General features: G+C 49.1%; 1 protein-coding gene across 1 annotated transcript; it reads right to left on the bottom strand.

The window, feature by feature from the left end:
• Positions 1-24,321: 24,321 nt before the first annotated feature.
• On the bottom strand, positions 24,322-44,397 carry LOC138283057 (lymphocyte antigen 6E-like). Its single transcript, XM_069221198.1, has 4 exons — positions 44,178-44,397; positions 35,127-35,243; positions 32,083-32,274; positions 24,322-24,610 (listed from the first exon to the last, which is right to left on the bottom strand). Exons 1-3 carry the CDS (start codon positions 44,227-44,229, stop codon positions 32,084-32,086), a joined length of 360 nt encoding a protein of 119 aa, XP_069077299.1. The 5' UTR covers positions 44,230-44,397; the 3' UTR covers positions 24,322-24,610; position 32,083.
• Between the last annotated feature and the right edge of the window lie 27,692 nt (positions 44,398-72,089).

Raw genomic sequence — 72,089 nt, 5'->3', positions numbered from 1 at the left:
GAACTATCTTGTGCAGATTCCTGGAATCATGCTCTTTTGCAGGATGACTATGGGGAATACTGCTGCTGCCACCATGGGTATCTAAACCCAACTTCTGTCTTTCCTTCTCTAATTCTAAAGACTGTCTATCCAAATCCAGCTGTTGCTTCTTGAGCTTCAGTCTGGTTTGTTCCACTCTCAATCTATTGAGCTCCCTTTCTAACAATCTGTCATCAGGGTGGGTGGGAGGGACATTTCTAGATACAGAGGTATGATGGGAATGAACAGAAGGAGACCTGTCCCTTACAGAGGGCACCCTAACAGCTTGGCTACCAGCATAATGTGAGAGCACACCATCAGTATGGTGTGATTCAACCTCTGTACCAACTATGCTAGACTGTCTAGTAATGGGCAGGCTGAGAAGTTTCTTTCCTGAACCTTTTCCTGGGGGAGTCCCTGGATCAGATTGAGAACCATTAGCTACTTTTTCTACAGATTGGGCACTTATGGCCTTATCCTGTACTCTAAGCATATTAATTAACAGTTCTAAAGAAGGATTCTTCCCTACACTCAAACCTCTCTCTATGCAGAGACTCCTTGCTCCTTTCCAGCTAAGGTGATCATATGCAAGTTTGGACAGTTCAACTTTTTGGCCTGTGCCAGACATTTTTTTTGAGAGAGTTAAAGTGATAGATAAAGAGAAAAAAGTTTTCAGAACTTTTTGGAAAGACAGAAAAAAACTTTTTAAACTTTTAAGAACTTTTTGAAAGTTTAGAAGTACTTTTCAGCACTTAGAAAAGAGTGAAAAGAGGAAATGCAAAACTTTTTGGCTATGTGTATATACACTGACCTTGTTTTGTATATTTTTCTCTTATGAAAAGTACAATGACAAGAGTGGTAAGTAGTCTCAAAGCACTTATCCCACCGCTGCACAACCAATGTAGGAGGCTGGACTGGCTTGTAGTGAGTACCAAGGGGTACTTGCACCTTGCACCAGGCCCAGTTATCCCTTATTAGTGTATAGGGTGTCTAGCAGCTTAGGCTGATAGATAATGGTAGCTTAGCAGAGCAGCTTAGGCTGAACTAGGAGACGTGTGAAGCTACTACAGTACCACTTAGTGTCATATGCACAATATCATAAGAAAACACAATACACAGTTATACTAAAAATAAAGGTACTTTATTTTTATGACAATATGCCAAAGTATCTTAGAGTGTACCCTCAGTGAGAGGATAGGAAATATACACAAGATATATATACACAATAGCAAAAATATGCAGTATAGTCTTAGAAAACAGTGCAAACAATGTATAGTTACAATAGGATGCAAAGGGGAAACATAGGGATAGGGGCAACAAAAACCATATACTCCAAAAGTGGAATGCGAACCACGAATGGACCCCAAACCTATGTGACCTTGTAGAGGGTCCCTGGGACTATTAGACAATAGTGAGAGTTAGCAAAATAACCCTCCCCAAGACCCTGAAAAGTGAGTGCAAAGTGCACTAAAGTTCCACTAAGGACAAAATAGTCGTGTTAGAGGGAAAATGCAAGGAAAACACAAATCAGCAATGCAACAACGATGGATTCCTGACTGAGGGTACCTGTGGAACAAGGGGACCAAGTCCAAAAGTCACAAGCAGCTCGGAGATGGGCAGATGCCCAAGAAATGCCAGCGGTTGGTGCAAAGAAGCTCTTACTAGGCTGAAGAACTGTGAATACTACAGGAACGACACGGGCTAGAGACTTCCCCTTTGGAGGATGGATCCCCCACGCCTTGGAGAGTCGTGCAGAAGTGTTTTCCCGCCGGATGGACGCCAACAAGCCTTGCTACATGCAAATCGTGCGTTTGGCGTTTTTGGACGCTGCTGGGGCTCAGGAGGGACCAGAAGGTCGCAAATTGGACCTGCAGAGAGAGGGGACGTCGAGCAAGACAAAGAGCCCTCACTGAAGCAGGTAGCACCCGGAGAAGTGCCAGAAACAGGCACTACGAGGATGCGTGAAACGGTGCTCGCCGAAGTTGCACAAAGGAGTCCCACGTCGCCGGAGACCAACTTAGAAAGTCGTGCAATGCAGGTTAGAGTGCCGTGGACCCAGGCTTGGCTGTGCATGAAGGATTTCCGCCGGAAGTGCACAGGGGCCGGAGTAGCTTGCAAAGTCGCGGTTCCCAGCAATGCAGCCCAGCGAGGTGAGGAAAGGACTTACCTCCACCAAACTTGGGCTGAAGAGTCACTGGACTGTGGGGGTCACTTGGACGGTGTCGCTGGATTCGAGGGACCTCGCTCGTCGTGCTGAGAGGAGACCCAAGGGACCGGTAATGCAGCTTTTTGGTGCCTGCGGTTGCAGGGGGAAGATTCCGTCGACCCACGGGAGATTTCTTCGGAGCTTCTGGTGCAGAGAGGAGGCAGACTACCCCCACAGCATGCACAAGCAGGAAAACAGTCGAGAAGGCGGCAGGATCAGCGTTACAGAGTTGCAGTAGTCGTCTTTGCTACTATGTTGCAGGTTTGCAGGCTTCCAGCGCGGTCAGCGGTCGATTCCTTATCAGAAGGTGAAGAGGGAGATGCAGAGGAACTCGGCTGAGCTCATGCATTCGTTATCTAAAGTTTCCCCAGAGACAGAGACCCTAAATAGCCAGAAAAGAGGGTTTGGCTACCTAGGAGAGAGGAAAGGCTACTAACACCTGAAGGAGCCTATCAGCAGGAGTCTCTGACGTCACCTGGTGGCACTGGCCATTCAGAGCAGTCCAGTGTGCCAGCAGCACCTCTGTTTCCAAGATGGCAGAGGTCTGGAGCACACTGGAGGAGCTCTGGACACCTCCCAGGGGAGGTGCAGGTCAGGGGAGTGGTCACTCCCCTTTCCTTTGTCCAGTTTCGCGCCAGAGCAGGGGCTAAGGGGTCCCTGAACCGGTGTAGACTGGCTTATGCAGAATTGGGCACATCTGTGCCCAACAAAGCATTTCCAGAGGCTGGGGGAGGCTACTCCTCCCCTGCCTGCACACCATTTTCCAAAGGGAGAGGGTGTCACACCCTCTCTCAGAGGAAGTTCTTTGTTCTGCCATCCTGGGCCAGGCCTGGCTGGACCCCAGGAGGGCAGCTGCCTGTCTGAGGGGTTGGCAGCAGCAGCAGCTGCAGTGAAACCCCAGGAAGGGCAGTCTGGCAGTACCAGGGTCTGTGCTACAGACCACTGGGATCATGGAATTGTACCAACAATGCCAGGATGGCATAGAGGGGGCAATTCCATGATCATAGACATGTTACATGGCCATATTCGGAGTTACCATGGTGAAGCTACATATAGGTAGTGACCTATATGTAGTGCACGCGTGTAATGGTGTCCCCGCACTCACAAAGTTCAGTGAATTGGCTCTGAACAATGTGGGGGCACCTTGGCTAGTGCCAGGGTGCCCTCACACTAAGTAACTTTGCACCTAACCTTTACCAGGTAAAGGTTAGACATATAGGTGACTTATAAGTTACTTAAGTGCAGTGTAAAATGGCTGTGAAATAACGTGGACGTTATTTCACTCAGGCTGCAGTGGCAGGCCTGTGTAAGAATTGTCAGAGCTCCCTATGGGTGGCAAAAGAAATGCTGCAGCCCATAGGGATCTCCTGGAACCCCAATACCCTGGGTACCCCAGTACCATATACTAGGGAATTATAAGGGTGTTCCAGTAAGCCAATGTAAATTGGTAAAATTGGTCACTAGCCTGTTAGTGACAATTTGAAAGTAATGAGAGAGCATAACCACTGAGGTTCTGGTTAGCAGAGCCTCAGTGAGACAGTTAGGCACCACACAGGGAACATATACATGCACACCTATGAGCACTGGGGCCCTGTGTGACAGGGTCCCAGTGACACATACATATAGGCCACAAACCTATGAGCACTGGGGTCCTGACCAGCAGGATCCCAGTGACACATAACAAACATACTGAAAACATAGTGTTTTCACTATGAGCACTGAGGCCTGGCTATCAGGATCCCAGTGAGACAGTGAAAACAGTGACAAACACCCTGACATACACTCACAAACAGGCCAAAAGTGGGGGTAACAAGGCTAGAAAGAGGCTACCTTCTCACAAGGTGTGACTCACTCGCCCTCATTCTAAAGGCGTTTCCATCTCATATTCCGGGACAGTGATGACTCACTCGCCCTCATTCTAAAGGTATGACTCACTCACCCTCATTCTAAAGGCGTTTCCATCTCATATTCCGGGACAGTGATGACTCACTCGCCCTCATTCTAAAGGCGTTTCCATCTCATATTCCGGGACAGTGATGTGCGTTCTCAACAGCTCACTGACATTACTGCAAATAATCTCTGCGACCGTCCGCCCTCTCTCCTAGGTGAGGTCTTGGTTTGATCCACAAGGAGCCTTTGTATGGATGGTGCACGGTGCTGAAAAAGAAAGAACACGTCTCAGCAAAATGTCTGCAATAGTCTCCCACACATCACTTGTGTCAAAAATAAATGAAGGGACGAGGTATTTAAAACTATCTACGTTTAGGAATCATTCAAAGTCACGAGGGCGGAACTGTCTGCAGAGCTGGCTCCATCAGGGGCACCCTGAAAGGTGGGGCGCCCTGGGCCAGAGCCCACTTTGCCCAGGCCCTTGCGATATGAGCGGGGGGGGGGGCAGAAAGAGGGCCTACAGAACTGCCTTCCTAAGTTCTTTGGATTCATGTGGCTTCATGTGTTTTTGACGTGGGAATGGGAATATGTCAGGACCTTCCTTGGGGCCTTCCCGCTTACGGCAGGGCGGAAAACACAAGCCACCAATCTCCCTGACTTCTCGCCTCCTACTCACTGTTGTGTTGCAGCATGGACTAGTCTATTTAGGAGGGGGATCCTCCCCCTGCCTGCTGGAATAGAAGTGGTGTGTGCCCCTGATGTAAGGGGCGAGGACATAAAGGTGGGCTCCGGTTTTCGCGCCAGCATGTCTACACGCCTCGCAGAAGCCTTGTCGAGGCGATGTGCACTGCCCTGCTGGACGCTTCCTCCAGCGTGTCCTCGGCTGCTGTGTTTGTTGGCTGTGTTTGTTTGCCTGGGGGCCCTTCACGGGGCTGGGCACGCTCTGCTGAAGGAGTGGTCTGGAATTTAATGATTTTTGCCGGAGGTCGCCAGTCTGTCAGAGCTGCTCCTCCTCCACCAGGCACCAAGTGAGTGAAACATGTTAAAGGTCAATAGAACTGTCATCTGTTGAACTTAAGGACACACTTCCTCCAGTCAATCCCACCCACCATTTTCCCTGCTGCGGGCCTACAAGGAGGTACCTGCCCATCACTGGCAGCGCACAGGGACATCACTTCACAGGTGAGCAGAACGCTGGTTGCAGGACAGGTCACTAGGTGGAGCACTGTCATTGTCTGTGCTGCATAATGTCATCCATACCGACGCTGGAACCCTTCATAATTGATGGCTCACCATCAGCCCAAGCGGCTAAGTGGAAAGAATGGGTGGAGAGACTATAAACGTACTTTGCAGCTGTCGCCCTGGACAATGACCAACGTCACCCCATGCTCTTACATCTAGGAGGGGCAGCCATCCACAAGATCAGTAAGTCCATCACAGAAGAGGGGCCACCTTTCATGTTCCAATTGCTAAAGAGAGCCCTCACAGCCTATTTTGAGCCGATAGCCAATCCGGATTCTGAAAGGTTCCTCGTACCTCAGGCCCGACAACTTCCTCAGGAGTCGGTGGATATCTTCCACGTGAAACTTCCAGAATTGGCGAGCACCTGCACCCTGCCAGAGGCGGAGGACGAGATACTGGCTCAATTTATACAAGGCTGTCACTTGGTCAAGCTGAGGGAGACCATTTTGCAAGTCCCAGGAATGTCCATGGCTAATATGCCCACATTGGGGAGATCCAAGGAGTTATCAAAGGCACGCGCAGCTCAAATGGAGGCAGCCCTGGAAAAACCGGTAAGAACTGAACCAGTGAACGCGGTCACCATGGCCCTGGCGAATCGAAAGAAATCATGCATGAAGTCCAGTGCAGCGACATGAGCCTACTATATGTGCAGAGGGTCTTACCCTCATCAAGGACAGTGCCCTGCCATGGGGAAACAGTGTACAAATTGTAACAAACCAAACCACTTTGCCATGGTGTGCAGTTCCGCTTCCTCCAAGAAGTCAAACCAACCAAATACAGTGCAGGCTGCACAAATCCACATATCAGACGAAGGTGATGGAGATATGGATGACGATGAATCAGAAGGCACCATAAATGTAATACATGCTCTGCAACCGGAAACACATCCCTAAATGCAGCATATTGGTGGGAGGCAAGCCAGTGGTGGCACTAATAGACATGGGACCCTCTATCAACATCATGGCTCTCCAGGTGATTAAGAACCTTCAACTTAAACCAATACTTTGCATCACAACCACCAAAGTGTTTGAGTTTGGGTCATACATTCTGCTTCCTCTAGCAGGAGTGTTCAAAACTGACGTCACGCACGAGGCTCAAACGGTTGGCACCAACATCTACATCACCAAGACCGGGTCAGGCATGCTGGTGAGCTCCTGGACAGCAGAGCATCTGGGTCTGGTGTTGTTTGCATTCAGTGTGCATAAAGAAAACACTGAAGGGTTGATAGATGAATATTCCGAGCTGATCAATGGAACAGGCTAATAGATCTTCACATTGACAAATCCATATTGCCAGTGGCCTTGAAACATCGCAGGGTTGCTTTCCATCTACGCCCCAAAGTGGAGGAGGAGTTGCAAAAACTGGAAACAGCTGGCAATATAGAGAGAGTAGAGGGGCCCACCCCTTGGGTCTCACTGATTTTGGTCACCCGGAAGCCCAAACAGCCTGGGAGGTGAGGATTTGCGTACATATGAGGCTACCCAACGCGGCTATCTGTCATGAACGCCACCTAACACCAACTATTGATGATATTGTGGCTGAAGTGAGTGGATCGAGGTGGTTCTCAAAGATGGACCTGAGGGCAGGCTATCATCAACTCATGCTTGACCCTGAGTCCCACGCAATAACCACATTTTCAAACCACATGGGGCTCTGGAGGTACACCCACCTCAGTTTTGCAATCTCCAGTGCTGCAGAGGTTTTTAAGGACAATATCAGAGGGGTACTAGCAGGATTGGATGGTGTCATTAACGTAAGTGATGATGTACTGGTACACGCCCCTACCCTGGAAGGACATATTGACAGGCTGCGAGCCACGTTCAAGTGACACCAAGAGCATGGTCTCACTCTGCACAGAGAAAAATGCGAGTTTCTTCAGAATCACATGCTTTCTTTGGATACCATTTTTCTGATAAGGGGGTTTTGCAGGCGTCCTGGAGCAGTCAGCGGTCGATCTGTGGCAGAATTCGAAGAGAGAAGTGCATAGGAACTCTGTTGAGCTCTTGCATTCGTTATCTGACGAGAAACCCACAGGAGAGACCCTAAATAGCCCTCAGAGGAGGATTGGCTACAGAGAAAGGTAAGCACCTATCAGGGGGGATCTCTGATATCACCTGTTGGCTCTGGCCACGCAGAGGTGTCCATTGTGCCCGCACACCTCTGCATCCAAGATGGCAGATGTCTGGGACACACTGGAGGAGCTCTGGGCACCTCCCTTCCCAGTGGTCCAATTGTCTAAATTTGGAGGAGGAGGTAATTCCTTGCCTCCCCTCTCCAGACAGTAATCCTGTGCACTGTATGAACTGCAGCTACAAGGGCTTCTCTGCACTTTTCCATGAAATCCTTCATGCACAGCCAAGCCTATGTCCCCAGCACTCTGTCTGTGATGCTCAGCTTCCTGAGTTCATCTCCGGCTTCGTGGGACCCTCTTTTGCAGTGTTGAGATGACTGCTGTGTTCAGGACTTCTGCAGATGCTACCTTCTTTTGCATGGGCTCTCCACGTTGCTGAGGGCCCCCTCTATCTCCCAAGTGGCAACATCCTGGTCCTTCCTGGGACCGGGCAGCACCCTTTTTCTTTAACTGTGACTCTTGCAGCTAGCAAGGCTTGTTTGCGGTCTTTTGCCAAGAAAACAACTCTGCATCCTCCAGCACTCCGTGAGACATCGTCTGCATGAAGGAGAAGTTCCTAGCACCTTTTGTTGTTGCAGAATCTTCAGCTTCTTCCATCCGGAGGCAGCCATTTTGCACCTTCATCCGGGATTTAGTGGGTTCCTGCCCCCCTGGACACTTTCGCGACTCTTGGACTTGGTCCCTTTCCTTTGCAGGTCCTCAGGTCCAGGAATCCATCTTCAGTGCTTTGCAGTCTGTTGTGGTCTTTGCAAAATAATCTATCACGACTTTAGTGTGTTTCTGGGGAAATAGTCGTATTTTACTCCTACTTTCCAGGGTCTTGTGGTGGGGCATCTTGGACACCCTTAGTATTTTCTTATACTCCCAGCGTCTCTCTACACACTACACTAGCCTAGGGGTTCGTTCGTCGTTCGCATTCCACTTTCTTAGAATATGGTTTGTGTTGCCCCTAGGCCTATTGCATCCTACAGTGTTTGCACTACTTTCTGACTGTTTTACTTACCTGATTTTGGTTTGTGTGTATATTTTGTGTATTTTACTTACCTCCTAAGGGAGTATATCCTCTGAGATATTTTTGGCACATTGTCACTAAAAGAAAGAACCTTTATTTTTAGTAACTCTGAGTATTGTCTTTCTTATGATATAGTACCTATATGATATAAATGGTATAATAGGAGCTTTGCATGTCTCCTTTGCATGTCTCCTAGTTCAGCCTCAGCTTCTCTGTTATAGCTACCTCTATCAGCCTAAGCTGCTAGAACACTATTGATCTACTAATAAGGGATAACTGGACCTCGCACAAGGTGTAAGTACCCCGAGGTACCCACTATAAGCCAGGCCAGCCTCCTGCATACACCCCAAGCCCCTCAGGAATAATGCAAGGACAAAAGGAATTGATTAAAGTTAGTGTAGTAAGATAAAATACTGGAAATTTGTGTCAACACCAGGGCAGTGCGCGCTCTATTGGCGACTAGAATGCAAAAACCCAGCACTCTCAAAACAACGTAATTTATGCATTGTGCTGATATGTTGTTGTTTAACCTTTTGCATTGCAGAGTTCAATCCTGAAGACTTATTTTTAATGTGCTTACAAATGCTGTTCATTTGCAATGTATTGCTGCAGGCTTTCAGAGTGTCCAGGGCCTTCTAGAGACTTTCCCTGCAACATGCCTGGGTGTGGTTGTGGGCTGGGCCAAGACTCTATAAAAAGGAGCCAGCCCAGCTCCAGGTGCTCACTATTCTGAGGTCCCGGTGCAGAGCAGCAGCTACTTACTGAGCTCCTGTCCCGGTGGCCTATTTGATCTTCCAGACATCTGACTTTCATTCTTCATTTGGAGATCCTTGTTCTGGGCGTTAAGACGGCGGTTGGGCTGGCCTCCCGATGCCGTTATCAAGAACTCTCATGTTCTTGGGCCTAATTCTTTTATGATTTGACAGAGTACTCTGCGCGTGTGAAATATACGCGTGAGTGTTTGTGACATTTGCAGGGTGACTTGCGAAGACGCAAGACGCGCGATTCATTTCAAGATAATTTAATCTTGTTAATTACTGTGCGCTACTATTTCTTGACATTTACATGGTGGCTTAAGAATCGGCAAGACGCGTGATTCGTTTTATGGTGTTTTAACTTTGTTGTTCATTGCGCGCTACCATTTCTTGACATTTACATAGTGGCTTAATAATCGGCAAGACGCGCGATTCGCTTTATGGTGTTTTAACCTTGTTGTTCATTGCGCGCTACCATTTCTTGACATTTACATGGTGGCTTAAGAATCGGCAAAAGACGTGCGATTGGTTTCATTGTACTTTGATCTTTTTATTCATTGTGAGCTGTTATTTCTTGGCATTTACATCGTGGTTTACGAATCGGCAAGACGCACGATTCTCTCCTCAAGTTTAATTCATGTTTATTGTATGCCACTATTCTAAGATATTTATCATGTAATATTCGAGTTGACAAGTTATGTGATTTGCTTTTTCTGAATCCATATTGTGTTATTCATGGTGCACAATCCTTTTATGGTGTTTACTATATATATATATATAAATCTACAATATGCACAATTTGTGTTGAAACATTTTAAGAGTACACAGAAGATCAGAGTGTCTAGATGCAATATTGTACGGTCCTAGTATGCATTCTCAAAAAAGGATTTATATGACTGTTTTAAAATTTAGTCAGAACGTTTTTCTGATTCTCATGTAAAGGAAAGCACTTGAATAAGAAAGTTTTAATTTAATCCATCTTGATTCCCTTACAGGTATCCGGCCATCTTGAAACTTAGTCATTTTAAACTTAATTTTTAGATTGTTCATGTTTTCAGAATGACTATGCTTAGAATCATAGTCTAGTATTGATTTAAGGAGATATAATTTTCATATTGTGTTCTAAACTTTTTCTTACTACAGGTCTCCTTCCCAGCTGTTTCCCTTCCTAATCCCCTCTTCCCCTCTTGAACCCTCTTAGCCTCTGTGATTTATCTATCAGAGTCTTGGAGCTGTTCAGTGGTGGACGTGTTGGGAATGTGCGCAGACCCCGAGGATATGGTGACTCTGACAATTTGTGATTCAAAATCAAAACAGCATATACATATATACAAATGGCGGGACACTGCCCAGTCCTCAATGTCTGTGGGCCACAGGGCCACATCACAGAGGCCAAGACCCCACTTGACTCCTGTAACAACACGGAGAGAACACTGCAGGGGATCAGGTCCAAAATACACAGGCACCTCAGGGGGTTGCTCAATGGGCAGGCACCTCAGCCGGAAGATGGTACAACACCACTGGTTCTGAGGGGGCTACATGCCCTGTGCAATGTCCTGGGGAGTTCAAAGCCACAGTCTCTCTAGTGGGTAGTTTGCCCACTGCTTGGTCCTGGGGAGTGCGCAGCCACAGTCTCTCAAGTGGATGATTTGCCTACTGCTTGGTCCTGGGGAGTGCAAAGCCACAGTCTCTCTAGCGGGTAGTTTGCCCACTGCTTGTTCCTGTGAAGTGCAAAGCCACAATCTTTCCAGTGGGTGGTCTGCCCACTGCTTGGTCCCGGGGAGTGCAAAGCCACAGTCTCTCTAGGGGGTGGTTTGCCCACTGTTTGGTCCTGGGGACTGCAAAGCCACAGTCTCTCTAGTTAGTGGCTTCTCCACGGGTTCTGGAGTGGGCCTTGTGCCCTGTGTGCTTCATCCTGGCAAGAAGGGGGTGAGTGGATGGCTTCTTCCACTGGTTATGGAGGGGGCCTGGTGCCCAGTGTGCTTCATCCTGGCAAGGAGGGGCTGAGTGGATGGCTACTTCCACTGGTTCTGGAGGGGGCATGGTGCCCAGTGTGCTTCATCCTGGCAACGAAGGGCTGAGTGGATGCCTTCTTCCACTGGTTCTGGAGGGGGCATGGTGCCCAGTGTGCTTCATCCTGGCAAGGAGGGGCTGAGTGGATGGTTTCTTCCACTGGTTCTGGAGGGGGCATGATGCCCAGTGTGCTTCATCCTGGCAAGGAGGGGCTGAGTGAATGCCTTCTTCCACTGGTTCTGGAGGGTGCCTTGTGCCCAGTGTGCTTCATACTGCCAAGGATATTGATAGTGGATGCATTTCTCCACTGGTTCTGGAGGGGACCTTGTGCCCAGTCTGCTTCATCCTGCCAAGGATATTGATAGTGGATGCATTTCTCCACTGGTTTTGGAGGGGCCCTTATGCCCAGCGATGCTGCACTTGGGGTGTGGCAGTTCACATTCCCTCACCTGGGTGCCTGAGGCACAAGATTTGCAGGAAACAGGTAGCATGATACTCCATGGAGGCAGTGCCAAATCCCATTCTGCGGCCACTAATGCTGCAAACTGGTGGTAGTACCGGTGCTGGTGGGGGTGCTTCAAGTGGTGGTGGGAGGCTCCAGGCCGTCTCCTTCAGCCTTGGGCGGTTGCCCACTAGGGATGCTGCTGCTGACAGTTGTTGTGGCACTGGCTGGGCATGTGGCGGTGCAGATGGCGGTGCAGGTGGCGGTGCTTGCTGTGGTGCCCGCAGCGGGGATGCTGGCGTTGCTGGCCGTGGTGCAGGTGCTGGTAGTGGTGGAGGGAAACACTAGGCCGTCTCCTGCAGCCTCGGACGGCTACCCACTGGGGATGCTGCTGCTGAGAGTTGTTGTGGCAGCGGTGGTGCAGGTGGAGGTGCAGATGGCAGTGCAGGTGGCAGTGCCTGCGGCGGTCTTTGCCGCGGTACAGGTTGCGGGGCTGTCAGTACTGATGGTGGGCACCAGTCCCTCATCTTGAGCCTCCGAGGCCTGAAGTACCTTGCCTTGGGTTTTCTTCCCGTTCCCCACCCTGGCAGATGATGCTGGGACCTTGGCACTGGCAGCTTGAGTTTTGGAGGAGGCCTTGCTGGGTGGGTCGTGCTCCTTGGCCATGCTGCATGCTAGCCCCTTCTTCACCTTGGCAGGTGGTGGAATGGGTTGGTCCTTTGCAGGTGTCGGTTGCACACTGGCTGCCCTGACGGGTGCCCCCTTTGATCCTCTGGGACTTGCAGGTACCACAGTGTCTGCCGACCTGGTGCCTGAGGTGCTGGCCTGGGATCTGGACACCCTGGTCCAACGGGAAGGATGGGGGGGCAGGCGTAGGGAAGAGGTCAATCTTTGCCATGAAAAGTTTTTTAGAGATACTGGGACAGGAAGATGGAGAGGGTTTGGGAGTGGAGGAAGAGGGAGTGGTTGTAGGAGGTGTACGTCTGCTGAGTTTGGGTGAGGGTGCATGGGCTGGATGCCAGCCATTGTGAGGTGGATGGCTGTTGGGTGGGTGGGTGCTTGCGTTTGTGTACTTTGGGAGGAGGGGTCACAGACACACTGGGAAAGGACACAGGGTTTGTGTGCATGGTTGTGAGGGTCGTGACTGATCATGAGGGGTGTGTTGTGATGGGCGTGCTGGTGATGGAGGTAGTGGATGAAGATGTACTGCATGCAGGTGTGAGTGTAGACACTACTGGGAGGGAGGTGGAAGAGGGCACGTGTTGGCAGTGGATGTTGGTGTGCTTTCATGGGCATGGTGCTTGTGTGAGTGCCTGTGAGATGAAGTGTGGTGCTTATGTTTGCTTGAGCCACTTTCGTGTGGTGATTTCGGTACATGCTGGTCTGAAGGTGTGCTTGGGGGAGGCTGAGGTAGAGGGGATTGGGTCTGGGTAGTGGAAGTTGAAGGGGGGAGGCTGGACACAGGGACAATGGCTGCCATCAGTGCTGAGATCAGAGACTGAAATGTTCTCTGTTGGGCCGCCACGCCAGAGTGAATGCCCTCCAGGTATGCATTTGTTTGTTGCAAATGCCTCTCGACACCCAGGATGGCATTCAGAATGGTTGACTGCCCAACAGTGAGGGATCTCAGGAGGTCAATAGCCTCCTCACTGAGGGCAGCAGGGCTGACAGGGGCAGGGCCTGATGTGCCTGGGGCAAAGGAGATGCCCACCTCCCTGGGTGAGCAGTCACGGGAAACACGCTGAGGGGCTGCTGGGAGGGCGGTGCCCGTAGTGGGGTGGCAGCTGTACCGGTTGTTGGGGTGGGTACAGAGGTGTCCGCCACCACCAGGGAGCTTCCATCAGAGGGGGAGTTGCTGTCAGTAGTCTCCCCCCCGTCCCCGCCGTCGAGCTCCCCTCACCCTCCGTCCCACTGGTGCCTTCACCATTGGTGGATTCGGCCTCCAGGCCCATGTGGGATGCAGCTCCCTCCCCTCCGTTGGTGGTGCCTCTGCTCCTCCGCCAGATGATGCTAATGCACACAAGGACAGGGTGACAAAACAAAAAGGGGAGGGAGAGACAGAGGACACACTTGGTCAATGCCAACAGCACCACCACCGTTGGCATACACAACACACAGGGAGCAGTTCTATGAACTAGGCCATGCACTACCATTTACTAAGATAGTCACCAGCACATGGGGTACAATGCCCACTGCCAATCAGCTGCACACCTGAAAGCCAAAGGAACCTTCCCAGTAGTAGATGCCCACTAACACCATTGGGGTAGGAGTGCTCCAGAGCCTGCCCAACAAGGGACTTACCCTTCGCTCTGGCCTAGGGGCACCAACAGCTCACATCCCCCACCCAGGTATCCCTTAATGCGCACAAAGTCATGATTCAGAATCTGTACTCACCCCCTTGTGGCTGCTGTGATGCCTTCAAGCTCCCGTCCAACTCCAGATAGGCCACCACCAGGATGTGGAACATCAGGGGGGTCATGGTGCGACGGGCACCCCTTCCACATTGGGAGGCCAGCCCCAGCTGGGCCTCCACCGTTTTCTTGGTCCAGCGGTGCAGGTCCTCCCATTTCTTGTGGCAGTGGGTGCGCCACCTGTGATAGACCCCCAGGGTCCGCACCTCCTTGGCGATGGCACACCAAATAACCTTTTTCTGGTGGGCGCTGACTTGGAGGGAAAAGACAGCAGAAAAGCAAATGACTCTTCCATCCGGACCATCATACTCATTGCCCTCCAGTTCCCACCCATGCCCTGACGCACCTACACTGACCACCTCTCATGCAGCACTCAGGCCAGGACGCCTCAGCACTCCCCATCATGTGGCTTACATCCACACCACTCCAAAAATGCATTGCCCACACATCATGCTCACAGTGTTCTCACCTGTTTGTCTGGAGGCCCGTAGAGTAATGTGTACTGGGGTAGGACCCCATCCACCAGTTTCTCCAACTCCTCCACACTGAAGGCAGGGGCCCTTTCCCCAGACACATGAGCCTTTGTCGCTTGCAGACACAGGTCACAGCAGCACTTGCAGTGTAGGTCCTCTCCTGTCGATGGTGAAGTAGCAAATGAGTGAATAGTTATAAACTGGCGGTGACGTCCACGGCGGTGCATACCGTCACCGCTGGCGTACATCGCCATTGGCTCCTGGAACCCATGTGGCCCAATAATAACCAATAAGAATCTGCGCGTCGGTCATCGACCGCCTACCGCGATGGTGCACAACGTCAGCGCACTTACCTCATTTCCACTTGTCCCTCCTCACAGGTCAGACAGCCGCCATTTCAGGGGGGCACAGGGAATAGCACCTAACTGCGTCACAGCAGACATTGGCACATCAACTGACTCTCGACTTCACATACAGCTTCTGTAAAGTAAATTCAGCAACATTAGTGCAATAGATGTGGAAATATGAGCCTCTGATCACCGTTCTCTTCCATAGGCTACTACTGCTGAGGCAGATTATGAGATGGCAGCATCCTCCGGTGTACAGACCCCTGGTGGACCTGTCGACAATGGAGGACAGACACATTATCATCACATGCAGACTTGATTGTGCCACAATCCAAGAACTGTGTGCCGAATTGGAGCCAGACCTGATGTCAGCTATCCGACAGCCCACAGGTGTCCCCCCCTCTAGTGCAGGTCCTGTCAGTGCTCCATTTCTTTCAAACTACAGTGGCCATGGCATCAGGGATGTCTCAGCCCATGTTCTCCAACATGTTGACCAGAGTGTTGTCTGCCCTGCTGAAACACATGGGCAGCTACATCATGATCCCCCAGGTGGATGATTTGGCCACAGTGAAGGCTGACTTTTATGCCCTGGGACATATCCCCAACATCATTGGTGCCATTGATGGTACACATGTAGCATTTGTACCCCCACCCCCCGGATAAATGAACAGGTTTACAGGAATAGAAAAAGCTATCACTCGATGAATATGCAGATGGTGTGTTTGGCGGACCAATACATCTCCCAAGTGAGTGCCAAATATCCTGGCTCTGTGCATGACACATTTATATTGAGGAATAGCAGCATCCCATATGTGATGGGCCAACTCCAGAGGCACAGGGTGTGGCTAATTGGTGAGCCAAAGGTCCCGACCGAGTATAAGTTGGTGTCTGGGTATGGGATTGCCCCTAAGGTTAGTGTGTATCTAACAATTGTCACCCTATATTTGTAGGTGACTCTGGTTACCCCAACCTCTCATGGCTGCTGACCCCAGTGAGGAATGCCAGGACAAGAGCAGAGGAACGTTACAATGAGGCACATGGGCGTACAAGCAGGATAATTGAGAGAAGCTTTGGCCTCCTGAAGGCCAGGTTCCAGTGCCTCCATTTGACAGGTGGCTACCTGTACTACTCACCCAAGAAGGTGTGCCAGATCATCGTTGCAAGTTGCACGTTGCACAACCTGGCCTTGAGATGCCAGGTGCCTTTTCTGCAGGAGGATGTGCCTGGAGCAGTGGTGGAGCCTGTGGACAGTGATGAAGAGGAGGCAGAGGAAGAAGATGCTGACAACAAATATAGTACAGCAGTACTTCCAGTGACACACAGGTAAGACACTGTAACTTCACTTAACATTTCAGTAATATGTTGGACATTGTACATGGCAGCCTCTTACCCTATGTCTATGGCCACTGACTGTTCCCTTTGGCTTCTCTATTTTCAGATCAGTGTGCCCAATTCTGGCTCCTGCTATATGTACTGCTGCCCACCACTGCTTTGAGAATGTTGTACTAATACATTTGAGATTAATTACACTGACTCCAGTATGCTATTTGTTTTAAGGGTGTTTATTTATGTGCCAATAAGTATAGGTGTATGTGCAAGGGGCTGGGGTGATGGTGGAGGAATGTCCAGTTACAGTCCAGTCTCTTGGTATCACAGGTGCATTGTCCAAGGGTGAATAGGAAGGGGAGCAATGGCAGTTCAAGGTGGACTGGATAACAGAGTGGGACAGAAGGGTGACTATCAGAAGAGTCCTATTTCCTGGCAGGGGTCTTGGCAATGTTCTCTAGCTTCTGCCTGGATCGCAATGACCGTTTGTGGGGTCGTTCTCCTTCTGCAGGGGGTGAATGGTGGTGGTCTGTTGTTCCTGTGGTGGGGCCTCCTGTCCACTAGCGGAGGTGGAAGGCTGTTCCTCAGTTTGGCTAGTGTCAGGAGCTCTTTCTTGTGCCACTGCCTCCCTCATGGTGACCAGGATGGTGTAGATTTTTTTAGGTCCTCCATGATCCCCAGGTACTATCCCTCGTGCAGCACCTGGGTCTCCTGCTACTTGGCCAGTACCTGGCCCATGCTCTCCTGGGAATGGTAGTATGCTCCCATGATGCTGGAGTGTGCCTTGTGGAGAGTGGGTTCCCTGGGCCTGTCCTCCCCCTGTCGCACAGCAGTCCTCCCAGCTTCCCTGTTGTCCTGTGCCTCTGTTCCCTGAACCGTGTGCCCACTGCCACTGACCCCAGGTCCCTGCTTGTCCTGTCTTTGTGGGGTTGCCTGGGGTCCCTGTAGTGGTGGACACACTGCTGATTGACGTGTCCTGGGGACAGTGGCATAGGCCCGCTGGGTGGATACTGTGCTGGTGTTTCCTGAGGGGGGACGGCTCTGTGGTGAGTTGGGACTGTGGCAGGGGAACCGACTGTCCAGAGACCCCTGATGGGCCAGGTTGGCACTTCCTGATCCAGGCGTGCAGAGCTGCTGTCGTCACTGTGGGCCTCTTCGGGGGAGGACTGAATGTAGCTGCCACCTCCTCTTTGGTGACGTTGAGTAGGGGTCCTGTTGGGATGCAAATGCATTGTTAATGTATCTGCGTATGCCATCTTGTACATGGGTGTGTTTCCCTGTATGATTGTGCTTTCCCTGTTAGCTTGACCTTGTGTGGGTGGTGAATTTATGGGCTGGCTGAGTCTCCCTAATGGGCATGCTTTGGTGATGGGTGTCCATGTAGGTCTGTGAGTGGTGTCCATGCATTGGTGTTGCATTCATGGCTTGGTATCGGGATGAGTGGGTTGTGATGGTGTGGTATTTGTGAGGTGATGGAGTGAAGGGAGTGAGGGTAAGGGTGGGATATGTAATGGCATTCAGGTTGGGTGGGGGATGTCATAGTAAAGATTTGACTTACCAGAGTCCAGTCCTCCTGCTACTCCTGCGAGGCCTTCAGGATGCATTATTGCCAAGACTTGCTCATCCAATGTTGTTAGATGTGGGGGAGGAGTTGGGGGTCCCCCGCTAATCCTCTGCACAGCAATCTGGTGTCTTGCAACCACAGAACGCACCTTCCCCCATAGTTTGTTCCACCTATCTCTGATGTCATCCCTAGTTCTGGGGTGCTGTCCCACAGCGTTGACCCTGTCCACCATTCTCCGCCATAGCTCCATCTTCCTTGCAATGGAGGTCTACTGCACCTGTAATCCGAATAGCTGTGGCTCTACCCGGATGATTTTCTCCACCAGAACCCTTAGTTCCTCCTCTGAGAGCCTGGGGTGTCTTTGGGGTGCCATGGATGTGGTGTGAGTGATATGTGTGAGGATGTGTGAGGATGTGTGGGGTGATATGTTGTGGTGTATGCTGTGATGTGCATGAATGGTGTATGGGAGAGGATGTTCTGTGCCTCTGATTGAGTGCTCCTTGCTTGTCTCTCTCTGCTTGCTATCTTTTTCTTCGCTGTAAGGGGTTGTGGGTATTGTGGGTGTGTGTTTTACAGTGTTGTGTGGGTGTGGGTGTGGTGTGTGTATATGTGTCAGGTGTGTTTATTTTGAATTGTCCAATGTGGTGTAGTTTTTTTAAGTGTGTGTGTATTTTGAGAGCAGCGGTATGTACTGCCAATGGTTTACTGCGATTGCAAGGCCGCCTCTTTGATTTGTGGGTCGTGATACTGTAGGTGTATTCCTGTTGGCGTAACGGTGTGGGTTTGCTATCGCCAGTTTATCACTGACCTTAGGTCTGGCGGACTTGTGTGGGTGTCTGTATTGTGAATTCTCAGTGTGGGTCATAATACCCGTGGCGGATTACTGCCGCGGTCACGGTATGTTGACGGCTCTCAGCACGCCGGTAGGAGGCATTTACTGCCAGGGTTGTTATGAGGGCCAGAGTCTTGAAATCTTTCCCAGAAATTTGGTACCTAGAAGAGTTTGATCTGGAGACTACAGATATTTTAAAAGCAAACATGTTGGATACCTACTATTTAAGAAGAAGTCTATGCCTCGAAAATATGTGTCTTTACAAAATTCTGCAAAACTAGGTACAGAAATAATGTAACAGAAAACATTGACGAAGGGAAATGTGCTGTAGTTGTTTGCGATGGTTGTTTGCATACTAAAGGTAATTTAATAAACAATAGAAAGCTTACTTGTTAAACTGCTGAGAAAAAATTATTTTTCAATTTAGCCCTTCTCCAGTTATTTAAACCTTGGCGTTCTGAAACAGAGGTTCTTGGAAAATTCGACTGCTACAAAGACTCTTTTAATGCTATAAAATACTGAATTGAGTGTCCAATATTTCCCAACTATCTTAAAATGTTAAATGAAGAAATTAAACTAGAAGAGATAATTGTTCCTGAGGCAGTTAAAGATAGTTCACAAAGCAGCCAGAGTTCTGGACCACTCAGTCAAGATCCTCTTGGACATTCAATGATAGAGAATGAGGCTGCCAAAGCAATGATTGATGTGGAGACAGCTATGCAACAAGCAAGAGAAGACAATGTTGACTTGCAACAGTTAGCAGAACAACTAAATGATGAACAAAAACAAATATATAGGGAAGTGAAAGAAAAAATAGAGCACGCATTCTTCCATGAAAACAATCAGTGAAACTGGTCAAGTTTCAAGCCAATTCTTTTATATGTCAGTGGACAAGCTGGCATTGGGAAAAGCATTTTAATACAAGTTGTAACCAGAAGACTACTGACTCTATTTTGTTATGTGTTGTAACAGCGACTACGGGATTAGCTGCACATAACATCAAAGGAATTACCTTGCATTGTCTACTTATGCTATCTGTTGAACACAATAATAAACTGGAGAACCAAGAGTTATCTGGAGAAGCTTCTCATGAAGCTTCTAGAGTCTTGAAGAAATCAAAGCTTTTAATGCTCAATGAGATCTGCATGGTCTCAAACTTAATGATCGCTTTTGTACATTTAAGCTTGCATGGAATATTGAGGACAGAGCATGATGTACTTTTTGGAGGTAAGCATGTAATTGTTTTAGGTGATTTATTGCAACTTCCCCCCCTATAAGGGACAGCCTGTCTTTAAGACACTCTTACATGAAGAAACACATAGTTCTGTAAGAAGGTTTGGAAATGTAAACGTTTGGTTGAATTTCCAATACAAAGAACTAATTAGAAACATGTGTCACATATCTAATGTGCAATATGGAAACCCAACTTATAAAGTACATATTTACTTCCAAAAGCACAGCTAATGTTTGAATTTTTTAAAGAACAAAATCTATTGTGTGTCTAGTGCCTACTCTTCAAGAATGCATCTTTTCCAATGAAGAACTGCTATAACTGGAGAAAGAATAAATATTTAATATCATAGCACTTGATAAAATGAAACACCAATTGCCTGAAACATTGAACTACCATCTCCGTAGGTTCTGTGCACATAGATGCAATAGAGATATTTGGAGAAGCTTGTCCAGCAGATGATTTTGAAGGTGCAGAAGCTGAAATATCAGTGGCTCTCTCCCTCATCACAAAGGTAAACTTGGTAAACTTTTAGTCTAAGTTTACACTTCTGGTGTCAGTTTAAACCAAAAGTCTAAACTTAGACCTAAATTCTAACTTTGCTATGAGTAAAACTAGACTTTTATTGTAAGATTAAACTATTGGCCTAAGTTTACCTTTGTGAATCGGGTCCCTTGTCTGCACATCAGAGAAATTGCGTCTTAGTCCCCCATTAATGAATATATATAGAATCACTCACACTACCGCTCAGAGACCATCTCAGCTACTTTCAATAATTGTCTATATATTCCGTACTCACTTTAAAAAATGTCACATAGACATATGCATTTTTAATCATTTTGTTTCTCAGAATTAAATGTTATTCACTTACCTGAAGGCTGAGTTCATTGGTTAAACAATATTTTTCCCTCCTATTAGATAGATTCAAAAGTCTCAGGAATGATGAAAACTAAGCAAATGAATGACGCACTACTCTCCTGCAAAGGAACTATGAATGTCACTCCTTATAACTTTGCTGATACTGTGGAAGTCAGCAAACAAAAAACATACCATTCATATTTTACTTTTGCAAGTCCAGTTCTTAATGGTTAGTATGTGTTAACCCTTTCATGCACTTTCCCAATGAATCCCAACATGGTGATCATTTTGTGAACGTTCATGTATTAATCGCAAGATTAGCGCAGTGCATTCACAAAAGAAAATCAGGTGTCCAAACACATACATAGTTTAATTGTTTATGACTTTATCTCTTCAGTACACTTTGCTAGCAAACTCTCACTAGGACGTTAAATCCTTATTATTCACTAATGAGTACAAGTATATTTAACTTTTAAAAAGACAGAACTACCTCTGTAACACCCTTCCCCCAATACCCCCTTAGCACAGTCTCCCTAGCAACCCACTACAACCAGTAGGTCGCAAATTTGCAGAACATTCTAGAATTGCACTGTTAGTCTAAGTTTACACTTCTGGTGTCAGCAGAAGACCTACTATCCAAGAAAAAGTCCATGCCTCCAAAATATGTGTCTTTACAAAATTATGCAAAACTATAGGTACAGAAATAATGTAACAGAAAACATTGATGGAGGGAAATATGCTGTAGTTGTTTGCGATGGCTGTTTGCATGCTAAAGGTAATTTAATAAACAATAGAAAGCATATATATATTTATATATATGACATTTTTTACATCATACTATGGAAATCATTTCCTAGATAACTTTATAAACACATCTATGACTATCTGAGTGTGCCTGTGACTGGTTTATGGGAGTTAGAGTGAGTGGGTGTGTCACTATATGACTGACACTGTGAATGAGTGCATAAGTGTTCAACTGGGTCTGTCAGTGGGTGCATGACTGTCTGAGAAGGTCTTTGAGTGCATGTATGAGAGTCCCAGTGAGTTTGTGAGTACGTGTGTAAGGTGTATGACTGGATGCAAGAGGATCTAAGTGGGTCTGTGAGTGGGTGCATAAGAGTCTGAGTGGTTTGTGAATGGGTGCATCAGTGTCTTACTGGGTCTGTGAGTGTTTGCATGAGTATCTGAGTGGGTCTGTGAGTGGGTGCATGACTGTATAGATGGGTCTGTGAACTGGTGCATTGGTGTCTGAGTGGTCCTGTGAGAGGGTGTATTAGTGTCTCAGTCGGTCTGTGAATGGGTGCGTGAGTGAGTAAGTGTTTGAGCGTGAGCATAAGGGTCTGAGTGGGTCTGTGAGTGGGTGCATTATGGTTGTAGTGGGTCTGTGAGTGGGTGCATGAGTCTGAGTCGGTCTGCGAGTGGGTGCGTGAGTGGGTCTGTAAGTGGGTGCATGAGTGTTTAGTAGGCTGTGACTGGGTTCATGAGTGTCTGAGTGGGTCTGTGAGTGGGTCCGTGAGGGTCTGAGTGGGTCTGAGAGTGACTGTGTTAGGATCTGAGTGGGTCAGTGAATTGGTGTGTGAGTCTCTGAGTGGGTCTCCTTAAGGGTGCATAAGTGCCCCAGTGGGTCTGTGAGTGGGTGCATGAGTATCTTGTGGGCTGTAACTGGATGCATGAGTGTCTGAGTGGGACTGTGAGAGGGTGCATGAGGGTCTGAGTGGGTCTGTGAATGACTGTGTTAGTGCATGAATAAGTAAGTGTGAGAGTCTTTGAGTGGGTCTGTGAGTGGGTGCATGACTGTCTCAGTGGGTCTGTGAATGGGTGAATGAGGGTCTGAGTGGGTCTGTTTGTGCGTGCATCAGTTTCGGAACAGGTCTGTCAGTGGCTGTGTTAGGGTATGAATGGGTCTGTGAGTGGGTGCTTGAGTGTCTGAGTACGTTTGTGAATGTGTGCTTGAGGGTCTGACTGGGTACTTGAGTGAATGCTTGAGTTTCTGAGTGCTACTATGAGTGAATGAATTAGTGTATGAATGAATCTATTAATATTTTTTTGTTTTTGCCGATACTTGCAGATTTGTCACAACATTACACTTGTGAATATCGAGCAAAGTAAAAAAAAAAAATTAAGAGCATAATTTCACCCTCATAAAACCCCTTTATCACATTCCTGGGATCAGGGTACCTCCACCCTGACCCCTTAAGCCACTTTTCATTTTAATTTTCAGACCCGGGCACTGTGTCCTGTTACCTAAAACACCAGCTGCAACTTTCTGGTCAGGTTGCAGCCGGCTTATCACAGCATTCTTTTTGGCAGGCACATTTGCAAATACGCTGTGATCGCATGAGATGGACCTGTGGCCCTAGATATACAAATTTAGTTCCCCTTTAATATCTCAAAAACTACTGAAAGAATTTACACCAAATATCCAAAAGTATAATCTGCGTGCTGAAAACTACCTTTCTGCCAAATTTGGTGTAAACCCTTCAGCAGTTTGGGCTGTAGTTGTGTTCAAAATTCCTAAGGGAGTTAATACATATATATAATATACCATCAACCAATCCACATCGCAGGTTGGTGTTGAACTTCCTGCGACACCCTCACCACACAGCATTTCCACTATTATAATGATCAAACAGACCACAATCAGCCCACTGTACCTCTTTCATTTACATTCTGCTTCCATACACTCCGGCATGAACCATGGGGCTTGCCTCTGTCAGCCATTGGACCATTCTGCTTGCTCACATCTGCAATTCTTCCTAAAAATAAGTGGCTGGGCTGGTACGCTTATGCTTTACTTTCTCCTTTTTATAATTATTTTAGGTTACTCTTCTTTAAATTATGTTTTCAGGGTTTAGGAAGCCAAAACCACTGCTGGTGCCCATTACAATCATATTTTCCTGTGATGTTCATTAAAAATAAAAAGGCTTTATATATTTTTTCTTAATACCTGTTAGTAAGCATACATACTCTTCAAGTAAATTTGTTTGTGATGTTATTTTTTTTTTCAAAAGTAACATTTTTTATTACAAGTACTTGCCACCACGTTAGGCATATAGTTGCCCTATTAATTTGTGACTCCTATGAAACAAAAGCAGAACATTTTCAAAATTACATTGCAGCAGCTTAACAAGGCCAGACCTACCGGCTTTGGCAATGTTTTGCCAATGCTTGTTATGGCAGAGTATTCAGGAGGCCTAGGAGGCAAATCAACTGGTTCTTCAGATCATAGTTGCCAAACGGGGAGAGCTGTAGACCACAGCCTCGGGCCCAGCATGATTGAAACATCCTTTCAACCGTCTAAGGGTCGATAAAACGAGTCCCTAAAATCTGGTCAAATGAGCACTTGTGCTCAGTTTAAATTCAGTCTTTGGTGTGAGCTACATACATAGTCATTACTTATGGTGCAACAAAGTACCCACAGTTTGAATAGTACTTTGTCCAAGATCACACTGAGAGCATTTAGTGAAATAAAACGTGCACTCATTCATCCATCACTGTAACAGAAGGAGCAGGACTGGAAATCATGGTGTAGTTCCAGTGCCCTTGAAGTGGAATAAACACCAGACAACATGAGGAGTCTTTATTTTTATTCATCAATTCCAGATATTTATGTTTTTATTTATTGAAAAAGCAGAAGGTGAGATGAGGTTTGTTTGCATATGGATCACACGTGTGAGGTCATCAGCATTGTACTTTTACATTTTAAGGTGTAGAAAAGGGGTCTGCATCCTGAGCTCACATACTTAATATATCCTTATATATCCTTAATACATCACAGTTAAACATGCAGGTGTCATGGGTAGTTCAGATCCGTTTCACCTGTAGGTAGTCCCGACCCCTTTGACCTGCTGCATTCCACCTATGGAATCAAGTAGATTAATGTCATATTTAAATTACTAAAATGAATGTCAATGCTAATTTATAAAATAGTCTCAATTTTCACTGTGTTGTAATGCAAGTAATGCATGCTATTGCAGTTTCACAGATGTGTTGTGCTGCAAATAAACAAATTCAATGGTATTGATCTTACAAAAGCTAGAAGGCATCTTCCCAGGGGTTCTCAAGGCAGCCAGACCCCCCTCTCCTTAAAACTCTGCATCAAATCCTATTGAGTTCTCCAACTACTGGTCCATCTTGCAGATATCCTTCATCCTGGGACAGAAAATGTAATCTATTCTCAACTCCAAGACTGTATCAGTGCCAACTGTCTGGTACATGGCTACGGGTCTGGATTCTGACCACCCACCAGCAGTAAGACTGTTACCTTACACATTGTACATGAAGCCCTCCCTGCCGGGAGATGTTGCAGACCCCCTTCCTCCTGGTGAAGTGACCTCTCAGCAGTCTTCAACACAGTCAGGTATCTCACCCTTATGCACATCCTGGAGTTCCACATGGAATGTGCTGATATTTTCTTTCACTATCTCTATCATCTGTGGAGCACCCTAGGGTTCCATGCTCTTCCTTGACATATTCAGTCTGTACAGGGACCCCAATGGTCAGCAATGGCACCTGGAGTGATTAGTAACTCACCACACTTATCGCAGTGTCCTATGTAACTAAACCAAGAAAGAGAGACACTGACTCAAGTTCTGGGGAAGAGTGAAGTCATGCAATTCTCTAATGCCCTTGTAGGGTGTAATCAGGAGCTGCCTGTACACGTAACCTCACTTTGAGCCTCATTGAACCCCGGTGATGTCATCATCTATGGCTCTGCCTGGCCCTCCTGTGCACCACAAGTGGATTCTGTCCCTGTGGGCCTGGGTCTGACTGATGAGCACTGATGTGCTGGTGCACTGAGTGCTGTCTTGCGTCAATGCAGGTAAGCCTGCACAATGGTGGAAGGGCGCCTGTGTTACAGGCAGGATTTTAGTTGTGCAGGAATGGACTACTTTGAGGCATTTTCCTCTTTCTGCCTGTGCTGCTGAATGCGGTATACATAGAAAGAGGAAATAATGAGGGGAAATACATATATTTTGCCTCTTTATGCCTCTGGTGGGTAGGCATGCCATTTTCACACATTCTTAGGTTTACAAATCTTTGTAAATTTGGGAATGCTACAAATTCCATGGATGGATGCATGGGAACGTCTTGCTCCACCTATGGAACACAGAGCCGCACAAGGTGGCTGTGCATGACTTAGTTAATCTCATTTAAGCCGTTGCATTGCCTTGCATGGCACAAGGGCAACACAGGAGCTTAGTAAATCTGGCCTCAAGTTTCAAGGGCACTTCTTTTTGTTTTGGAAAGGATCAATAGGATCTCTGAAAGCAAACTAGTTAAACAGTTGGACTTAGTGTGCACCTTGGATAGATAATGGTGTGGCTAGATCTGTTACCAGTCAGTCCAGCAGTGTGGTTGTAAATCTGCATGTAAATGTGTGTGTGCCTTCTACCTAAACTGGCATATCCGGGCAGAGGTAGGCAAGGCTTCTGGGTGCGTTTTAGCAGCCTCAGTGTAGTGAGTATTTCTGCTTTTTCACTGGTGAGCACACAGTAAACTGCTGTAAACACTTCTTGAAGCATAGCACTTTCCCTTTGCAAAGGAGTCCTATTAGCATGGAAGGAAGTATCTAGAGCAGAAATTAGGTTATGCTAGAGAAATTACAGTGCTCGAAGTAGGAGTTATGGGTGTGCTGCAGCACCACTAAAACAACCATGTTGGAGTTTCAGAAAGTGAATGAGCAATAAAGATGAATTTAAATTTGTCTTTTATCTTCTCGCATTTTGTGTTCACTGACAGAGGTCTAATGTCAGGCTATGCTTTTCGACAAATTGCTGCTTAAATTTTCAACAGAATACTGATATTGTTTCTTTCACTAACTACAGGTAGCTTTTATGACAATTGTGCTGGGGTACAGGGAGAGTCAAAGGAAAGGCTGTAAGATATAATTATTTTATAACACAAAACAAAATTTAAGTGCATGTAAATGAACTACGCAAATATTTCAAAATATATCAGCATTTGCGAAAGCACAAATGTGCCACATCTTTAATTCTGAAGATTTTAACAGGATCAAAACACATCAAGATACCTTAATTGGTGATACACAAATGATGTTCCCTGGAACCAAATTTCTGCAAACATTCCTGTTAGGCCTGTCAACCTTAGGGTGGTCTTCCCACAAACATTTTGCCTTCACCCCTCCTATATTTGCTGAAGTCACTTTAGGTGGCCTTAGAATGCTGTACACGTTACCACTGCTAACCAGTGCTAAAGTGCTCTTCCCTCTCCTTTAAACATGTTCCAATTGGCTTACATCCAATTGTCACATTTCCATTGCTCGTAAGTCCCTCATAAAGAGGCACCACATGTCCCCAGGGCCAGTACATTCAATGCTACTAGTGGACACGAGGCTCTTGTTTTGCACCCATTAAATAACACTTTAAGTTTAAACGTGCCGCAATCCATTGCAGCCTGGGAGTGCAGTCTTAAACTGCCATTTGGCCTGGCAAAGTAACATTGTGCGAAGCATAAACCTTGTTTTTAACACCCTAGAGCAGGTTCTGAATAGACCAGAGAGTTTTAAATTACTCTCAAATTAGTTTTTCGCTACTGCAGGGATTGTCTCATTAGGTTATGCCGTAGCATTTAACACGTGATAGCTTTTAAATGGGTGTTGTAATTTAAAACCCCCTTTAATGGTAAAGTTGCATCTTAAGTCCCAATTCTGAAAATGCCACTTTTACAATGTGGCCGTTTTCCTGTCCTAAAGACTTGGGGGCAGATTTATTAAAAGTGCAGCGCCACTTTCCTTGTGCCCCTTAGCGCCCGCCTAGTGACACCATGGTAACGCCATATTTAAAATACAGAGCACCAATGCGGTAGCTAGGGTGATGGTTTGCAGTTTGAACAGGCGACCCCAGGATCATAAGACTGATGAAACAGGTCAGCGAGAGGTAATAGGAAGCCACTTGGCTCATAAGTATGGAGGGACTGTCAGGTGGAATGTCCTCAGAGGTGAGGATAGTTCAGACATGAGTATGGGCAACAATCCCAATGGAGGGTGACTATTAGGATAGAAGGAGGGGGGATTTATTGTGTGAGTTCACTTTATCTGGAGACACAGAGCAATATTACTTAACCTTTGTAAGGTTTTACTGCTCATTTGAATGCATTTTTCCCTGATGTACCCATGTCTTTGATCTTTTGTGCTGCATCAACCAAATACAATAGAATTGATTACCATGTTAACACGAATGCATATCCTCTTAATCAAATGTGGCCATCGGTAAGGCAATGACCGTTTGCAGCTCCACCCCCATTTTTTGCTCCCACATTTTGACTATTAGATGCTGATTTTTCAACCCTGAGATGCATTGAGACCTGCAGTCTAGGTCTCAGTTCTAGTGCTCTGACCTTGAAGTTTTGTTGACTTCACCCAATCGGTATAAGTTAATGATACCAGGTGGAAATAGGGCCTGTGTGCTAAGTGCCACTCATGGACTGAAGTGCTGGTTGTGCCACCACTAGTCTGACAATGAAAAGCATGTCTCTCAGCCGCCCAATACAGACAGGAGGAGTGTTCATCTTTCCAGTTAACCCAATGGCAAAGTACAGATTTTTCTTTTCAATACTTGATAGTCACCTCTACAGCATTCCTATCAAGCCCTACAGGCAGAGTGCATTATGTTAAAAAGAAGGACATGTATTTTGTAACCTTTACATGTCCTGGATGTAAAAACCCTGCATTGATGTATTTACTGCAGCAAGGCTAGCAGCCCCATCAGAGAGTATCGAGTTACACACTGGCAGCTCAGCAATGCTAACATCCAGATGGGACTACTAAATATGACACTGCAAAGTATTTTAAAAAAACATTGCATTAAACTCCACCTATTGTTCAAGTCATGTTTAATTTAACTATTTTACAAAGGGTGAATTTTAAAGTTGCCAATTTGTTGACCCAATGTATCAGTAGTTACAGCTGCTGTCCTAGAGCGGTTTCTGCTCTCCTGTGGAAAGGGAAGAAAGGACCCGCATAGATGGGAGGTGTGGCGCCTTCTGGGCAGAATGCGCAGAGTAGCAGTGAGCATATAAACCAAGCTTCAATTATTAAGCCACCTTTGAAGGGCACATGGTAGTCACACTAAAGAGGGAATGCTGCCTATGACCTCATTGCCGGCACTAATAGGTGTTTTAGAGGAATTTGGACGGGTCTCGGGGTTCCGGATGAACATGCTAAAATCGCAGGCTATCGGCAAGTTTATCAGTGCTGAGCATGAAAGGGACCTGAAGGCCCGATTCCATTTTATATGGTCTTCCTCGGGGCTTCCGTACTTGGGGATAGAGCTGGGCTCCATAGTCGCCCGCACAGCGTCATTGAACTACGCAAAACTAACCTGGGAGGTGCAACATGACTTAGAGTCTTGGGGGAGAATCAAACTGTCTTGGTTGGGCAGGGTGGCGGCAGTGAAGATGACCATCCTACCACGTATACTGTATCTGTTTCAGGCGCTTCCGCTGGAGCCCCCGTCGCGAACGATAGCGACCCTCCAAACGGCGGTTCTAAGATTTATATGGGAAGGGAAGGCAGTGCGGCTACCGGGACAGGTGCTGTATCGCCCTAAGCGGGAGGGTGGGCTGGCAGTCCCCTGCCTCCTTCGATACTTTCAAGCAACACAATTGCGTTTCCTCTTGGAATGGAGCCGACCGTCTTCTGAGAAACATTGGTGCTTCATGGATAGGCCGTTAACACCGTTTGAAAAATGGATTCTAATGAAAAAGGGCGATAAGCGCGTGGTTTCTGAGCTCTATGCTCTCCTGCGGGGGAGGCCCGTCCACCCAAGACTGAGGATCAATTGAGATGGGAGAGGGAACTAGAGAGAGAGTTATCGGAAGACGAGTGGGAGAATGTTTTTTATAGGGCGCACCACACAGCTTACAATGCAGCAGACACAGAGACAGCCTATAAAGTGGCCTCCTCCTGGTATTACACCCCAGCAAGGATCTACGCTTGGGATCACGATAAATCTAGTCTTTGCTGGAGGAGGTGTGGGGAGGGGGCACGCTTGGGCATTTACTATGGCATTGTCCCAAACTACATCGGTACTGGAAGAACATAATAGACACTGTGGACAGGGCTTTTGACACTCAGATCCCTAGATTTCCTGCATATATCTTGTTGGGCCTTCCCAATCCTCTCACTTTTCCCCTGAGATCATTGAAGGGACGGCAAATGGCCTTAGCTTTAAATGGAGCGGGGACTTTAAAGAACTTTGACAACCATACTTACTAATTCTATCCAGGGAGTTTTCAGAACTGACATGTCCGACTTACTTGAGGGTTCTGAATTTGAATTGAGTGGATGGGAGCGCACCTTCAAGGAGATGTATATATAGGACCAGGACTATATTGTAAAGGAGCCTGAGATTGTTTGATTCTTGTATTGTCAGCCAGCTGTGGGGAAACAAAGTTGTATTTTGAATTTAAGGTTTTTTATTTCTACCGTTGCGCATGCAGTAAGCTACCTGTGAACCTAATGGTAATATTGTGATGTGTTGCGTATGCGATGTTTTATAATTGAAAAATCAATAAACAGATTTGATCCATAAAGAGGAAATGCTCTTTTGTTCATACAGGCTGGCATATTGGACATAGAGGTTGAAGCCATTGTCCAACACTATTTTTCAAGGGTAGTGTAGCCCACAGGTAGCCACAACTCTGGTTGGGCGAGGGAGCCCCACACACTGAGAGAAGAGTTACTCGCAGTGACAGGGATTGGTTTCAGATTCTTAGCACAGACTTACATTTAATTTCAAGACTATAAATCGAGGGTGGAGCCAAGCTACAGGGCCAGATAGCAACGCTCTGAGAGAGCTCCTGCTGGTGGGGTGCTAACGGGCCTTCCTTTGTCTACCCTGGAATGAGTTTTATCTATAAGTGCTCCCCTTGATAGCCGTGATTCCTATACTTCACAAAGTATTAACCAAAAATAACAACATTGAAAAATGAAAATCACCCAAAGAAAAAAGAAGGAGCCAGAACAACCAACTAGAAAAGAAGACAAAACTAAGAAAAAGGAAAAGAAAAAGAATAGAAGAGGTGAAGCTCACCTGCTATAGCACGTGAGCTTCACCTCTTCTATGTCTTCTATGTCTGTTCCGGGTCCGTCTTGTTAAAATACACTGAGACAGATTTAAGGCCCGCTAGCGCCTCCTTGCCCCACATTAGCATAATTTTCCTTTACACTAATGTGGCCCAACTAGGCCAAAATCGCAGTGCCAAATTTACAAAGTGGCCCAATGCATGCCATGCTTCACTTTGCAACCCTTTGTGCTACATTATGACTGTGCCATGCATAATGTATGCATGAGGAGTGTTCACCCGTTAGGGGGCCTGAAATAATGGGACCAAGAAATCGAAAATATTTTTTTGCGTCATTTTTTTGGGCACTTTTAACACTTGCTCAGAGCAGGCGTTAAAAAAAGGCTTCCATTGGTTACACTGGGCTTCTGGGTCCCTTGCAGGATTAGCGTACAATTTGTTGACGCTCATCCAGCAAAGTTCCAAACTAGCATCAAAAATGTTGACGATGGTTCCCCTAACTACTGCCAGGGTGCGCTGTATCTTCGATATGGGGCACACATGGTGGAGTTAGGGGGCGCTAAGGGGGCCTGAGAAAAGTGGCGCTGGACTGGATTCAGTGCTAATTTTCTTAAATCTGGCCCGTTATATCATTAGCAGAACATGAGGGGGCTTCTGGGGCGGTGGAAAGAGAGAGGAGTGTGGATTGTTGCAGCTACTCAAAACGCGCTATTGTTCAAACTCTTCAACATTTTTAAGGCCTTCAAAGTAAAGACGAGAAAGAGTGTGTGTTTTTGTCAGCGTGAAATCCAACAAACACTTCACATCACGTGGCTGAAAGCACTTATACCCAACCATTTCCTACATAATACATTTTTTATGGGGTGGGGGTAATGGCAAAAACTCCCCTCCCCAAACAGCTACGCCCCTGAGGTTAATTTCTGAGCTCTAAGGGAGTAGGTTATTGCCTCTCATTAATAACTGAGTAGAGCCCAAAGAAACAGCTAGTTTTTTAAGATGACCGTAACATTGACGCTTTCAGCGACAATTAAATCAAACATGTATGAACTGACACATGCCTCCAGATGCGAACCTCCTATGTAATTTAACAAGCATGATCCATGAGTGATGAAGTCACATTGGAGAAGAAGCAACTTACACTCCAGGTATTGACAAGAAGGTACAGCCACCTACTACGGGGGGCACATCCCTGAAGGTCCGTAGAGGTGCTGCTCGTACCCTGTTGAGATGCACCACCTGGAGCCCTGTGAGGCTGTGAAAGGTAAAATGTTCCAAGATCCTCACCTCAAAGCACAGCTCTGACCAGGAGGGCGCTGATGCCCGCTGCCAGCGAGAGAAGGGTGTAGCTGGTCCGCGCGCTGGGGGCACCATTGCACAGGTCAGTGGTGCAGCAGGTCACTTTAGATGTCACACCTAGAACAGTGTCCGAGCCCGCCGTGCAGCTTGACGCACAGATCTTGCTCATGGCTGAAACCCCTGCGAAGAAGTACAAGGATTATTACACAGGGATTGTAAGGGGAACCATAGGAAGTAGACAGACTCGGAGACAGTCAGTGGCACACCTCAACCTCCGGCCATCACACTGACTCTGCTTGGTCTCCAGTTTCACCTTTGTCTCAACATTACCCTCTGATGGTTCCATGTTCCAAGGAAGCCCTGTTGAAAAACCATTGGACTTTTCTCCTGCCTGATGTATGCATTCACTGCATCTTCTGTTGTCTTCTGATGTCATACCCGAGCCTCAGACAGACAATCCCATGGGTTGTACCATGAGCTAATTGTGCAGCCTCCAATCCTGAGTGTGCTATCACCTGGCCTCCCACGATTGAGAACCTGATGCACCAACCTAAACTTGCTCTTCTGTGTAGGTTTGTGATGTGTTGTGATTCAGAAAGCAATATTACAAGTAGTATCTTTACAACTGCAGAGTTTCAGCCCTAGTGGCAGAGGGTCCGCACATAAAAAGACATGTATTCAGAAATATACCTCTGGTAGAATTGCTTTGTGTATTACAAAAGGCTGTAAACTTACACACAAGTGTGCTTTCATCAGGAGAGAATTCAATGACACAGGCCATTCGCCAACTGATGCTTTGGCCTTTAACCTCGGGAACGTTCTCTCTGTGACCTCTACCATCTACCCCTGGGGGCGTGCTGCCACCTGGCCCCTCCAGGCAGCCACAAGTGTGGCCACTGACACGGGGTCTATTCTGTCAAAGGAGCCAGCTATGCCGCCCCCTTTGAAATGTGCAGAAAGCTGGAATCTGGGCTCTATCGCTACAGAAAAAGTGTGACAACTGGAATCACAATTATCATTTTAATGTCAACTTTGTGCCCTGAATTATTATTAGTTTCTTTTAAAAAGTTGCTTGAATTTAATCGTTCATCCTCAGTTATCATGATTTCGAGAATTTATAATGATTTAAATAATAATTTAATGTAATAAATGATTTAATCACATTTGGGCTTTTTGTAAATTAGACATTACCAGTGATAACACGGAATGTTTGTGGCTAGTAGACTTGTGAATACCGTGGGCAGCAGTTTGATAGATAGCAGGAGCACCAGCTTTCTATCCCAGAAACACACCTACGAGTGGCATGAGTTACTTCTGCACAGTTGTGATGGTGATGGGAGCTCTCCCAGACACATCCACAGCAGGGGCGTGCCACCCCTCTCGCTGATGCTTCTGTACAGGCAGGGACGGCTCCTCCACAGTGGTCAAGGAGCAACACCCAACTGGCTCAGAGCCAGCAGCTGAAAAATAAAACAATATTTGATTATCACTTTATTTTTTAGCTACTGGTTCTGAGCCAACATGGGCAGGGAGGGGTGGAGCTGGACCATGGGATGGGGTAGGAGGAGTGGAGAGAGTGCATCTAAGTGCACATGTCAGTTTGGTTGGCCTTCTTAAGCCAGCCAAACTGACATGCGCACTTAGGTTTCTCCAACGTGCATGGACCCAAGTGCACTGTCTGAGTGGCAGAACAAGCTGCTCAGACCAATCCTGATGCTGCTCCCATGCTAAGCATAGCATGAGAGCAGGGCCAGGATTACATGGGGAGCCCGCACTGGTGTCCCAGAGATTGCTGGCCTTCTGTGTGGATACCATGAGACAAGAAGCTTTCTCCTGGAAGTACCCAGCTGACCGGTGGCAACTGGGCAGAAACTGGATCCTGCTTTTGGCCTCTGCCTAATGACCTGTTAGTATCTAAGCACCTTCCCAAAGGTCCTTGGGGCGTTAGAACATTTCTTTTGTGGTTGTTGGGGCACCAGGAGAAATTTAGGAAACTTTTGAAAACTTTTCCTCAGAAGCTGTGGGACTTGGAAATCTTTTCGAACTTTCTAACTTCCAGATGTTCACTGTGACCAATCCACTCAGTCAGTGTGAAATTGCACCTTGATCCCAATCTACCATGACCATTGACTATGACTGGTGCTTTACTTTTTCATGGTGCTATTTCCAACCAAAATTAATATATCCAGTTGTACTTATTGTATTTTTGTCATTTTGATATCATTATATTTATTAAATGTTACTTTAAAAAAATGGTTCCGGATCTTTATAGTTTTGCATTTTGACTTTACTACTGTTTGAGTACTGTATAAATATTTTACACCTTACCCTATGTGAAGCCTGTCTGCCCTGTGCCATAGCTACAAGGGGGATGACCTCAAATAAATGTATTGAGTTTGATGGATTATGCTCACCGGGGTTGTGATTATTTCCCAGGGTGGGCAGTCACCCAGCCCAAATAATTTTCCAATTCCTTACTCACATGTTCATATTTTTTATTTTTAAATATGGTCAGATTTCAAGTAGGCATGTGATTGGGTTCTTCTTGGACACCCACTGGATTATGGTTATTGTTGAAGGTTTAAGCAGTGTTTTAACATGTGGCAACAACCCCTGTCTGGAGTGTTCTCTCATCATTAAAAAAAACATGTCTGTTCTATGTCTGTTTTTGCATTTGCTGTCATTGAACAATGTTTAAATCCACCACTGAGGATGCAATGGCACTTCCTTAGCTCTTGCCACATCTTTTTGTATATGCTAAAGGTTTTAAGCAGACAGCCTTTATGAAATGAATTACATCTGCTTGTTGGGAATTCTCAGACCCCCCCCCCTAACATTATTTAAAAAGATACACCCTTGCATACAATATTACTTTTCACATTAACACAACACCCAGTATTTCCAATATCACTGGTACCTCTATGCAAGTGCAATCTGGGGCTCAGATTAGCAGTGCATTATGGGAAATCCCTTTCTAAGGTAGAGCGCTTAATATAAAACAGCCTTTGCACCCAGTGGTCAGCCTTCCTTACCATAGCCAGATGCATAGGTGCTCCTGCAGTAGGAATCCAATCCAGTGGAACAGGTTTGCTCCACGCATTCTGTGTTGCTTGTAGCTCCAGAACATGTGTAACATTTCAAAGCGTGACCTGAGGAAGGACAAACAACTGGTAAGAGGTTCATGCCATTCACCCATCGTCTCCTCCCACTCAGAGGCCATGTAACAGTGTCTTTCTGTTCCCTCTGAGCCTTTCACAGACTGTTCTGGTTCTGCTCTGGTCCCTCCCTCACCCTGTATGGATTGTATACAATAACATATAAGAGACGTCTGGTGCTCTCTGTGATGCTTCTGCCGCGGTCCTCTGAGACTGTATTAATGTTATGTGATATCTCCACATAAGAGCCTGGTGCAGCTGTCCTCACCACCCCTGCTCTCTGCCTCACTGAAGTACTGGGTTTTTCAGAACCCAGTGGTGCCAGGGAACACACCCTAAGACTTCGAGTCCTTCCTGTTTCAGACTACAGAAACACAGAGTCTTCTTGGTGAAGTCAAAGATCTTGTTTATTGGCTGCAGCCAGTAACAGGTATCCTAGAAGTACTACACAGTGTATATTCTCAGGAGACTGCTCCCTTTGCAAAGCTAACCTTCTCTTTTATACAAAATATTATGCTTTAGGCAAACATTCCTTATTTTACAGTTGACCATTCACATATTTTCACTACAAAGAAATAGCAGGCTTATGATGACAAGCCAAAATTCAGTTTGTCCAGGCCTCAATCAATTACCCGGCAAGGCTCAGTACTTTCATCAGATATCGACGGACCCCCAATATAAACAGGCACCTCCTCCTTGTAAAGCAAGTCATAAAGAAAGAAACAGAGACAGGTGTGTGTAAGATTAGGCATGGTTTGTGTGTGATGAAAGGTTTTATGATGTGTTGTGCCTTGATACTAATCTCATTTGGCCACTGGGAAAGAAACTGGCCGAACAGGTTTGGCTTCAGGCAGTGGAGTCAGCTTGCCCAGGTCACAGAGGAGTCAGCAAAGATGTACGTGTCCTTCAGACTCGTTTTCAGCATTAGACATTGGCCTATGTGAGGGCAATCACAAAATGGCTGTCGTTTAAATGGAACACGAGGGTTCAGAACGGAAACTCTGATATTCGGGTGATTTAGTTACCCGAATATGAATACAATGCTTGTGCATACTATTCTAATCATTCTCGGTCTGCTGATACCAAAATCGTTGGGATACGACTATGTTTATAACACGGGTCCAGAATTTTCAGTACCACATCACCACCCCTGCCCTCTGTCCTCACCACCCCTGCCCTCTGTCCTCACCACCCCTGCCCTCCGTCCTCACCCCCCCTGCTCTCTGCCCTCACCACCCCTGCTCTCTGCCCTCACCACCCCTGCTCTCTGCCCTCACCACCCCTGCCCTCTGTCCCCACCACCCCTGCCCTCCGTCCTCACCACCCCTGCCCTCTGTCCTCACCACCCCTGCCCTCTGTCCTCACCACCCCTGCCCTCCGTCCTCACCACCCCGGCTCTCTGCCTCTCCACCCCTGCTCTCTGCCCTCACCACCCCTGCTCTCTGTCCTCACCACCCCTGCCTCTGCCCTCACCACCCCTGCCCTCTGTCCTCACCACCCCTGCTCTCTGTCCTCACCACCCCTGCCCTCTGTCCTCACCACCCCTGCTCTCTGTCCTCACCACCCTTGCACTCTGTCCTCACCACCCCTGCCCTCTGTCCTCACCACCCCTGCCCTCTGCACTCACCACCCCTGCCCTCTGGCGGGATATGATGCTTCTGCCGAGGTCCCCTGAGCCTGTATTAATTTTATGTGATATCTCCACATAAGAGCCTGGTGCAGCTGTCCTCACCACCCCTGCCCTCTGTCCTCACCACCCCTGCCCTCTGTCCTCACCACCCCTGCTCTCTTGCCTCACCACCTCTGCCCTCTGTCCTCACCACCCCTGCCCTCTGTCCTCACCACCCCTGCTCTCTGTCTTCACCACCCCTTCCCTCTGTCCTCACCACCGCTGCCCCTCTGTCGTCACCACCCCTGCCCTCTGTCCTCACCACCCCTGCCCTCTGGCGGGATGTGATACTTCTGCTGCTGTCCTCGGAGCCTGTATAAATGTTAGGTGATATCTCCACATAAGAGCCTGATGCACCTGTCCTCACCACCCCTGCTCTCTGCCCTCACCACCCCTGCCCTCTGCCCTCACCACCCCTGCTCTCTGCCTCACCACCCCTGCCCTCTGTCCTCACCACCCCTGCCCTCTGTCCTCACCACCCCTGCCCTCTGTCCTCACCACCCCTGCCCTCTGACCTCACCACCCCTGCTCTCTGTCCTCACCACCCCTGCCCTCTGTCCTCACCACCCCTGCTCTCTGCCCTCACCACCCCTGCCCTCTGTCCTCACCACCCCGGCTCTCCGGCAGGATGTGATGCTTCTGCTGATGTCCCCTGAGCCTGTATTAATGTTATGTGATATCTCCACATAAGAGCCTGGTGCAGCTGCCCTCACCACCCCTGCCCTCTGTCCTCACCACCCCTGCCCTCTGTCCTCACCACCCCTGCTCTCTTGCCTCACCACCTCTGCCCTCTGTCCTCACCACCCCTGCCCTCTGTCCTCACCACCCCTGCCCTCTGTCCTCACCACCCCTGCTCTCTGTCCTCACCACCCCTGCCCTCTGTCCTCACCACCCCTGCCCTCTGTCCTCACCACCCCTGCTCTCTGTCCTCACCACCCCTGCCCTCTGTCCTCACCACCCCTGCCCTCCGTCCTCACCCCCCGCTCTCTGCCCTCACCACCCCTGCTCTCTGCCCTCACCACCCCTGCCCTCTGTCCTCACCACCCCTGCTCTCCGTCCTCACCACCCCTGCTCTCTGTCCTCACCACCCCTGCCCTCTGTCCTCACCACCCCTGCTCTCTGTCCTCACCACCCCTGCCCTCTGTCCTCACCACCCCTGCCCTCCGTCCTCACCACCCCTGCCCTCCGTCCTCACCACCCCTGCCCTCTGTCCTCACCACCCCTGCCCTCTGTCCTCACCACCCCTGCTCTCTGTCCTCACCACCCCTGCCCTCTGTCCTCACCACCCCTGCTCTCTGCCTCTCCACCCCTGCTCTCTGCCCTCACCACCCCTGCTCTCTGTCCTCACCACCCCTGCTCTCTGTCCTCACCACCCCTGCCCTCCGTCCTCACCACCCCTGCCCTCTGTCCTCACCACCCCTGCTCTCCGTCCTCACCACCCCTGCTCTCCGCCCTCACCACCCCTGCTCTCCGTCCTCACCACCCCTGCCCTCCGTCCTCACCAACCCTGCCCTCCGTCCTCACCACCCCTGCCCTCTGTCCTCACCACCCCTGCTCTCTGCCTCTCCACCCCTGCCCTCCGTCCTCACCACCCCTGCCCTCCGTCCTCACCACCCCTGCCCTCTGTCCTCACCACCCCTGCTCTCTGCCTCTCCACCCCTGCTCTCTGCCCTCACCACCCCTGCCCTCTGCCCTCACCACCCCTGCCCTCTGTCCTCACCACCCCTGCTCTCTGTCCTCACCACCCCTGCCCTCTGTCCTCACCACCCCTGCCCTCTTTCCTCACCACCCCTGCTCTCCGTCCTCACCACCCCTGCCCTCTGTCCTCACCACCCCTGCCCTCTGTCCTCACCGCCCCTGCTCTCTGCCCTCACCCCCCCTGCTCTCCGTCCTCACCGCCCCTGCCCTCTGTCCTCACCGCCCCTGCCCTCTGTCCTCACCGCCCCTGCCCTCTGCCTCACCGCCCCTGCCCTCTGCCTCACCGCCCCTGCCCTCTGTCCTCACCGCCCCTGCTCTCTGTCCTCACCCCCCCTGCCCTCTGCCCTCACCCCCCCTGCTCTCTGCCCTCACCGCCCCTGCCCTCTGTCCTCACCACCCCTGCTCTCTGTCCTCACCGCCCCTGCTCTCTGCCCTCACCCCCCCTGCTCTCTGTCCTCACCGCCCCTGCCCTCTGTCCTCACCGCCCCTGCCCTCTGCCTCACCACCCCTGCTCTCTGTCCTCACCACCCCTGCTCTCTGCCTCACCACCCCTGCTCTCTGTCCTCACCACCCCTGCCCTCTGTCCTCACCACCCCTGCTCTCTGCCTCACCACCCCTGCCCTCTGTCCTCACCACCCCTGCTCTCTGTCCTCACCACCCCTGCTCTCTGCCTCACCACCCCTGCTCTCTGTCCTCACCACCCCTGCTCTCCGTCCTCACCACCCCTGCCCTCCGTCCTCACCACCCCTGCTCTCTGTCCTCACCACCCCTGCCCTCTGTCCTCACCACCCCTGCCCTCTGTCCTCACCACCCCTGCTCTCTGCCCTCACCCCCCCTGCTCTCTGTCCTCACCACCCCTGCTCTCTGTCCTCACCACCCCTGCCCTCCGTCCTCACCACCCCTGCTCTCTGTCCTCACCGCCCCTGCTCTCTGTCCTCACCGCCCCTGCCCTCTGTCCTCACCGCCCCTGCCCTCTGCCTCACCACCCCTGCTCTCTGTCCTCACCACCCCTGCTCTCTGTCCTCACCACCCCTGCTCTCTGCCTCACCACCCCTGCTCTCTGTCCTCACCACCCCTGCTCTCTGTCCTCACCACCCCTGCCCTCTGTCCTCACCACCCCTGCCCTCTGGCGGGAAGGGATGCATCTGATGTGCTCATCCTTGAATACTAATTAGGTAGGACAGACTACGACCTACACCAGATCAGAATATTGAAAAGTTACCTATAGTTTCAAATGTATCCATTTAGATTTTTAAAGGTTAGATTTGAAAATCAGTCTGAAAACTTTCATTTTGATAGCTGGCAGCATTTTAAACAAGCGTTGGCAAAGATGATAGGTCTGGCTTTAAAGCATAGCCTCGCTCTTTGTGTGCATGTCTTACACCTTGGAACACAGTGCAAGTCGTTGTGAATAGCCCTGTCTCACTTTAATCATAGCCTCCCTCATAGAGTGTACAACTCATTCCTTGCATAGCAAATGACACATATTGGAGTTTTTTTCTGTCACTGTAAAACACATATATTAACCAACTCAAAAGAAAACGTTCTATTTATTTCAAAATGATGAGAAGCTATGGGGATACACCATGGCTTGTGCCTCTCAGGTACACACACAGATCTTCATAGTGAGGCACATTAACCACCTGAGCTATTCAGCAGGAAAGAATTTGCTTTGATTACCTGTTTAACGTCATGCGGCAGATATTTCACACTTTGGCCCGTATTTATACTTTTTTGCGCCGCATTTGCGTCGTTTTTTGACGCAAAAACGGCGCAAACTTGCAAAATGCCACTGTATTTTGTAGGTTTGCGCCGTTTTGCGTCAAAAAGCGTCGCAAAAAAAAGTATAAATACGGGCCTTTGTGTCAAGATACTTTTGTGGGGCACTTGGAGTGAAGAGAGGATATCGTCCTAGGGGCTCAGACAGGTGTCCATATAACACATCACATCTCCTCCCGGCTTTCTTACTCAGAGGAAGTGTGCCTGGCTCTCCATAGTGACGTTCAGGCACTGAGCTTCAACTGAATACTCGCAAGCAGTGCCTCTCACCTTCAGTACTACTTGACAACAGAACGTAGGGCCAGATGTAGGAAAAATCCAATTTGCGAGTTGCGAATTAAGAGTCATTCCGACTCGCAATTTGCAACTCGCAAATTGGTATGCAGAACGGTGTCTCAGACACCGTCTGCAACTCGCTATGGGGTCGCAATGACCCACCTCATGAATATTCATGAGGTGGGTCGCTAATTGCGGCCCCATAGCAAGTCTAGGCACTCGCAAACATGGAGGTCTGCTGTCGTCAGCAGACCTCCATGTTCGTGACTGCTTTCAATAAAGCAGTTTTTTTTTTTTTAAGTGTAGCACGTTTTCCTTGAAGGAAAACGAGCTGCACTTAAAAAAAAAAACGAAACCTTTAGTTTCGTTTTTTTTTCAGGGCAGGCAGTGGTCCCTTGGACCACTACCTGCCCTGAAAAAAATGTTTTGGGTCCATTCACAAACTGGAAGGGGTCCCGTGGGGACCCCTTCCAATTTGCGAGTGGGTTACCATATACTTGAAGTGGATGGTAACTGCGACACCATTTGCGACCGCATATGCGGTCGCAAATAGTATTGCATGCCACTCCGAATCGCCAATAGGAAGGGAACACCCCTTCCTATTTGCAATTCTGAAATGCATATTGCGAGTCGGTACCGACTCGCAATATGCATTTCTGCATAGGGAAACGCGTTTAGCGAGTCGCAAACGGCAATTTTTGCCGTTTGCGAGTCGCTAAACGTTTCCTGCATCTGGCCCGTATTCCTGTGTCTGTAGGACACAAAAGGAGCTTGGAAACTACAAGTGGCATCAATACCTGCACGCCTTCGTGTGAAGCTGGAGCGCAGATGGGCCAGGTGTACGAACATCTGGTCGCAGAATACTAGTCGCAAGCTTCAACCTGTAAACCTATCTACTGACAGCTCGGTTCCTAAAAATCCAGATTGTGGAGAGGTGGAGCCAGTCACAGAACAAGATGGCCCTTTATTAAATCACTCCTGTCAATAAGGGATGCCGTAGGGATGGATGACATTAATCATGGGCCATTGCTCCACAACTGCGCAGACTCAGGAGTGTGAGATGCAGTTTCTGTAGGAGGCTGGCCTGGCTTATAGTGGGTACCTGATGGTACTCACACCTTGTACCAGGTCTAGTTATCCCTTATTAGTAGATTAGTAGTGTTCTAGCAGCTTAGGCTGATAGAGGTAGCTATAGCAGAGCAGCTTAGGCTGAACTAGGAGACATGCAAAGCTCCTACTATACCACTTATATCATATAGGTACTATATCACAAGAAACACAATACTCAGGGTTACTAAAAATAAAGGTACAAGTTGTTATCTGAAGAATATCCCACAGGAGAGACCCTAAATAGCCCTTAGAGGAGGATTGGCCACCTAGTCAGGTAAGCACCTATCAGGAGGGGTCTCTGACATCACCTGCTGGCACTGGCCACTCAGAGGCCTCCAGCGTGCCCTCACACCTCTGGATCCAAGAGGACAGAGGTCTGGGATACACTGGAGGAGCTCTGGGCACCTCCCCTGGGGTGGTGAAGGACAGGGGAGTGGTCACTCCACTTTCCTTTGTCCAGTTTCGCGCCAGAGCAGGGGCTGGGGGATCCCTGAACCGGTGTAGACTGGCTCATGCAAGGAGGGCACCATCTGTGCCCTTCAAAGCTTTTCCAGAGGCTGGGAGAGGCTACTCCTCCCCAGCCCTTAACACCTATTTCCAAAGGGCGAGGGTGTAACACCCTCTCTCAGAGAAAATTCTTTGTTCTGCCTTCCTGGGACTGGGCTGTCCAGATCCCAGGAGGGCAGAAGCCTGTCTGAGGGTTGGCAGCAGCGGTAGCTGCAGAGAAAACCCCCGAGAGCTGGTTTGGCAGTACCCGGGGTCCATGCTGGAGCCCCGGGGATGCATGGGATTGGCACCCCAATACCAGATTTGGCATGGGGGGACAATTCCATGATCTTAGACATGTTACATGGCCATATTCGGAGTTTCCATTGTGAAGCTACATATAGGTATTGACCTATATGTAGTGCACGCGTGTAATGGTGTCCACGCACTCACAAAGTCCGGGGAATTGGCCCTGAACAATGTGGGGGCACCTTGGCTAGTGCCAGGGTGCCCTCACACTTAGTAACTTTGCAACTAACCTTCAGCAAGTGAAGGTTAGACATATAGGTGATTTATAAGTTACTTAAGTGCACTGAAAAATGGCTGTGAAATAACGTGTGTGTTATTTCCCTCAGGTTGCAGTGGCAGGCCTGTGTAACGATTTGTCTGAGCTCCCTATGGGTGGCAAAATAAATGCTGCAACCCATAGGGATCTCCTGGACCCCCAATACCCTGGGTACCTCGGTACCATATTCTAGGGAATTACAAGGGTGTTCCAGTGTGCCAATTGAAATTGGCAAAAGTGGTCACTAGCCTACAATGACACATTTAAAGGCAGAGAGAGCATAAGCATTGAGGTTCTGATTAGCAGAGCCTCAGTGACACAGTTAGGCACTACACAGGTACACACATTCAGGCCACAAACTATGAGCACTGGGGTCCTGGCTAGCACGGTCCCATTGAGACATATAAAACACACTGACAAATAGGGTTTTCGCTATGAGCACTGGGCCCTGGCTAGCAGGATCCCAGTGAGACAGTGAAAACACCCTGACATACACTCACAAACAGGCCAAAAGTGGGGGTAACAAGGCTAGAAAGGGGCTACCTTCCTACAGTTTCCCACTCCCATCATTTCAGCTGAGGCCAGACCAAAAGGTGTCTCCAGCAGAACAGTGTGACGGCTCGGAAGATTCCTCTTCCCTCAAATGAAAGACCAACAGTGGGCCTCAATGCATTGGGGGTGCACGCGGCAGTGAAACGGGGTCCCTCTACTCTACTTCGAGGAGTTAATCGGACACTGTGGGAGCTAGGCTAAATCAGTGCCGTGCGTCCCTGGGAGGCAGGGAGGCCTGGACTGCAGATCAAGGAAAGCCCCCTGTTATGTTTTTAGAGAAGGCCCTTGCTATGTCATGGTAAAAGCTTTGAGTGTGTGGGTTCCAATCTGGTCAGCTGGATCTGTGCTGGCAAGAGGGGGGCCACTTCCAAAGCATGCTAGCAAAACATCAGCCTTTGCCACTGTGATGAATTCATCACTAAACCCCCCTCCCACCTTCTAGGTGAGTTCCTGGTCTTCGTGGGCCTGCAGGAGTCAGCTTGCAGGCAGGCCCCTCCATTCCTCTGGGACAAACCTTCAAATACCAAGGGCATCCACATAGCCCCTAATGCTCAGAACACCCAGACTGGCCGGTCCCCCTCGAATGGTCCTGCTACCCCATGGACGCATCATGTGATTATCAGCCTTACAGGGGTAGATTTAAAGATGGCTTACCATGGACAGCTCTCCCAACACAGGTGCATCAGAGGTAACGCGGCATGCACAGTCTCACACAGGTAGTTCTACAGGTGACCAGGTATGTACAGCCACACACAGATTTAAATCCGTAGTGTGTCATTCATTGAAGTCTTACCCGTGCCAACAAGGAGGGCAGCAGCGAGAAGAGAGCAGAAGACAGCCTTCATGTCTTCAAAGTGATGGAGCGGTGGCCTGGGAGAGTGGACGCTGGTGACGTCTGTGTGATGTCTGTGCTTGATGACTGTGTGGTGCCTGTTTGTGATGTCAGTGCACGAGGTGTGGGTTTGAGGTCTGTGTGTCAGTTTCGTGCGTGATGTTTGTGTCTTATATGTTGACTCTGTTGGTTATGTATCCGAGCTGCCTTTATATAGCATCACAAGTGTTGTGTAAATGCATCTCTTGGCAACAAGTGTTCACAAAACACACGCGTTCCTTGGGATGACCCTATTGTTCATGTTTTCAATTGAATGAGCCCCCATGGACAATGCCTTAACTTAGCACGGCCAAAAGATGTTAACTATACAAGTTTCTTTACTTCGTCACTGTCACTAACACTATAAACAACAAACATTCAGGCACGCGAAGCAAGAGCGGTAATCAACCAACCAACAATGAGAATGTGACAAGAAATGTCATTCCACCCATGTCTCTGCTTTCCTTTAACTGAAGTTGTAATCTAGACCTGTAATTATTTAAAGGTTTAGCTTCCAGTGACTCGGTGGCTATGGCTACTGGCGCAGTTCCTTAGGAACAGCATCTGATGAACCCGGGATCGTGCTTCTGGTGCTGAAGGGAGTGGGGTCACGAGGGACCGGCCGCCACCCTTGCTATGGAGGGCTGGTCCAGGGCAGGGTCACCAGGGTCCAGCCACCACCCTTGCAATGGAGGGCTGGTCCAGGGTGGGGTCACGAGGGACCGGCCACCACCCTTGCAATGGAGGGCTGGTCCAGGGTGGGGTCACGAGGGTCCGGCCGCCACCCTTGCAATGGAGGGCTGGTCCAGGGTGGGGTCACGAGGGACCAGCCACCACCCTTGCAATGGAGGGCTGGTCCAGGGTGGGGTCACGAGGGACTGGTCACCACCCTTGCAATGGAGGGCTGGTCCAGGGTGGGGTCACGAGGGACCGGCCGCCACCCTTGCTATGGAGGGCTGGTCCAGGGTGGGGTCACCAGGGTCCAGTCACTACCCTTCCTACCCTAGGGATGGTTCACGGTGGGGTCACCAGGGTCATGTCACTACCCTTTCTAGGCTAGGGATGGTTCATGGTGGGGTCACCAGGGTCATGTCACTAGCCATCTTAGGGAGGGCTACTCCAGGGTGAAGTCAGAAGGGTTCGGTCACTACCCTTGCTAGGGAGTGCTGGTCCGGTGTGGGGTCACGAGGGTCCGGCCACCACCCTTGCTATGGAGGGCTGGTCCAGGGTGGGGTCACGAGGGTCCGGCCGCCACCCTTGCAATGGAGGGCTGGTCCAGGGTGGGGTCACGAGGGACCAGCCACCACCCTTGCAATGGAGGGCTGGTCCAGGGTGGGGTCACGAGGGACCGGTCACCACCCTTGCAATGGAGGGCTGGTCCAAGGTGGGGTCACGAGGGTCCGGCCACCACCCTTGCTATGGAGGGCTGGTCCAGGGTGGGGTCACGAGGGTCCAGTCACTACCCTTCCTAGCCTAGGGATGGTTCACGGTGGGGTCACCAGGGTCATGTCACTACCCATCTTAGGGAGGGCTACTCCAGGGTGAAGTCATAAGGGTCCGGTCACTACCCTTGCTAGGGAGTGCGGGTCCAGGGTGGGGTCACCAGGGTCTGGCCACCACCCTTGCTGGGGAGGGCCGCTCCAGGTAGGGTTACGAGGATCCAGTCACTACCCTTGCTAGGGAGGATGGGATCAGGGTGGGGTTACCAGGGTCCAGTCACTACCCTTTCTAGGCTGGGGCTGGTTCACGGTGGGGTCACAAGGGACCGGTCACGACCCTTGCTAGGAAGGACGGGCCAGGATGGAGTTAAAAGGGTCCAGTGACTACCCATGCTAGGGAGGGCTGCTCCAGGGTGGGGTCACCAGGGTGAGTCACTACCCATGCTAGGGAGGGCTGCTCCAGGGTGGGGTCATGTGGGACCGGTCATTACCCTTGCTAGGGAGGGCTGCTCCAGGGTGGGGTCACCAGGGTGAGTCACTACCCATGCTAGGGAGGGCTGCTCCAGGGTAGGGACACAAGGGACCAGTTACTACCCTTGCTTGGGAGGACAGGTACAGGGTGGAGTTATAAGGGTCCAGTCACTACCCTTCCTAGGGAGGGCTGGTCCAGGGTGGGGTCACCAGGGTCCAGTCACTACCCTTCCTACCCTAGGGATGGTTCACGGTGGGGTCACCAGGGTCATGTCACTACCCTTTCTAGGCTAGGGATGGTTCATGGTGGGGTCACCAGGGTCATGTCACTAGCCATCTTAGGGAGGGCTACTCCAGGGTGAAGTCAGAAGGGTTCGGTCACTACCCTTGCTAGGGAGTGCTGGTCCGGGTTGGGGTCACGAGGGTCCGGCCACCACCCTTGCTATGGAGGGCTGGTCCAGGGTGGGGTCACGAGGGTCCGGCTGCCACCCTTGCAATGGAGGGCTGGTCCAGGGTGGGGTCACGAGGGACCAGCCACCACCCTTGCAATGGAGGGCTGGTCCAGGGTGGGGTCACGAGGGACCGGTCACCACCCTTGCAATGGAGGGCTGGTCCAGGGTGGGGTCACGAGGGTCCAGTCACTACCCTTCCTAGCCTAGGGATGGTTCACGGTGGGGTCACCAGGGTCATGTCACTACCCATCTTAGGGAGGGCTACTCCAGGGTGAAGTCATAAGGGTCTGGTCACTACCCTTGCTAGGGAGTGCGGGTCCAGGGTGGGGTCACCAGGGTCTGGCCACCACCCTTGCTGGGGAGGGCTGCTCCAGGTAGGGTCACGAGGATCCAGTCACTACCCTTGCTAGGGAGGATGGGATCAGGGTGGGGTTACCAGGGTCCAGTCACTACCCTTTCTAGGCTGGGGCTGGTTCACGGTGGGGTCACAAGGGACCGGTCACGACCCTTGCTAGGAAGGACGGGCCAGGATGGGGTTAAAAGGGTCCAGTGACTACCCATGCTAGGGAGGGCTGCTCCAGGGTGGGGTCACCAGGGTGAGTCACTACCCATGCTAGGGAGGGCTGCTCCAGGGTGGGGTCATGTGGGACTGGTCATTACCCTTGCTAGGGAGGGCTGTTCCAGGGTGGGGTCACCAGGGTGAGTCACTACCCATGCTAGGGAAGGCTGCTCCAGGGTAGGGACACAAGGTACCAGTTACTACCCTTGCTTGGGAGGACAGGTCCAGGGTGGAGTTGTAAGGGTCCAGCCACCACCTTTGCTATGGAGGGCTGGTCCAGGGTGGGGTCACGAGGGTCCGGCCGCCACCCTTGCAATGGAGGGCTGGTCCAGGGTGGGGTCACGAGGGACCAGCCACCACCCTTGCAATGGAGGGCTGGTCCAGGGTGGGGTCACAAGGGACCGGTCACCACCCTTGCAATGGAGGGCTGGTCCAAGGTGGGGTCACGAGGGTCCGGCCACCACCCTTGCTATGGAGGGCTGGTCCAGGGTGGGGTCACGAGGGTCCAGTCACTACCCTTCCTAGCCTAGGGATGGTTCACGGTGGGGTCACCAGGGTCATGTCACTACCCATCTTAGGGAGGGCTACTCCAGGGTGAAGTCATAAGGGTCCGGTCACTACCCTTGCTAGGGAGTGCGGGTCCAGGGTGGGGTCACCAGGGTCTGGCCACCACCCTTGCTGGGGAGGGCCGCTCCAGGTAGGGTCACGAGGATCCAGTCACTACCCTTGCTAGGGAGGATGGGATCAGGGTGGGGTTACCAGGGTCCAGTCACTACCCTTTCTAGGCTGGGGCTGGTTCACGGTGGGGTCACAAGGGACCGGTCACGACCCTTGCTAGGAAGGACGGGCCAGGATGGGGTTAAAAGGGTCCAGTGACTACCCATGCTAGGGAGGGCTGCTCCAGGGTGGGGTCACCAGGGTGAGTCACTACCCATGCTAGGGAGGGCTGCTCCAGGGTGGGGTCATGTGGGACCGGTCATTACCCTTGCTAGGGAGAGCTGCTCCAGGGTGGGGTCACCAGGGTGAGTCACTACCCATGCTAGGGAGGGCTGCTCCAGGGTAGGGACACAAGGGACCAGTTACTACCCTTGCTTGGGAGGACAGGTCCAGGGTGGAGTTATAAGGGTCCAGTCACTACCCTTGCTAGGGAGGGGTGGTCCAGGGTAGGGTCACCAGGGTCTAGTCACTACCCTTGTTAGGGAGGGCTGGTCCAGGGTGGGGTCACGAATGACCAGTCACTACCCATGCTAGGGAGGGCTGCCCCAGCGTAGATCAAGAGGGTCCGGTCACTACCCTTACTAGGGAGGGCTGCTCCAGGGTGGGGTCACTAGGGTCCTGCCAGTGCGCTTGCTAGGGAAGGTTGCTCCAGGGTGGGTACACGAGGGTCCTGTCACTACCCTTGCAGGGAGGGTTGTTCAGGCAGGGTCCAGTCACTACCCATGCTAGGGAGGACTGCGCCGTGGTGGAAACACAAGGGACCGGTCACTACCCTTGCTAGCGAGGATGGGTCCAGGGTGAGGTCCAGGGTCCTGTCACTGCCCTTGCTAGGGAGGGCTGGTACAGGGTTGGGTCACAATGGACCTGTCACTACCCTTGCTAGGCAGGGCTGCTCCAGGCTGGGGTCACTAGGTTATGTCTCTACCCTTGCCAGGGACGGGTGGTCCATGGTGGGGTCACCAGGGTCCAGTCACTACCCTCTCTAGGGAGGGCTGCTCCAGGGTGGGGTCACTAGGGACCAGTCACTACCTTTACCAGGGAGGGCGGGTCCACCGTCGAGTCATGAGGGTCCAGTCGCTACCCTTGCTAGGTGGGGCTAGTCCAAGGTAGGGTCACCAGGGAGAAAAAGGTGGGGTCAAACAAAGTGCATTTCCCATGTTAATTCCCATTGAGATTTTAGATAGGACTGGAGTGGTTCTGCAGATTTGTAAATGTATGAATCCCCCGGAGGACATCTGATAGACAGTGGTAGAAGGCCAACATTTCATTTCAATGTGATATGTGTGAGGATATATATTGGCTGTTATTGTAACTTTAAAGTGTGGCCTTTGTGTTCTATGGATTATCTCTGAGGACATCTGTTTGCAGTCACTGAATCTGCAGGAATGGTGCACCTCAGCAGCCTTTCCATCTCACAAACATGACCTGTTTTTTGCCTCATGTAACTAGTTATGGGAACATTTTACTTTTCCACCTCTGTGGTATGACATTCCAATTGTTTTTTTTCAGGTTTAATTGGCTGGTATTCATGCCCAGTCAAAATCACTCACAAACTGTAATGTGTATAGTCTCCCTTGAGCTCAGAACTCTAGTCTTCTACTCATTATCTTGTTTTCAAGAGCTTGAACCTGATCCTTTCCCAGACCAGATGTGGTTGGAATCACTCCTAAACCACCAAGAGTGTTGCATGGTGTCTATCAAGGATAGATATATGAGCAGCCTTTGGGAGGCACTCCTAAACCACAGGGAGTATTACATGGAGACGATGTAGGATAGAGAAATGTCGATAATATGGATACTCGATGCTCGGATAGGGGCTGATTTACCATTCACAACAGAAAAAGTATGTGGTGAAACCCTAATACCTGAGTACATATTCTAACAAAGGTTAAAATGATGTCATGGATTGGTGGATATATCCAGAGTTGGACTGGGACAGATAATAGGCCCAGGTATCGACGTGAAAGTGGCCCCTGTCATTGAATCAGATAGCTTAAAAAGTGGCACCCATTTACAAACAGAATCAGTTTTTTAATTTGCAAAGATGCTCTGTAGAGTGCTGTCATATGTGCTTCCTGCAGGCAATGTTTGTGGAAAACAACTGTAAAAAGTGACAAATAATAAAACAGGCCCACAAAGAACCAAACATCAATCCATCACACTGACCTGTGCGACCAGGCCTACTGCAGTGTGACCCTGGATATGTTGAAGTTAACCACTGGTGTGAAAAAACTTTACAGGGCCTCCCTGCGAAAAAATGTCTCTTTTTGACATGGTTAGCCCCCAGTTTTTGCCTGATGTTTGATGTGTCTAGAAGTTGTAGTGCCAAGGAACCCTGCTAACCAGGTTTCCTGGGCCAGAGCTCTTTCCCTCAAAGTGTTGTGATACATTGGCAAATTGGATACACTCTTAGCTACCACTATAAGTCCCTAGTATGTGGGTACCTATGTACCCAGGGCATGGGACACTAGGAATAGGCCCCTGAGGGCAGCAGCACTGATTGTGCCACATTCAAGGGCCATGCATCCAGATGCACCCAGCACTGCCACTGCAGGCTGAGTGTTACGATGCTAACCTAAAACTCCAACTCACCATGGCACACTGTCTGTGTACCTGTCCACCATACGCTGCATTTACTAGGGGTAAGACACCCCCTCTGAAAGGCCTTACAGCCCTAAGGCAGGGCGCACCTTATTATATGTGAGGGCATAACTGAATGAGCAATATGCCCCCAATGTGTCCTTGCCAAACCCGGGAGAGTGAGTGAACAGAGCTGCCATTTTAATACATGTGCTAGATACTGGTCAACACAGGTTTCCCAGCCACATGATGGCCACCCAGAACCCTGGGTTGCTTGGTACCAGTCAACTCAGAATGATGAATCCAAACTGGTATTGGATTTATCCTTAAATATACCAAGGGGTCACCTTAGAGGTGTCCCCTGAAAAAGCTAACTGCCCCGGCATGTTTGTTGACTGGTTCTATCCAGCCTGCCACCTCCAGACAGTCAATATACAAACCTTGGGGAAGAACCCTGTCTAACGTTTGGCAGGAGCAATGGTGGAAAACCACACAAAGGGTAGGAGGAGTGGCCCCATCTGGCATGCACCAACCCAAAGGTGTTGCCTGCTAAGTAGACCCTCCATTTCATTTTTCTCCATCTTACATGGAAGGAAAATAGCTAATCAGGTTTAGGGAAGTGACCCTTCCCAGAGAAAGTGGTCACTATATTGGGTGTAGCCAACCAAAGGTGAGTGTCCCATTGACCCCCTAAAAATCCCACTAAATTCAGGGGCATATTTATACTCTGTTTGCGCCGGAATTGCGTCATTTTTTTTAACGCAATTCCGACGCAAAATTAACTCCATATTTATACTTTGGCGTTAGATGCGTCTAGCGCCAAAGTCCATGGAGTTTGCGTCATTTTTTAGCGTGGACACCTACTTTGCGTTAATGATATGCAAGGTAGGCGTTCCCGTCTAAAATATTGACTCTGAAGCCTGTGCGCCGTATTTACACTCCCGTGCAAAATTGCCGCCCGGGAGTGGGCGGGTCCAAAAAAATGACGTCCGGCCGCTTTTGCGGCGTTTTTTAGCGCCTGGTCAGGGCAGGCGTTAAGGGACCTGTGGGCTCGGAAAGAGCCCAGAGGTGCCCTCCCAAGCCCCCAGGGACACCCCCTGCCACCCTTGCCCACCCCAGGAGGACACCCAAGGCTGGAGGGACCCATCCCAGGGACATTAAGGTAAGTTCAGGTAAGTTTTTATTTTTTATTTTTTTGTGGCATAGGGGGGCCTGATTTGTGCCCCCCTACATGCCACTATGCCCAATGACCATGCCCAGGGGATATAAGTCCCCTGGGCATGGCCATTGGGCAAGGGGGCATGACTCCTGTCTTTGGTAAGACAGGAGTCATTTCAATGGGGGTTGGGAGTCGAAAAAAAATAGCGGAAATCGGGTTGAGGCGAAAAATTTGCCTCAGCCTGACTTGCCCCTTTTTTTGGCGCCCAAGCTCCATATCCCCCTACGCCGGCGCTGCCTGGTGTACGTCGTTTTTTTTCACGCACACCAGGCAGCGCCGTCGGCTAACGTCGGCTAACGTCATTGAATAAATACGGCGCCCGCATGGTGCTTCAGAATGGCGTTAGCCGGCGCAAATTTTTTTGACGCAAAACTGCGTTAGCGCAGTTTTGCGTCAAAAAGTATAAATATGGCCCTCAGTATTTTGTGGGAATCCCTGGACCAAAAAATCAGATTCAAAGGACACAAAGAGACCAGCACAAACAAGATCCAAGACATGAGAACTGTGGACCTGCTGCACGCAGGACCCAACAATCGCCACTAAGGAGCTGCTGGACAAATGTACTGACCTCAAGAAACCCAGAGGATCTTCAGGTTCACCAATCACCCAAGAACTCCCTCCAGAGTGGAGGTACCACTCTGCAACAACCCAAAAAGCAGCAACTTAATTTACTTGCCTAAAGCTCCCAAACCGGAAGACACAGCCAGACCTGACAACACACCAATGACCACGAAGACAAACCCTGCAAGTGTGTCAGGTTTGGTGGCACTGTGCTCTCCTGTGGCCAGAATGTACTAATACTGTTGGTCAGTGTCCAAGCAAAGTGGAGACAGAGTTTTCTACCGCAGTCCGTATGGTCAGCGGCATGTTATCGAGCAATAAGTACGTGTAGGAGGCTGGCCTGGTTTGTAGTGGGTGCCAACGGTACTTACACCTTATACCAGGTCCAGTTATCCCTTATTAGTGAAATGTAGTCAGTGTCTAGAAGCCAGGCTGTCTAGGGGTAGCTGTAGCTGAGCAGCCAAGGCTTATCTAGGAGATATGCAAAGCTCATGTAATGCCACTATAGTCACATAGTACTTACACACATGAAAGAAAATGCTCAGTGTTATACAAATAAAGGTACTTTATTTTGGTGACACAATTGCCAAAAATACCTTAGAGACTATACTCCCTTAGGAGGTAACTAATATACACAGTATATACACTAGAATGCAGTAATAGCTGTAAAAACAGTTAGAAAATAGTGCAAATAGTGAAAATAGTTAGGAATGGTCCTAGGTAGATCACAAACCATATACTAAAATAGTGGAATGCGAAAGTCAGTTTGACACCTAGGCAAGTGTAGTGTGTAGAGGGCGCTGGGAGTGTTAGAAAACACCAAAGGTAAGTAATGGAACCCACCCCAGAGACCAGGAAAGCAGGAGTAAATCACAGTAAGTTTCCTTGAACACACAAGAACACGTGATAGAAGATTATGAAAGAACCGGAATACAATGCAAGACACCAATGATGGATTCCTGCACTTGAAGACTTGTAGAAGAAGGGGACCAAGTCCAATAAGCACTGGAGTCCAGGGAGAACAGGAGCCCCCGCTAACACGAATGAAGGTGTGAAAGAAGAACCACTGGTGAAGAAGAACAGTCAGTACTGCACCCAAGAAGACGGATGCGGGATCCTGGTTGGTGCAGATGGTGTCCCACTCCAACTGGATGATTGCAGTCTGACTTGCATCGCTGGATTTTGCCGACAAGCCTTGGCACACTCAAAGCACATGGTTATTAGAAAATGGCACTGCATGGGACCAGGAGGGACCTAGTGGCCTCTACCCAGGAGGGGGAGACAGAGGCTGCTGTTAGCAACTTAGAGGGCCCTCAGAAGATCAGGCAGTGTGCACAGGAGTCTTACAGCATGTGGACAAAGAAGGTGCAAATGGAGGCCTGCGCAGCACTAAACAAAGGGATCCCATGCCACCAGAGAACCACCCAGGAAGCTGTGTGTCGCATGAAGGAGTGCTGGGGGCTGGAGCTGTGCTGTGCACGAAGAACTTTGTGGAAGGTCGCACACATGCCTTGGCAACTACAAAACACGCAGTGCATGGGGGTACTGTCTTGTGTCGGGGAGGCAAGCTCTTACCTCCACCAAAGTTGGACAACTAGATCTTACCACCGTCGGGACCACTTCAGTCCACCACCTGTGTTGCTGGATCCACGCACTTCATCAGGAGAGGAGATCCACGCCACCGGTCGTCACTGCAGAGGGGTGCCTCCTGAAGAAGGTAAGTGACTACTTCACTTCAAGGGAGATTCCATTGCTTCTTCTGGTACAGGCTGAAGACAGGCAGTCCTCAGAGGATGCATGTCCTGGAAACAGTTGCAGTTGCTGGCAGGAGCTGAAGAAACAATGTTGCAGAAGTTGTCTGTGCTTCTTTTTTGCAGTTTGTAGAGTTCCTGGAGGGTCCAGATGCAGTTTTGTCGGTAGAAGATGAAGTAAAGGATGCAGAGGATTCCTGCTGGAGTCTTGCAATCCGAATCTGAAGAACCACCCAAGAGAGAGACCCTAGATATACCTGAAAGGGGGGTGGTCAGCTAAACAGGTAAGAACCTATCAGGGGAGGCCTCAGATGCTGCCAGAGTGCCCCACCACCTTGGAATCCAAGATGGCAACACCCAGGGACACTCTAGAGGAGCTTTGAGCACCATCCCTGGGGTGGTGATGGACTGGGGAGTGGTCACTCCCGTTTCCTTTGTCCAGTTTCACGCCAGAGCAGGGACTGGGGGTCCCTGAACTGGTGTAGACTGCATTATGCACGGAGGGCACCATCTGTGCCCTTGAAAGCATTTCCAGAGGCTCTAGGTGGCTACCCCTCCAATGCCTGTAACACCTATTTCCAAAGGGAGAGGGTGCAACACCCCTCTCCCAAAGCAAATGCTTTGTTCTACGTTCCTGGGCTTTAGCTACTTGAGGAACAGGAAGGCAGAAAGGTCTGTGAGGTGGCAGCAGCTAGGGTTGCCTGGAAAACCTCAGAAGGTTGGTATGGCAGTACTGGGGGTCCACTGTGGAGACCCCAGAGTGCATGGAATTGTACAAGCAATACTAGAATCAATATTAGGGTACAATTCCCAGATATTGGACACCTTACATGGCCATGTTCGGAGTTACCATTATGAAGGTGGACATAGGTAGTGACCTATGTCCAGTGCATGTGTAAAATGGTGTCTTCACACTCACAAAGTCTGGGAAAATGGTCCTGGATGATTTGGGAGCACCTCTGCTAGTGCAGGGGGGCCCTCACACACAGGTACTTTTCACCCAGCCATCAGGGTAGGAAGGCCTGCTATTTGGGTGACTTATAATGGCTTATGCAATGGCTGTCCTGTATAAGCCATTGTATGGGCTCCCTGTGGGTGGCAAAAGTAATGCTGCAGCCCATAGGAATCCCTTAGAACCTTAATGCCCTGGGTACCTAGGTACCACATACTAGGGACTTATAAGGGGGCACCAGTATGCCAGTTATGAGTGGAATACTGTGTTAATAGTATCCAACAACCAAATTTAAAGGGGAGAGACCATAAGCACTGGGGTCCTGGTTAGCAGGATCCAAGTGATACTGTCAAAAACATGGGTAACCATGCTAGAAAGAGGCTACTTTCTCACAGTATGCCAATGACCTGGGCAAGCCAGACCACCCAACTATGACCCTTGAGAGGTCCCAGTCATTCTGCCTCGAAATATCCAGAAGAGCCAGCTAGGGCCACCCGTATTCAGGGATACCAACTAGCCCCATACAGGTATGTGGTTCCTAATCATAACTTTTGCCCAAAGACTGAGGTCATTCCTCCCTCACTTGAGAAACCTCCTTTTGCTATGGAGAGGTTCCTTCAGATCCCAAGACAACAGTACTTTTGGATTCAAATTGCCGGAGTAAGACTGACTCATCCTTCCATTTTGCTTTTTGAGACATAACACAGTATTTTCTTTCTACAAAGATTTTGATGATTGCCAACCCATGGGTCCTAAGCACGGTGATAGGATATCGGATAAGGTTTCTCGCTAGAGGGAATTCTCTTCCTCCGGGATCTCCTGTAGGACATACTTGTGAGAGTAAAAATCAACGCTAGGGATGCCTATCTCTCTGTTCTGAGATTTTCCTCCTGAGATAACCAGCGGCAGTTGGTCATAAAACTTCCCTGCAGCATTCCATACTACTTGGTTATATTTTTATCGATGTCATCATCCAACAGTCAAGAGTCTTCGCACCGGAAGTGCTCGTCTGCCTATCCATCTCAATATTCCCCTTATGGCACAAGGCAAGCAACTTTTGCTCCGCCATTGGAGCTGACCAGAAAATCTCCTTCAAAACCTAGATTTTCTAGTTCAGCAAAGAGAGAGAAGTTTATCTCATCCTCTCTCGATACATACAGTTTTTTCTTGGCCTGATTTCACACCAGTCCACATAAGGGCTTATGCACTGTCCTCAAGGTAATTCACTCCAGCTTTCAAAATTCCAGGGTATCCTCATCAATTGTGGCAAGGATTGTATGCCCTCGAGCCATCACCAGCTCTTTCTCTTCAACCCTATCCGAGGGAGGAACCTACCCCGAGCTGAGAAACCTGATTCCATAGTCTACATCCGAACTGCAATGAGGGTCATGGCACTCATTTGCCTAGAACGACGGGGCTATTTTGCGGGTCTGTCAGACGTCAGTTTGACTTTCAGGTATTGGTGTGTGGCTGTGAAGGACCTAATACAGAATGATTTATTGCTGGAGTTCAGTGGCCCACAGAGCTAACCTCCTTTTTCTGGTGAACCGCTTGGAGATTTTGGAGATCCTGTGTGAGTGTTCTCTGTCTTTTTCCCTCCAGTGGGGCCTTTGAACGAGAATAGACAATAGCTAAATTTTTTCTATTACAAAACATGACTGAGAAGGGCAGGATCCTAACTTTACCAGTGTGTGAGCTGATTTGTCATTATGGTCTTCACATTTCGTGTCGAAGTGCCAACAGTCTATCTGCCAGGTCAGAGCAATGTAAGAACTGACTGGTTCCTGACATTCCTCTGAAATCCCAGCAGAGGTAAGCTTCTCCTCATGTATTTCAGACACTACAGTGTAGTTGAGATCAATGCTGCAAAGATCAAAATTGCATACTCCTGTCCACTCATTTGAGGAGGTTCTTTCTTTGAGAGGTCATATCCAACGGCCCTAGACACAGACGTCTTGCATCAAATTTGGAAACTTTCCGTGCATTAGTCTTCCACTCCATTTCTGATCATCCTGAGCGTATCAGAATGTCCTGTCCATCCTCAAACGGAACTGTTGTTAGTTACCCAATAAGAAAAGCTCACACTGACTTCCGGTCCTTTTGGGATAACCTTCGGAAAGTCTGAGTTGCTGGGGTCAGAGACCGTGTTTATATACCCCAAAATGCCTTTGAAGAGGTGGAGACTTCAAAGAGTGGTTTTGAAGTGCACAGTCCTCTCTGCCAGGGTCCCAGTAGGAGGTTTGGAAGTCCATTGTTTGAGGGCAGACCACTAGCCTTTGAAATGTAAGTGTCAGGCCCTTCACCATTCCAGCCCAGGAAGACCCGTTCAATATGCAGATGAGTGCCTGTGTTTGTGGTTGTCTGGGTGAAATGCATAAGGGAGCTGTCAACCAGCCTAGAAGTGGCATTTCTAAAATAGTAATATACAATTCAACCTCACCAATGAGTAGGATTTTCTATTACCATTCTGGCCATACTAAATGTGACCTGGTTACCCCTTTCAGATCAGAAACTACCACTCAAAAACTGTATGAGGGTAGTCCTAATGCTAGTTTAGGAAAGGAGGTGGCCTCACAGTAGTAGAAAACAAATATAACAGTTTTTCACTACCAGGACATATAAAACACACATTTACATGCCTTGTCTTTTACTACATAGCACCCTGCCCTATGGGTTACCTAGAGCCTACCTTAGGGGTGACCTATATGTAGAAAAAAGGGAGTTTAAGGCTTGGCAAGTGCCTGTAAATGCCAAGTCGAAGTGGCAGTGAAACTGCACACACAGGGCTTTCAGTGGCAGGGCTGAGATATGGTTAAGGGGCTACTTATGTGGGTGCACAAGCAGTGCTGCAGGCCCACTAGTAGCACTTAATTTACAGGCCCGTGGCACATGTAGTGCACCTTACTAGGGACTTACAAGTAAATGAAATATGCCAATTGGGTGTGAGACAATGTTATCATGTTTTTATTGAGAGAGCTCATGCACTTTAGTACTGGTTAGTAGTAATAAAGTGTTCAGAGTCCTAAAGCCAACAAAAATGAGGTCAGAAAAAGAAGAGGAGGAAGGCAAAAAGTTTGGGGTGACACTTCAGAGAGGCCCTTTCCAACACTTTACTATGCCAGGTGAATGTTGTGGTCTCTATAGCAGGTGATGATACCTCTAATTGTAGTGCTTACTCATTAAAAAGAATATGACTTCAAAATACTACACTCTAGGTCCTAGGAGCCAAGATATCATTGGATCAGCGTCTTGGGTTACTGATGGTACTTTCAGAATATTTTCCTTTTATTACAAACTACTCTAGACGTTGCTTCAATTATGTTACTACAGCTTTAAACAAGCATAATATGAAGCCTCTAGTCCTGACATAGAATGAAAAATTGTGTAGCCAGCGCATCAAAAACTTTCAATTCTATCAAGGACACGGAGGCGAGGATTATTCCACCCGCACTTGTTGAATACAGTAATTTATCAGGCTGAAGTGTTAGCAGTTTATTTATATTATCCCACCCACAGGTACTACTGTATTCATATATGATGTCCTTTATCCTACATAACTTTGGGTATGAAGTACTGTTATATTCTTATGTGGTATTTTTTATTTAAATGACAATGATATTGTGTGTTGAGGTGTACACATGTAGTGTTTTTTAACCCATATGGCATTGGGTATTATGGTGTTTTATTTTTCTATTCTTCACAGATTCTGAGCAGAAATCAGAGTAGATTAAAAAGAAGAGGTTCCGGAGTTCAGTTTTCTTCAAGATCCTGTTGATCTGTTGCCCTAGTTTCTGAGTCGCATCCTTATGGTTAAAATGCCGTAGTGGCTTCCATTGGATGGACATTGGGGTTTTTGGTTATAAAGTTCACTAAGCTGATGGGGACAAAGAAAGAGAAAGTCAATATGGTGACAAGGCAAGTTAGAGGTGCAGAAACATTAGGATTGGTGCAGTAGATGTGATATCATTCTGTGATTCATGGGAAATGTAGTTTATTCAAAAAAATCTACTTTGATTGGCTGATGTTGGAATTGGTATTATTAAACAGCAAGGAAGGAGAAGCATAATCCTTGCCTCTGTGTCCTCATTAGAATTGAAAATCCTTGACGTGTTAGCTAGAAATGTTTCTCTTCACCTGCATCAAGCCTGTTTGATTTATAGGTTTGAGGCTCATGCCATGACATCTGTGATTGGTCGCATCTTTACTATTAGTATGCTATAAATGGGCACATAAACACCATGCTGCACAGAGTCTTCGATAGCAACTCAAACTTTGCAGTCTTCAAGGAAGTGACGACCGAGCCTCCTAGAGGTTGGACCATCACGCCACATTTCAATGGAAAACTTACACGTCATTAGAAATTGCCAAAATATCCCGACAGACAAGAAAAAAATAGAAAGAAGGATATTAGTTATTGTTATGTACAGACAGATGTGGTGGACAGTGAGCAAGCAGATGTAAACACCTAAGTGCAGCACAGCACAGCAAGTCCCTTTACTGCACTGCATAACAGGGAAAGAGCAGGAATGCACCATATTTAAGGCTCATTCCTATCCTTTCCCGTGCACTGGCACACAATGGGTGGCGTAGCACCAAAGCAGGCACCCTTGCACCCTGGTGCAAGGGTACCTTTGCTGCATGCAGGATTGCTTTTGTGCCGGAGGCTTTTTCCTAAAGAAATTTCTCCTTCTTATGCCTCATCTGGGGAGGCATAGGATTTTGGTGCATTTCCATGTCGACCATTTCTGGTAAGTCTGAGAATGCATCAAAATGCACTGATGTTGCATGGGAACACCGACGTAACACCCATGGAAATGCCTCCCTGGTGCAGAGAAATGCAACAGAGAGATGTGTGCTGCTTTGCATTACTCAAGACTTAAGAAGCTACTCAGGGTCATGCAAGGTGGCCCTGCATGGCTTCATAAACCTAACTTATGGTTTGCACAGCGCCTGTACCATGTTGCTTGCTGCAAACGCAATGCAAACTAGTTCATAAATATGGTCCCCAGTGCAGAAACTCAAATGCTGCTCAAACATGGAAACATGTATATTGAAAAAGAGTTCCTTGATGTCAGCAGTGAAAGGATTCAAAAGGGAGGAAAGTCAATACATTTGGAGAAGGAGCAGAAAATAAATAAACAAGCCATCAAATCATGTGCAGGAGGCAGGTCCTCGTCGCCTGTAAGTACATGCTAAAGTATTGGGAGCAAAAAGGTCTTCCAGACAGCTATAAATGTCTGTAGACCTAAATAGGTCAGCAAATAAGCAAACCTTATGTAAACACCATAGTTACTTCGGTGCATGATGCAAATAAATAAGCGGGTAGATGAAATGCATACTTTTGTCCCGTTTCCCCTTAAAACTATGCTATAAAATATGCTATGTTACGTTATCTCATAGTGATGTGTATAACATTTACGGCACTCATGGGGCAGCATCTGCAGCCTGCGCATCACAGGGTATTGTAAATGCACCACCTAAGTCACACAAACCCTGAGAATGGGCTTGAGAAGAGAAGCTAACAGGTCAATGACTTTCCTTTCCACTGTGAGTCTTGACAGGCAAATTTACTGACATACTCACTGTCCTTGTAAATTAGGGGGCGTATTTAGGAACCCCTGTGGTTCAGGGCAATGCAGCAAAAGACCGTGCAAAGGACAGAAATGCACCCTATGTTGCCTCGCCCCCTGCGCTTGCACACAACGGGCTGCCGAGTGCCAACACAGGCCTCCTTGCACCATGTTGCAAGGATGCCTCTGTTGCAAACAAGATTGTTTTTGTGCAAAATTGGACACCCTCCTGCACAAAAAAAAACCATGGAGGTGTTTTCTCTTTTTATGTGTGCTGCGGAAAAAGGGAAAAATGAGGAGAAATAAAGATATTTCCCCTTCTCATGTCTCCCCTGAGGATGTAAGATTTTGATGCTTTGCCAGGGTTTACAGATTCTTGTAAATCTGGGAATGTGCCAAAACCCATGAGAGTGTTGCATGGGAAACTCACTGCCACACCCATGCAACACCTTCCTGACACAGTGTAAGGAAACTCAGCATCTTGCGCTGTTTGACTAACACTATATTTACCAGGCCATGAAAGCCACGCAAAGTGATATGGGTCTGCACTATGTGCCGCTGGTGCGTCACAAAAAGTGATGCACTGCAGTGCACAGGGCTTGTAAATAAGCCTCACGTCTTTTAGAATGCAAGCTTTTGCAGTTGTTGTTCTTATCTGCATATGAAAATGTGTATGTATGAAAGGTTGAGTGTTGTGGAGTGCGCACATGATGAATGTGTACACTGGCAATGTTTGTGTTTACAAGTAGCACACTATGGCATAATACAAAAAGGCTACAATACTGAGAAGTGCACACAGAGTGAGTGTGTGTGCTGACTGCGCATGTGCCTAGGATGGCCCAATGCATGACACCAACCGTACTGGGCAGTGTGTGCTGTGTATGGACACTGAGTGAAAGTATGCCTGCAATGGTACATTACGTGGAGGACTCTGGGTTCAACTTTGGGAGGGCCTGACCTGCCTGGTGAAGACGTTAGTAGTAGACAATTGTCCCCCCAAACAGATTTGTATATTTGTTGCCTTCCTGTGAGCTGGGTGGGACACACTGGAGGAAAGGAGAGTGGGACAGACTCCTCCTGTACACTTCAAAAGGGAGCTCGTTGATGTCATCATAGATCATAAGGAAAGGGCCTGGACACATCTTAGGAAGGAGATGGAGCTGATAAGGGAATCATAAAGAGTAGGACAGGGAGCCCAGGATTAGTCTTCTGATCACTGTGGCTGACTTTGTTGGCCAGTATTGTGGGTCGATCAGCTACAGAGCCTCTCCTGCTGTGGCAGACAGGCTTACTGTTAGAAATGGGGTCTTTGGTTGACAGTCAGGTTACCCCCTGTTCAAGCAAGGATCCTCACTCTAGTCAGGGTAAAAGAGAATCACCCTCAGCTAACCCCTGCTTACCCCCTTGGTAGCTTGGCAGAGCAGTAGGCTTAACCTCAGAGTGCTAGGTGTAAAGTATTTGCACCAACACACACAGTAACTTAATGAAAACACTACAAAATGACACAACACCAGTTTAGAAAAAATAGGAAATATTTATCTAAACAAAACAAGACCAAAACGACAAAAAATCCAACATACACAAGTCAAGTTATGAATTTTTAAAGATTAAACTCAAAAATAGCGCTTAGAAACCCAAAATGCTTCGATGAGGTGTTAACACGGCGTCGTGACGGAGTAATTCCCAACAAGCCAACACCAGCGGCGCCAGATACGGAGTTGCGTAGACCCCCGAGTACAGTACCTTTGGTGAAGAGTGAAAACAAGTCGATGCACGAAGTCGTGGATCGCGGCGTCGGTGCGAAACGTTGAATCTGCGCACTTCGAGCGGCGTTGGTCACAACATGGCGCAGCGACTTCCACGGAGTCGTGGATTTCAGTGGGGGGTTGGAGACTGCATTGTGTGAGGGCAGGCACAGCCCTTTCAGGTGTAAGTGACCACTCCTCCCCTCCCTCCTAGCACAGATGGCTCATCAGGATATGCAGGCTACACCCCAGCTCCCTTTGTGTCACTGGCTAGTGTGAGGTGCAACCAGCCCAACTGTCAAACTGACCCAGATAGGGAATCCACAAACAGACAGAGTCACAGAAATGGTATAAGCAAGACAATGCTCACTTTCTAAAAGTGGCATTTTCAAACGCACAATCTTAAAATCAACTTTACTAAAAGATGTATTTTTAAATTGTGAGCTCAGAGACCCCAAATTCTACATGTCTATCCGCTCCCAAAGGGAATCTACACTTTGATCAGATTTAAAGGTAGGCCCCATGTTATCCTATGAGAGGGCCAGGCCTTGCAACAGTGAAAAACGAATTTAGCAATATTTCACTGTCAGGACATACAAAACACATTACTATGGGCCTCATTCCGACCCGGACGGGCGGCGGACGCCGCCCGCCGGGCGGAAACCGCCCAAACACCGCCCCGCGGTCAGAAGACCGCGGGGGGCATTTCAACTTTCCCGCTGGGCCGGCGGGCGATCTGCAAAAGATCGCCCGCCGGCCCAGCGGGAAAGCGCCTTCCACGAGGATGCCGGCTCCGAATGGAGCCGGCGGAGTGGAAGGTGTGCGACGGGTGCTGTGGCACCCGTCGCGCTTTTCAGTGTCTGCTAAGCAGACACTGAAAAGCAATGTGGGGCCCTGTTAGGGGGCCCCTGCAGTGCCCATGCCATTGGCATGGGCACTGCAGGGGCCCCCAGGGGCCCCACGACACCCGTTCCCGCCAGCCAGGTTCTGGCGGTGTAAACCGCCAGAACCAGGCTGGCGGGAAGGGGGTCGGAATCCCCATGGCGGCGTAGCTTGCTGCGCCGCCATGGAGGATTCCCATGGGCAGCGGGAAACCGGCGGGAGACCGCTGGTTTCCCGTTTCTGACCGCGGCGTTACCGCCGCGGTCAGAATGCCCATGAATGCACCGCCAGCCTGTTGGCGGTGCATTCGCTGCCCTCGGCCCTGGCGGATTCAATCCGCCAGGGTCAGAATGAGGGCCTATATGTCCTACCTTAACCATACACTGCACCCTGCCCTTGGGCTACCTAGGGCCTACCTTAGGGGTGTCTGACATGTAAGAAAAGGGAAGGTTTAGGCCTGGCAAGTGGGTACATTTGCCAAGTCGAATTTACAGGTAAAACTGCACACACAGACACTGCAGTGGCAGGTCTGAGACATGATTACAGAGCTACTTATGTGGGTGGCACAACCAGTGCTGCAGGCCCACTAGTAACATTTGATTTACAGGCTGTGGGCCCTCTAGTGCACTTTACTAGGGACTTACTAGTAAATCAAATATGCTAATCATGGATAAACCAATCACATACACATTTTGTAAAGGAGTGCTTGCACTTTAGCACTGGTTAGCAGTGGTAAAGTGCCCAGAGTAACAAAAACAGCAAAATCAGAGTCCAGCACACATCAACAACCTGGGGAACAGAGGCAAAAAGTTAAGGGAAACCACGCCAAGGATGAAAAGTCTAACACTTACAATGGGAAGAAGAGAAAGAAAAGTGTACATTTCAAATGAGGCAGAGCCCCAACATAAAACTTCAAAGGCTTAGACCCATATTTATGGGACAATGACAGAGTGCGACGCACTTCGTCATTTTCACAAGGCAGGGATGCGCCGTATTTAATTGAATACAGTGCACTCCTGTGTTGTCACCTGTACTGGCGCTAAATTTTGCTCCCAACGGAGGCATCCTTGCACCATCGTACAAGGATGTCTGCATTGAGCAGTGTGATTGTTTATGTATTGGAGGTGTCTCTAATGGCACATTGGCACTTCTGTGCACAATTATTTTTGTCACTTTGCTCTTTCTATGCATTCTGCAGAATACAGCACACTTGGAAAAAGCAAAAAAGGAGGAGGAATAAAAGAATTCCTCCTCGTTGCGCCTTGCTAATGCCACCCATGGAGTGGCATTAGATTTTGGTGCTGCCTCAGGTTTACAAAATCTTGTAAATCTGAGGCAGCGTCAAAATGCATTGGGTGTTGCTGTGGTGAAGTTCTGCAAGAGTTCTGCCTGTGACCAGGCCTAGGGGCCAATGCTTGCTAGTCTCCCTGGTGGGTGGGGGGACATCAACCAGGGGAACGAAGAACACCTGCCTTGGTGCCCGGAGCACCTAGGCCTGCCTGCTAGCCAAGACCAGTGTGCCTTGAGAGGAAGAGGAGAGTATTGGAGGGGGTGGTGTCCATTGGGGAGCCCTGACAAGAAGACTCCTGGTACAAGGCATGTGGTTGAATGCCATTCAAGAATCATTAAGCTTGTACCACCTCGGCGTGATGACCATACACTAGAGTAGACCACAGAGGAAGTGACTGTGCAGACAAAGCACTGAGACCTGTGTGAGCCTTAGTAGTGAACCTGTATGCCAGGAGGGGCCGCTGTGATATACATGACTGCACAGGAGAGGTTGATGCCTTGCCAGTGGGTACCACAGCAGGGGTTTCCAGGACCCAGTATGTGCCATACCTTCAGGCCGTTGCCTGGGAAACCTGAACCTGCAATCTGCAGGTCAGAATTGAGCATTGAAACCTGCCCACTGACCTGCCTCAAGGACATGCTAGGACCCGGTTTGGAGCACGAAGATCACAAAGTTGCACCAATGGAAGCCTGGAGCACCTCCAAGTGCTGTTGAGGCTGGTTGTGCTGCCCAGAAGAGAGCTTGTGCCTGCCGCGCACAGATGGACTCGACCAAGCAGGATTGGAGCCTTGCAAGTGCCAGCATTTGGGGCACCTGCTAAAACGCTTAATGATTCCTTTCTGCTTGGTAAGACTTGAAACAGCTCTGTCGGGCCCCGGGACACATGCTGCTAAAGGTACTGCGGTACCATAAACACTTTTGACCATTTCCTTAGAGCCACAGTGGACTTTTGAGTAAGGCCTACTGGTGTGCTTCCCTTAGATGCAACTACCAGTTATTTAGGAATAACCTTGACCAGATTACAAGGAAAAGGGTAGGACACAGATTTGCCAGATAAACTCTAGAGACTCAATTTCAAGGGGATTGTGTTGTTATTTACAAATGTTATATTACTTCTTTGAATGTTCAGAGTGAGAAATGAAATACTTCCTTTTCATATAAAAACAATAGTTGACACGACATTGATTTATTGATAGTACTGTCTGCACCTTGAGTTATGAGTAGTGTCAACTAACCTTTGTCTACACTTCCACCTTGAGGGAGCAAATGACTGATCGTCTACAGCTACCTTTGAGAGTCAAATGCAGAAGAGGTACTTGGCCCATTTGCTAAGAATCCACTGCAGGTTGGGGCCCGGGACATCAGGAGTAAAAGGCTTCAACCACCATGTTTGGGCCAGGCAGTCCCGGCATGCTCTGTGGCCCTCTGAAAGGGGTTCTGCCACAGTTCAACGTGGACAACCGTCCATAATATCAATAGTAAGTAAACATTGACGAAGTAGCAGTAGAAACATCACAGTATTCTCTCACACACACACAGAACAGGTACAACACACGAGTTAACACACTAAAGAGGGAATGAAAGGATTTAAAATATGATTCTAATAAACAGATAAACAGAAGTACAAAACTCCTGCGTGAAACAACCAGATGTCTATTAGAATTACCATACATTTTGTTGAATGCTCACCCACCTTGTATGTTATGCTTCATTAGTGGGTTTCGTATCTTGCACTGGGAAGCCTTCATAAGTACTACTTTTCACTGGTTGTGCAGTTTGCCAGCTAAGGCTTCTCTAGTTTGTGTGAGGTTATGTCACTTACATCATACTTTGTTTTATCGCTTTGCAAATTGTCGTACCTATATTAAAATTGCATGTGGATGAGCTATTATGGCCCTCATTCTGACCTTGGCGGGCGGCGGAGGCCGCCCGCCAAAGTCCCGCCGTCAGATTACCGTTCCGCGGTCGAAAGACCGCGGCGGTAATTCTGACTTTCCCGCTGGGCTGGCGGGCGGTCGCCTTCAGACCGCCCGCCAGCCCAGCGGGAAAGAGGCTTCCACTATGAAGCCGGCTCGGAATCGAGCCGGCGGAGTGGAAGCTGTGCGACGGGTGCAGTTGCACCCGTCGCGTATTTCACTGTCTGCGCGGCAGACAGTGAAATACATGTAGGGGCCCTCTTACGGGGGCCCCTGCAATGCCCATGCCAGTGGCATGGGCACTGCAGGGGCCCCCAGGTGCCCCGCGCCCCCCCCCCTACCGCCATCCGGATCCGGGCGGTCGGACCGCCGGGATCTGGATGGCGGTAGGGGGGGTCAGAATCCCCGCGGCGGTGCAGCAAGCTGCGCCGCCGTGGAGGATTCTATGGGGCGGCGGTACACTGGCGGGAGCCCGCCAGTGGTGCCGGTCCGACCGCGGCTTTACCGCCGCGGTCGGAATCCCCATTGGAGCACCGCCGGCCTGTCGGCGGTGCTCCCGCGGTCCTCCACCCTGGCGGTCAAAGACCGCCAGGGTCAGAATGACCACCTATGTGTTTTACTACTGTCTTTCAACCACAAGATGGAGGGCTGAGCAACTGACCCTACTTCTTTTTTGCATCAACATGTGTTGGTGCTCGAATATGCCCCTATGGCTCTCTCCCCAGGAAGACAGGCATCTTGCATCAAATGCTGTGAAATAATCGCTGTATCATAGGACATGTTCACCAATCTCAGAAAGGAGCAGGCAATGGGGCAAACTTCCTGGTTACTAGAAGTGGGCAATGACTGGCCGGTCCCATGATTCTTCACCAACTCTGTGTTGAAGCTTGTCTGCAAAAGCAGCTCTATGAAGGCTGAGAACAGCTCTTAGAACAGCCTGAACCTTCTGCCCCAGTGAGAGTATCACTGACTGTCATTTTTTTATTAACTTTTACATAAACAAAATTTTATTTTGCATTGTTTCTCATTAGCATCTTTGCACTGAGTGGCCTTTAGTAAAATGAGTGAACTACGGGCCTGATGGATCAAACTTTTTTGCATTCGCAAACGGTGTGAATCGCAAAATTCGGCCGTTTGCGAATGCAAAGATGCCTTTCACAATGTATGAAAGTCATTCGCATTGCAATTTTAAGGAATCGCAAAAATAGCAATTCCTTAAAATTGCGACCCCATTTAGAGATCGCAAATTGTGATTCTCTAAATAGGAAATCGCAAATAGGGAATTCCTATTTGCGATTTCAAAAGCACATGTATCAAGCATTAGCTAAAGGTGAATAGGGCATTTAGGAAATGCAATTACCACAAACTCAAGTTTGGCGGTAAGCATGTGCAATTTTTAAAAATCCATTATAAATGCATTTTTTAAAATGACATGTAGCGCCCACATGCCCTTAGCGCATGTGTGTGCTTCACATGTCTGCAAAGATTTTTTTGGGGTGCATCAAAGGGGGCTTTAGGCCCCCAGCATCCTTGGGTTTGAATTACCTAATTTGCGGATTCCTAACTGGAATTAGCAAATTGGGAAATACAAAACCATTTGCACCTATGCACCTACAGGCCCATAGGGATGAATGGAGTTGCATTCTCTAATTGTGATTCGGTAATAGCTATAGCGAATTTTAAGAAATTGCTATTACCGAATAGCAAATTTCATACATCCCATTTTGCATTTCTTAAATAGCGATTTCTTAAAATTCTCTATTTCAGAAATGCAAAATGGATCTTTGATAGATCTGGCCCTACACCTTTTCTGCTAAGACAAATGTATTAATGACTCAGGTTGCCTTGTTTCTTCTATATAAGCCTTTCTAATAAATGTACCAACATTATGGGCTAATATCTCATACACAAGAGACCAGTGGAGGCTAGTGACACGCAGAAGGGACAGGGAGCTACGTGGGTGGGGGGAATAGGAAAATAAAACATAAATTAATTATGAAAGAAATAAAATAAACGCTTACCTTCTCTCCGCAGCGTCGCTCCTCTGTTCTTCTGCTGGCTGCAGGCAGGCACAGGCTCCCAGCCTGCCCTGCGGCCAATCCTGACATTGCTCAGAGCAGCGTCAGGATTGGCTGGGAGCGCCCACACAGGATGCCCCCAGGCAGACTGGGAGCCTGTGCAGGATCTCTCCACCCCGGCAACTGTGTTGCTGGGCTGGAGAGAGCTCTGTGCACATGTGTGTTTGGCCGGCCTGAAATGGGCAGCCAAACACACATGCACTCACTGCTCGTCACCCCCATGGCACTACCCCTTTTACTAAAAACCTAGTTTATTATTGTTTTTAGTAAAAGGTTTGCTGCTGCCGCTGCTGGCCGGGGTGCGACGCTCCTACGCCCAAATGGTGGAGCCGCCCCCCTGCAAGAGATGTTGTTGTACAGAGTACACCCTGGACTATTTCAAGGTGCTCTCAATGTGAAGATCTTTGAAAGGGAGGCGCAATGATGAAAAGTAATTTCCAAGGATCACACGGATTGTCATGTTTGGATGCTGGGATTGACTCCTGGCTTCCTGATTAGACCTTGTGCAATTCAGATCCTGGGTGAACATCACATTCTTTCCCTCTTCAGCCCTGATGAGTTTTATTAGTGGCCCAAGCGGCAGGTCAGTTGTCTTGTGCCTCCTACAAAAAGCTTTTTCTGTTCTTTTAGCTCGAGCAACATCATTGAATATTTAACGATATACATGAGAGGTTTTTGTACCACACATATCTTGAACTGAGTTATTTCAAGCTGCTCTCAAAAGTGATGATGTATCCAGGGTCTCACAGTGGGGTCAAGCTGGGAAGCTGCGAAAGAAGCAGGGTCTCTGGGTCAGGGCCCTGCTGCTAGTTTTGTCCTGGGTCCAATTAAAGCGTTTGATTGGCCTAGGGAGGTAATGTAAGTGTATTCAAAATATCCTTTGTTTTTTTATGAGATGGGAAAACAGCAGTGGAAATGCTTCTGAAACAGTGCCAGCATCCTTCCGTCAGAGGACAGGTGCCGCGAGGCTAGCAGCAGCCTCATCAGCTACACATCTGCATCAGCAGTGCAAGCTTCGATGCCTCACAGAGTAGGGACAGCATGCCAGCAGCAAAGCAAGCTTCCCTCTCTCACACAAGGCAGTAAGTGCAATCTTCCATTTCCTGCAGAACAGATCCAGCAATGCAGAGCAGTACACGATTTGATCGCTCACGGAGCATGCGCGCTTACGGTGAGTGACGTAGCTGAAAGACGGATCTCCAGGACGGGTGCTTCACTCACAGAGAGGAATGCATAGCAGGATGAGTGAGTGAGTGTGCGTGTTCTGAGACGATTCTCACTTCAACGTTAGCATCCTGAAACTCTTGCTGCTGTCACTCAGAGACTAGGGCCCAGATTTGTCATAGTATTCGTCGCCCTTGCATCACGCAACATTTCACAAGGGCAATGCAATCCTAAAGTCAGATTTACCAAGGACCACAAGGCTACCTTGCGTGGCCCTGCATTGCTTGGTACATCTGGGGTAACGCAAGGCAGTGAAAGATACTCTGCCCTGGAAAGACAGACCGTGGGTGGAGCCTGGGTGTTCCTTACTGTCCACCCATGGACTGTGGGGCATTCCCAGATATACCAAGACTGGAGAACCTGGGAGTGCGTCACAAAGCTATTGCAAGGGGAGGCACAACTGAAAGAAATATCTTTATTTCTCCTTGTCTTTCATCTCGTTTTCTGCAGCACACTTACAGAGAGAAAAGGTCTCAGTGGATTGTTTATGTGCAGGAAACTTTTGCTTCCTGCATAAAAAAACTCCTGCTTGTAATCAGGCACCTTTGCACCGTGACACAAGGGGGGCTGCGATAGCCCTAGGCAGCGGATTCTGTGTCAGCACATGGAGGGAGAAGGAATGGGTGATATGTTGGTAAATATGGCACATTCCTGCCTCTCCCCTCCATGCAGCACTTATCTTGCTGCCTTGCATGAAAGATTGTTAGATCTAGCGCCTAGTGTGGTTGATTCAAGACTCTATGCTCTAGGCAGGCACACAGGTGTGAATACGTGTGTTATTCTGGGGCATAGAGCTCTTTACCTATTCAAGCGGTTGACATTTGTGTGATGTATGACCCGGAAGTCATTGATATCAGTTCATCTACGTCACAGCCTCCTTGAGTTACACAGAGCTGGCTGTCATCCATCAAACACATACTTACAAACACTGAACTGTTGGCGGCCGGGTAGAGTTACACTGCAATGTGCCACAGTCTCTCTGGAATGTACCAACCAGGAGAGCTGTGCGGGGGGTACTGGCCTTTATCCTTTCTTCGTCTCCAGGAAGTAAGGTTTGTTAGGAGCCAAAGCTCCAAGGGAGTCACTAATGCGGATCAACACTTCGGCTGTTACTCCTTGGGGCAGGTTTGTGCAATCACTGCTTACCCGAGCAAACCGAGCTGTCTGCAGGCGGGGGGCGGAGGGAAGGTAAATACAGGCCCTCAGCAAGGAGTGACAGCAGTGGAGACGGGCACACCCACATATGCATCCTGTGCTATCAGGGGCCCTCAGCAAGGAGTGACAGCAGTGGAGAGGGGCCACACCCACATATATGCATCCTGTGCTATCAGGGGCCCTCAGCAAGGAGTGACAGCAGTGGAGAGGGGCACACCCACATATATGCATCCTGAGCTATCTGGGGCCCTCAGCAAGGAGTGACAGCAGTGGAGAGGGGCACACCCACATATATGCATCCTTGCTATCAGGGGCCCTCAGCAAGGAGTGACAGCGGTGGAGACGGGCACACCCACATATATGCATCCTGTGCTATCAGGGGCCCCCAGCAAGGAGTGACAGCGGTGGAGAGGGGCACACCCACATATGCATCCTGTGCTATCAGGGGCCCTCAGCAAGGAGTGACAGCAGTGGAGAGGGGCCACACCCACATATATGCATCCTGAGCTATCAGGGGCCCTCAGCAAGGAGTGACAGCGGTGGAGACGGGCACACCCACATATATGCATCCTGTGCTATCAGGGGCCCTCAGCAAGGAGTGACAGCGGTGGAGACGGGCACACCCACATATATACATCCTGAGCTATCAGGGGCCCTCAGCAAGGAGTGACAGCGGTGGAGACGGGCACACCCACATATATACATCCTGAGCTATCAGGGGCCCTCAGCAAGGAGTGACAGCGGTGGAGACGGGCACACCCACATATATGCATCCTTGCTATCAGGGGCCCCCAGCAAGGAGTGACAGCGGTGGAGACGGGCACACCCACATATATGCATCCTGTGCTATCAGGGGCCCTCAGCAAGGAGTGACAGCGGTGGAGAGGGGCACACCCACATATATGCATCCTGTGCTATCAGGGGCCCTCAGCAAGGAGTGACAGCGGTGGAGAGGGGCACACCCACATATATGCATCCTGAGCTATCAGGGGCCCTCAGCAAGGAGTGACAGCGGTGGAGAGGGGCCACACCCACATATATGCATCCTGAGCTATCAGGGGCCCTCAGCAAGGAGTGACAGCGGTGGAGACGGGCACACCCACATATATGCATCCTGAGCTATCAGGGTCCCTCAGCAAGGAGTGACAGCGGTGGAGACGGGCACACCCACATATATGCATCCTGAGCTATCAGGGGCCCTCAGCAAGGAGTGACAGCGGTGGAGACGGGCACACCCACAAATATACATCCTGAGCTATCAGGGGCCCTCAG

Source organism: Pleurodeles waltl, chromosome 2_2, assembly GCF_031143425.1.
Source record: "Pleurodeles waltl isolate 20211129_DDA chromosome 2_2, aPleWal1.hap1.20221129, whole genome shotgun sequence".
In the NCBI taxonomy this organism is placed as follows: Eukaryota; Metazoa; Chordata; class Amphibia; order Caudata; family Salamandridae; genus Pleurodeles; species Pleurodeles waltl.
This window is presented reverse-complemented; position numbering and strand designations above follow the sequence as displayed.

Coding starts and splice junctions, on each gene's coding strand:
- LOC138283057 (XM_069221198.1), bottom strand. CDS start 44,229: ATGAAGGCTGTCTTCTGCTCTCTTCTCGCTGCTGCCCTCCTTGTTGGC. Junction 35,244..44,177: donor TGCCCTCCTTGTTGGCACGG/GTAAGACTTCAA, acceptor GTCCTTCCTCAG/GTCACGCTTTGAAATGTTAC. Junction 32,275..35,126: donor CACCTATGCATCTGGCTATG/GTAAGGAAGGCT, acceptor ACTTCTTCGCAG/GGGTTTCAGCCATGAGCAAG.